Source organism: Piliocolobus tephrosceles, chromosome 20, assembly GCF_002776525.5.
Source record: "Piliocolobus tephrosceles isolate RC106 chromosome 20, ASM277652v3, whole genome shotgun sequence".
NCBI classification, from domain to species: Eukaryota; Metazoa; Chordata; class Mammalia; order Primates; family Cercopithecidae; genus Piliocolobus; species Piliocolobus tephrosceles.
In genome coordinates, this window is record NC_045453.1 from 29,081,324 (window position 1) to 29,151,753 (window position 70,430).

Genomic DNA, 70,430 nt, shown 5'->3' on the forward strand with positions numbered 1-70,430 from the left:
CAGTAGTTATGCCCTCTGGAAGGCAATTCTGACCTATTTGCCTCCAAAGACCCTACCAGTTAACCACAGAGGGAGAAGAATGAGCAGGTATTGCATGATGGACACAAACCACACACATGATCAGTACACAGCAAATATGTGGTGAACGAATGAATAAATACATGAACAGGAATATTTCAAGAAGAGGATTACTAATAGGATTTGTTATTATAAAAATCATGAAAAATGGAGACTGGACAAAGTCTGGTAGATTTGACAGTTAATTTCAACTTACAGTAGCAAAAAAAAAAAAAAAAAAAAAAAAAGAGGAAATCACCTATATATCCATCACCAGGAGATTAGATTAATCATGGTATATCCATATGACAAAATGTCTACGGATTTTAAAATCATGTCCTATAATTATGGTTTTGACAGGAAACACATTCGTGATCTTTAAAGTAAAACCTGAGGCTGGATGCAGTGGCTCATGCCTGTAATCTCAGCACTTTGGGAGGCGGAGGTGGACGGATCACTTGAGGTCAGCAGTTGGAGACCAGCCTGGCCAACATGGTGAAACCTCATCTCTACTAAAAATACAAAAATTAGCCAGATATGGTGGCGGGTGCCTGTAGTCCCAGCTACTTAGGAGGCTGAGGCAGGAGAATTGCTTGAACCTGGGAGGCAGATGTTGTACTGAGCGGAGATCATGCCACTGCACTCCAGCCTGGGCAATAGAGTGAGACTCAGACTCAAAAATAAATAATAAATAAATAAATAAATAAATAAATATACAATGAAAACATTATGTTAGACACATGTGTACAGCACGACCCCATTTTTATCCATGGGATACTTTAGGACATGGGGTGCTCTGGTGCGTTCTCAGTCATGTGCTCATCCCCATGACTAGAGGCCAGGTGGGAACTGGAGTTTGCCAGCCTCACTCTAATATAGTAGGGAGGGAGGTGCATTCTCCATCGACAGAAACTGCTGGCCAAACAAAAATACCAAAACGACGCTAGCCATATTTCCATGGCTTGAGTCCTGTGCCCTGTGTCAGGCCCAGTGCTAAAAGCACTTAGACATGAGATCTCATTTAACCTTCTGGCAACCCTTTGAGATAAGTATTATTATTTGTACCTCTTACAAGTGAGGAAGCAGAGACTTAGGTAGTTTGAGTCATTTAGCTGAAGTTCAGAGTAGAGCCGGGTTCTAAGACAAGTGTGCCTCACACCAAGGCCAGGATGTTAACCACCAAATCTTGATACAATAAGGCCTTCCTTTTACTGTATTACCCACTGCTAGGACAGTAGGTGTTTGGAATAAAGAATGCAGATTAGAAATCAACAGAGAGGAGGCAAGAAGTGACATGTGGGCACAGGTGGTTGGGTGTATCTTGGAAGGAGGGGAGGGGTGGCTGGAGGGAAGTATGGGGGTGAATGGTGGATTCCCTTGGTCAGTCTCGGGCTTCCCCAGAGGAGAAGGGAGTGAGGGTTTGCGCTGAGAGGGAAGGCACCAGGGAAGGAGGGAGGACCTGAGGGCAGAGCTCATCTGGAACAGTTACTGGAGAACCTGACAAAGAGAGAAGGAGAATTGGAATAAAAATGTTCCTGCCCTCGGAAAGATTCAGGTATGGTCGAAGAACATGTACTGGGGGAATACACAGAGTATTTTTGTCCTAAACACTGTCCAATTTTTATTTCATCAAAGTTCCTCTGCTTGTTCTCCAGAATCTGTCTTCCCACATTCCTGGGAAAACAAGCCACAAGGAGCAATCAGAAGGCCCTTGGCCCCAGGGCAGATGAATAACGTGTTCCCTTAGAAACTGGGAACAAGCCGCTTCTCCCCCAAAAAGGCAACAATTCTTCCTTCTTCCTTGAGCAGCTTGTCCCGTTTGCATCTCACCCCCTCACGTGCAGAAACATACACACACACTCACACACTCATGAGACCGCTTCCCACCTGCACACACACACTCCTCATCTTAACCACACTCATTGCTACACAGGTGTGAGTTCCTCTACCTCTCTGCCAACAGAATCCCCATTTTATTCAGGATGACAAGGGCACCTGTTCAGATCTCAACCAAGTCTGTTTCCTTTCTCCAGATCCTCGAATCCCAGACTCCCTCACAGCTGAGAACGACTGTGTGGCCCAGTATTCATCAATGAAACAAAGGGCTTCTCAAGGTGGGAGTAGCGCCCGTGGGGATTCCTAAGAGTTGCAATTTGCTGAGGTATTGAATATGGGCACATGGATTCCCATCTCTTCCCAGTGTACCTTCCTGGAAGAGAGGTCAAAACTTTCCAGGCTCCTTTGCAGCTAGGTGTCTGTATAGGAATTCGCTCCTGCTGGTTACGTGCTGATATAGTTTGGATATTTGTCCCCGCCCAAATCTCATGTGGAAATGTAATCCCTCATGTTAAAGTTAGGGACCTCATGGCAGGTGATTGTATCACCAGCGTAGACTTCTTGGTTTAGCACCATCCTCTTGGTGCTGTTCTTGCAGTAGTGAGTCCTCACAAGATCTGGAGTGTGTGGTGCCTCCCATTCTCTCTCTTGCTCCTACTTTCACCATGTGACATGAACGCTCCTGCTTTGTTTCCATCATGAGTAAAAGCTCCCTGAAGCCCCCCTAGGAAGTGAGCAGATGCTGGGACCATGCTTGTACAGTCTGCAGAACAATAAGCCAATTAAACCTCTTTTCCTTATAAATTACCAAGTCTCAGGTTTTTGTTTTGTTTTTGTGTTTGTTTGTTTGTGTGTTTGTTTTGTTTTTATATGGAGTCTTGCTCTGTCACACAGGCTCAAGTGCAATGGTGTGATCTCAGCTCACTGCAACCTTCACCTCCTGGATTCAAGCTATTCTCCCATCTCAGCCTCTCGAGTAGCTGGGATTACAGGCACCCACCATCATCTCCGGCTAATTTTTGTATTTTTAGTAGAGATGGGGTTTCACCATGTTGGCCAGCCTGGTCTTGAACTGCTGACCTCAGGTGATCCACCCCCCACCTTGGCCTCCCAAAGTGCTGAGATTACAGGCATGAGCCACCACGCCTGGCCTCAGGCATTTCTTTATGCCAATGCAAGAACTAATACAGATGCACTTGCACAGTGTTCCAAAGACAGATATGAGGTGGGGGCATCTTCCTGGAGCTTGGGCTGTCTGCTGCTAGTAAACAGTTTGTGGAGATGTGAGGGGTTTTCAGGAGCAGATGGGCTGTTGAGACTGGGACAGCTGCATGGTTCTACTTTCCAAAGCCCAGGATCCTGTTCTGTGGGAGCTGGGGCAGTGGCAGTGGCAGCAGCAGCAGCCTCCTGATCCCTGGATCATAGTGATGCAGTGTGCACTGCCATTCATTCACTTCAGTGGTGGGTTCCTGCTGCTCTCCTGCCTGCTGGTGGCTGAAGAGCAGTTCCATTGGCTGGCCAGGGTGGCTGTGTCCAGGGAGTCTTTCCTGGGAGCCAGCCTCGTGTCCACTTCTCCAGCTTTTTGAATGATTTTTCAAGCACCAATTCTCTGTGCCTAATTGTGCACCAATTTTTTCCTGCCTAAAATACAAACTCTAAAAACATTTTGTTTTTACATTTTATTTATTTTTTGAGACAGGGTCTTACTCTGTCACACAGGCTGGAGTGCAGTGGCGTGATTATGGGTCCTTGCAGACTCAGCCTCCCGGGCTCAAGTGATCCTCCCACCTCAACCGCCTGAGTAGACGGGACCACAGGTGTGCACCACCACAGCCAGCTAATTTTTGTATTTCTTGTAGAGATGAGGTTTTGCCTCTAAAAACATTTGGTTTCTTCTAATTTAACCAAAAGATGCTAGCAGGCATCAGGCATGAGAAGTGTGTAAAGATAAGAGGACTCGGGGAAGTCTCTATTTCTTTGAGCCTCAGTTTGCAAAATGGAGACAAAGATTAGCATTATCATTACCATTAGCTAATAGTTACTGAATACCATGGGAGACAGTATTTTCCAAAGATGATCAAGACAATATATCCAAACCTACAAACTCTTCCACATGAATCCTTGCCACTTTCCAAGAGGAAGAGTCTCATCTCCTCCCCCTTGAATCTGGGCTGACCTCTGACTTGCTGGTAACCAATAGAGTGTGGCAGAATCAATGGTGCCTGAATTCCAAGGCTAGGTCAAAAGAGGCCATTTATCTTCCTCCTGGTTCCCTTGGAAGGTTTACTCTCCAGCCATCCATTGTTGGAATCCAGCCCCCAGGAGGTGAAAATCCTAAGCCATACAGAGAGACCACAAGCCCAACAGTCCCAGCTGAGCCCAGACTTTGAGGCATCACAGCCCAGCTACCAGTTCACATGAGCAAATAAACCACCAGGTCATTCCAGCCCCCAGCTGTTCAAGTCACCCCCCAACCATATGAGTCTTTTCAGCTTGGGTAGACAGACTTTAGGTCATCGACCCTCAATAATTCCCACCTTCTGGTATCTACTCTTTCTGTAATTCCCTGCCCTTGAGTAGGAGCAGGACCTGTGACTTGTTCTAGCTAATAAAATATGGCAAAGGTGATGGGATGTAACTTCCTTGACTAGGTTATATTAAATGGCAACGGTGATGATATCACTGACAATTGCTTCACATTATGTATGATTCTATCTTAGCAAACTGGAGCAAGAGACTCTCTCCCTCCCTTGCTGGCTTCAAAGCCGCCATATTGTGAATTGTATATAAAGAGGGCCATGTAGCAAGAAACTGAGGGGAGCCTCTCAGAGCTGAAAGTGGCCCCAAGACAACAGCTAGAAAGAAAGTGGGAACTTCTTTCTACAGCCACAAGATTAGTTCTGCCAACAACATACAAGAGCTTGGAAGTAGATTTTTCCCAAGTTGAGCCTCTGATGAGACCACAGCCCCAGCTGACTTCTAAGTGTAGTTTGATGAGACCTTAAGCAGAGAACCCGGTTAAGCTGTATCCTGACTTCTAACCTACAGAAACTATGAGGTAATAAATGTGTGCTCTTTGAAGCCACTAAATTTGGGGTAATTTTCTATACGGCAATTGATCATCCATACGCCAGTTGAGGCCAGAGATATTGTGAAGCAGGAACATACCAATTTCGTGTGCCCTGTCCAAATTCCTCACCCAGAGGTTTCATGGGCTTAGTAGATGGTTGTTATTTTTTACTACTAAAGTTTGGAGTAGTTTATTAACCAACAACAGATAAAGGGGGCAAACAGATTCTCTGTGCCTGTACTGAGCCCTTTTCAGCATAGACTCTTTTTGACCTCTCAGCAAGGCTCTGAGTCAAATACTGTTATTTTCTTCGTTTTATGAATGAGGAAGCTGAGGCTCAGAGATGTTAAATAATTTGCTTAAGGTCACACAAATCACATATGGATGGGATACTAAAATGAGATTATTGATATGCAAGTCTTTAGCACAGTATACATTCAATTAATGACTTGACTCCTGTATCAGTTATCTGCGACCACATAACAAACTACCTTCAAAACTTAGCAGCTTAGCCAGGCGTGGTGGCTCACCCCTATAATCCCAGCACTTTGGGAGGTCAAGGTGGGCGGATCACTTCAGGTCAGGAATTCAAGATCAACCTGACCAACATGGTAAAACCTCATCTCTACTAAAAATACAAAAATTAGCCGGGCATGGTGACATGTGCCTGGAGTCCCAGTTACTCAGGAGGCTGAGGCAGGAGAATGATTTGAACCTGGGAGGCAGAGGTTGCAGTGAGCCAAGATTGCGCCACTGCACTCCAGCTTGGGCAACAGAGCAAGACTCTGTCCCCCACCAACCCCGACTGCCCAAAAAAATAAAAATAAAAAAGTTAGCAGCTTGAAATGGCATTTATAATCTCAGCTTCCGGGAGTCAGGAATCCAGGCATGGCTTAACTGGGTGCCCGTGGCCCAGGGTCTCTCACAGGGTTGCAATCAAGATGTTGGCCAGGACTGTGGTTATCTCAAGGCTTAGATGGTTGAGGGGAGGATTAATCTGATTAGCAGCTCACCTGAAGCGGCTAGCAGGCCCCAAGTCCTTGCAGGCTATTGCCCGGAAGCTGCCCTCTGTTCCTTGCCACATGGGGCTCTCCATGGGGCAGATCATGGGCAAGAGAGCCAAAGGGGGTGCCCAAGACCGGAGCCACAATCTCCTTATCACAGAATTGGCATTCCATCACTTTTTCTGTATTTTATTTATCAGATGCAAAGATCTAGGTCCAGCCTTGACCCAAGAGAAGGAGATTACGCATGTACATGAACACCAGGAGCTGGGAGTCACCGGCTTTAGGTTGCCTGCCAAAGAGCTCTGCTGGGCACTGGATCTGGCATTAACCTTGAGTGGGTGAGAGTCAACGGTCCCCCTTTGGACACCACTGAGGGTCCATCTGAGAGTTCAAGCCAAGTCAGACTCCCTGACCTCCTGGTACTGATTGTCTGACTTGGGAAAATGATTTTCTCTAATGAAGTTTTCATGTTGCTTCTGCAAGAAAGAAAGTTCATTACCACTCTCAGCCTTTGCTCAGTTGCATTTGTGACATGGTGCTAATTTTCTTTGATGACACATTATTCTCTCACTGCCATGCAAGTGTGCTTCTCATTGGTAAAATGCTGTCACCTCATTACTTGGCCATTAGAGGGTTTTAAAAGTGGCTTTCTAGAAATTATATTTCAGTTTTCATTTCAAGTAAAAACAAGCTTAAGCATGAGACTTCAGTGGTGCTATTTTCATATGCTTCTTTTGCCTTTCACCTCTAAAAGGCTTCCCAAGCGAGCTACATGTACTGCCTACACCCGAGTTTCGGTCAGTAGTGCTTTATGTCCTCCTTACTTCACCTTCCTCTCTGAGTCTATGTTAGATCAGATGCTGGCAGCTGCAGAAATCTCATAGTATTTTCCTACATTTTTTTTGAGGATGACACATAAAAGACTAAGAGCCACGTGGATAACACACTTCCAGATATAGACAAAATAAGATACACACAAAATTACGGGATATAGTTCTCAACCACCACAGCAATAGTTCTTAACGAGCACAGGCATTGATCACACATCAATTACAGATCAATAACGGATGCCCACTACAGGGTGCAAAGAGATCAAATGGCACATGTGGGTGTCATGGGCATGAGGTCTGATTCACCAGCTCCGTGGTATATGAGTGGTCAGGATTTTTTTTTTTAATTAAATCACAATCATCTAATCTATAATGGCCAAAAATTCTATCCCTGTACCATGTACCACCCTCCATGGGTCAAGCAAAGATGTTGGGGTTTCATGCTGGACAGAAGATTCTAGAATGATTCTGTCCGGACTCTACACCAGTAATGGTGGCCCCAAGGGGTGATTTGAGATGTGGGGAAGCTGATAGGTGTCTATTTTGTTATTACATGTATCTTAAATACACACATATGTTTTATACTATTTGTTTCTTAAAAACTGCATCATAAAATGTTAAAATTTTAAGATCAGTTACTATTTCAAAACCTATTATCTCATCTAGGTCCTCAGAGTCCCGCCACTCTGCCCCTCAGCAGGTGCCCGCACACATGCATGCACACACCTACACACACACGTGCCCCTGCACACCCCCGAAGATTCAGCTCTGAGTAGTGAATAAGCCACTTCCCACCACTGTCCCTGCCTTAAACTAGAGGAACCTGCCCCCCCCACCCCGCTGCTCCTGCTTCTCACTCCCCAAAGGCACTGCCGTGGTATTCTCCTTCCAAAACATCTGGAGTATTCTCCTCAATTTGCTTAAATTTCTGCAAAACATAGCAAGAGGGACCGTCTTTAAGCAACTTCTGCTTTTAGATCCAGAACACAAAGAAGCTCAAAACTGAAAACTTAGACAATATAAAAGACTAGGCCAGGCACAGTGGCTCACCCCTGTAATCCCAGCACTTTGGGAAGCTAAGGCGGGCAGATCACCTGAGGCCAGGAGTTTGAGACCAGCCTGGCCAACAGGCTAAAAGCCCGTCTCTACCAAAAATACAAGAATTGGCTGGACATGGTAGCATGTGCCTGTAATTCCAGCTACTCAGGAGGCTGAGGCACGAGAATCACTTGAATCTGGGAGACGGAGGTTGCAGTGAGCCAGGATGGTACCACTGCACCCCAGAATGGGTGACAGAACGAGACCCTGTCTCAAAAACAAGAGACTAAATTACTACATAACAAATAAGGCTTTTTCATGGCATGTGTCAGTATAAGTCTTAGAATTGACAAGAAAAAACTTTACAAGTACACAAACTATTTCAGCAGAAATTTCACAGAAAAATAAATCTAAATGGCCAAGAAATATACAAAAAGATTAATGAACATTAATTTTTTAATTATTTTTTAAAATTAATGTTGAAAACATTAATTTTTTAACAATTAAGTAATCAAGTGTAGTAGACAATAACTTTCCCCCAACAAAAGATGCGCACACAGAAACTGTGAATGTGTCATGTTACGAGGCAAAGAAAGGAAGATTGTAGATGGAACCCTGTGACCTTCAAAAAGTTCCTTTTGGCCTGATACACTGTCATCACTCCTGTAATTCCAGCACTTTAGGTAGTCAAGGCAGAAGGATCGCTTGAGGCCAAGGGTTCGAGACCAGCCTGGGCAACATAACACCCATCTGTATAAAAACTAAAAAATTAGCAGGATATGGTGGCATGTGCCTGTAGTTCCAGCTATTCAGGAGGCTGAAGCAGGAGGACTGCTTGAGCCGGGGTGGTTGAGGTTGCAGTGAGCCATGATCGTGCCACTGCGCTCTAGCCTGGGCAACAAAACAAGACTCCATCTCAAAAAAAAAATAGAAGGACACTGTTAAATAGGCAGTAAAAATCACCATGACAACTCAAGGGAGAGAGATTAGGAAAAGAAGAAAACAGCTTCATACTTTAATACCTTAAAAGGCACTTCTTGCCTGCTTTTTTAATTATTATTTTTTATTTTACTATTTTATTTTATTTTGAGACAGGGTCTCACTGTCGCCCAGGCTGGAGTGCAGGGGTGTGATCATAGTTCACTGCAACCTCTCCTCCTGGGCTCAAGCAATCCTTCCACGTCGTCAGCCTCCGGAGTAGCTGTCACTGTAGGTGCTGTCACCCCTGAGGCAGCAAGAGCAACCCCTCCTCTTCCTTTTCCTCCTCAGCCAACTCAGTGCAAAGATGACCAGGATGAAGACCTTTTTTTTTTTTTTTTTTTTCTTAAGATGGAGTTTTGCTGGCCGGGCGCGGTGGCTCAAGCCTGTAATCCCAGCACTGTGGGAGGCCGAGACGGGCGGATCACGAGGTCAGGAGATCGAGACCATCCTGGCTAACACGGCGAAACCCCGTCTCTGCTAAAAAATACAAAAAAAAAAAAAAACTAGCCAGGCGAGGTGGCGGACGCCTGTAGTCCCAGCTACTCGGGAGGCTGAGGCAGGAGAATGGCGTAAACCCGGGAGGCGGAGCTTGCAGTGAGCTGAGATCCGGCCACTGCACTCCAGCCCGGGTGACAGATCAAGACCCCGTCTCAAAAAAAAAAAAAAAAAGAAAAAAAGATGGAGTTTTGCTCTTGTTGCCTAGGCTGGAGTGCAGTGGCGAAATCTCAGCTCACTACAACATCCGCCTCTCAGGTTCAAGCGGTCCTCCTGCCTCAGCCTCCCGAGTAGCTGGGATTACAGGCATGCACCACCACACTTGGCTAATTTTTTTTTTGTATTTTCAGTAGAGACCAAGTTTTGCCATGTTGGCCAAGCTGGTCTCGAACTCCTGATCTCAAGTGATCAGCCTGCCTTGGCCTTCCAAAGAGCTGGGACTATAGGCGTGAGCCACTGCGCCCGGCCTTACGTGGCTTCCTTTAATGTCAGATTCTCAAGTTAAGAACATAAAAGTTGGTCCTACATTTCTCTGCTAAAGACACCATTTAGAGTCAGGATAAATAGACACTCTTGGCCGGGCGCAGTGGCTCATGCCTGTAAGTCCAGCACTTTGTTAGGCCGAGGTGGGTGGATCACCTGAGGCCAGGAGTTTGAGACCAGCCTGGCCAACATGGTGAAACTCCATCTCTACTAAAAATACAAAAATTAGCCAGGCATGGCGGTACACTCCTGAGATCCCAGCTACTCAGAAGGCTGAGGCAGGAGGATCACTTGAGCTTGGGAGGCAGAGGCTGCAGTGAGCTGAGATCACACCACTGCACTCCAGCCCGGGGAAAAAGAGAAAAAATTTTTCTCAAAAAAAAAAAAAAAAAAAAAAAAACCTCTTATTTGCTGTACTCTGCAACATTTATGGAATGAAATTTTGCCATTTCTTCAAATTTACAAATACACATATCTTCTCACTAAGCAATTTCAGTTTGAGGAATGTATTACATAGGTATACTTAGATAAGGCAAATGACAGAAGTACCCGCTGGTTCATCACAGCATGGTTTATGATCACAAGGACTGGAAAATACCCTAAATACCCTAATTGCCCACCCACAAGGGATTGGTTAAATGCATTACAGCACCCTGGAATACACTGGAATGCTAAGCAGATTTTTTTAAGCATATGGAAGATTTTTGTGTACAGATTCAGAAAACTCTAAAATATATTGGAAGCGAAAAAGTCCACGTGAAGAACATTGTGTATACTATGCCCCACTTGGGTAAAAATCGCGATGAAAACTGTTTGTGGGAATTTGCCTGCACATGTGTAAAATTCTCTAGAAGGATATGCACAAGCAACTGGTAACAGTGTTTGCCTCTAGGGAGAAAAAAATGGGGAGAACTGGTCACTGGGATAGGAAGGAAACTTGTCATTGTGTAGACTTTTTGTACCTTTAAAAATCTGAACCATGAGAATACATTATCTATTCATGAAAATGGAGAAATTAAAATAAATATAGCTCAAGCATGAGCTGCTGCTCTAAAGAGACAAAGAGAGTTGACACCATAAGAAAAAAAAACAAAACTGTCACAAGTTGAGGCAGACAGCAGCTCCAATACATTTTGTTAAGAGGAAAAGTTTCTTCACTTTTAGAAGAAAAAAATAACCTAAAGTCTATAATTACAGTATTATATTTACTGTCAAATTTAAAGGGAAAAACAAAATTATCTTTTTCTCTTCTCTAATAAGAGTAGAGCATGAATCACAAACTCAACTGCCCTTTAAACTCAGGCAGGTAACTTAAATGAATGAAGAAGGCCTGGTGACAAGAAAATCGTGGGCACTTTGGGAGGCCGAGGCGGGCAGATCACGAGGTCAGGAGATTGAGACCATCCTGGCTAACATGGTAAAACCTCGTCTCTACTAAAAACACAAAAAATTAGCCAGGTGTGGTGGCGGGCGCCTGTAGTCCCAGCTACTCAGGAGGCTGAGGCAGGAGACTGGCGTGAACCCGGGAGGCGGAGCTTGCAGTGAGCCAAGACTGCACTCCAGCCTGGGCAACAGAGCAAGACTCTGTCTAAAAAGAAAAAGAAAATGATGGGAACCATGAGGAACTTGAGATCAGATGCCGTCTGGAGGTGGCACTGTCACCGGGTGACAGAGGAACTTCAGGCCAGCTGTTTCTACAACATCACAGCTAACATGTGTGCCCTCTCTGTGCACCAGGCACTGAGCAAAGCCCTTTCCAAGAACTGTGTCAAAGAATTATCTCAACAATCCCATGGGGGAAAACTATTATCGTCTTCATTTTACACATGAAAAGACCAAGGCTCAGAGAGGCTGAGTCACTAGGTCCAAATCACACAGCTGGACTGATAGGGCCAACCTGACAATCTGCACCTGTAAACACTCTTCCCCAACTTCTTGCAGGCACTTAAACAGAAGGACTCCCATCCAGGGGCACTTTAGGACCTCCCTCCAACAGACCCTGTTATTTTCACAGCTATAGCTCCATCTTATGTAATAAACATTTTTAAATGCACATATGTTTAATATCATTTCTTTGCCTGTGTAAGAGCTTGGTTGAGTTGAATTGCAGTTGACTAACAGAATGTTACATCTTTTGTAAAATCTATTTCTTTTTCTTTTTCTAGAGAGACAGGGTCTCGCTCTGTTGCCCAGGCTGGAGTGCAGTAGCATAATCGTGACTCCCTGAAACCTGGACCTCCTGGGCTCAAGCAATTCTGCGTCAGCCTCCTGAGTAGTTGGGACTACAGGTGCGTGCCACCACACCGGCTAATTTATTTTTATTTTTGTAGTGATGGGGTTTCGCTATGTTGCTCAGGCTGGTCTTGAACTCCTGAGCTCAAGTGATCCTCCCACCTCAGTCTCCCAACGGGCTAGGATTATATGAGCCACTCCGCCCAGCCGGAACATCTTTATTGAAGTATAATTTACATAGCATAAAATTCATCCATTTTAAGTGTACTGTCCCACGAGTTTTAGTTACACAGCTGCCACCATCCGCACAATCTGGGTTTGGATCCTTCCCTCACCCGCAAGACGTTCCTCCCGCTCCTTGGCAGTCAGTCTCATTTCCCACTCCCAGCCCTAGGCCACCACGGATCTGTTTTAGGTCTCTGTGATTTTGCCTATTCTGGGCACTTCGTGTAGGTGGAATCCTCCAATGTGTGACTTTTTCAGTTGGCATAAGAGCTTTGAGATTCATTTATGTTACGCATGTATCAGTAGTCTGTTCCTTTTCATTGCTGCAAAGCGTTCCATTGAAGGCTTGTGCCAGTGTGTCCCAGTTTATGGACATCCCTAATTGCTGACTAATATTTATAAGATCTCTACAAACGTTGGTGTCTTCGCATTTTAGTCTTTGAGTGTTGAGCCTTTGTTTCTCTTGAGAAGCTATCGAGGAGTGGAGTTGCTGGGTTATATGGTTAGTGTATGTCTAACTTTTTAAGAAACTGCCACACCATCTCTCGCTTTACATTCACGCCAACAATCTATGAGGGTCATTTAGAGGACTTTTTATTAAACATGTACTAATGTCAATTCTCATATTTATTTTCTTCTTTGGAGCTAACACGTAAACATATCTATAATCTTTTTCAGGTTTCACGCATTTCTGCAGGGAGGAAAGCTCATAAGCCACGGCCCTATGCCCACCTTTGTGCCCTCAGAATAAGGAAACCCGCCAACTACACTCCGCAGTTAGAAAGCCCAAGACCCTGGAAAGACCTGCACCCGCCCCCAAAGGGGCGGGCCTGGTGAGCGGGGAGGAGGCGGGGCGCGCTCCTTCAGCCCCGCCCACCAGCCCTGGACTCCCTCTCCAGAGGAGGGGAGCCAGTGGGTGAGCCAAGGGAATGTGCACACGCCTCTTCAGCCCCGCCCACCGCGCGCGCGGCGGCACCCCCTGATGGGCGGGGCCGGGGAGGGCCCTCGCTGGGTCAGCTCCGCCCACCCGACCCGGCCTCAGCCCGCTTCCGCAGTCAGCGGCTCCAGTGCCGCGCCTAGCTGCGCGCCATGGCCGGGTTGCTGGCGTTGCTGGTCCCGGCAGGCAGGATGGGCGCCCGGGTCCGGCCTCGCGCCACCTGGCTCTTGGGCGCCACCGCCTCCTGCGCCCCGCCGCCCCTGGCCCTGGCCCTGCTCCCGCCCAGGCCAGACGCCCGGCTGCTCCGCACGGCGCGCGGGGACTGCCGCGGCCGCCAGGTAAGCACCCCACCCCGACCCGGATCCCGGGGGATGTCCAGGTCCCCAGACGTCCGCAGGGCCGCGCCCGGGGCCGGCCGCCTCCGCCAAGGACGCCTTTGCACTTGTAGCTGCCCGAGACCGAGCTCTTGCAGGGTCCCCGAAACCCCAAATCCCTACAAGCCAAGGAAGCATGCCTCCTAGTTGACAGCCAGAGAAACTGAGGCTCGCGAAGGTATGGCGCTCTACGCAAGGTCGCTCAGTCTTCGGCCGAGCCCCGGGTCTGCAGAGCCTCAGCCAGGCTGGGGCGCAGCCGACTGAGTTGCAGATGGGCCTGGACTTGGTCTGAACTTCCTCACGTTGCCCGCGGGGTTGTTGTCCAGGCCGTCTGGCTGGGTCTGGCTGCGTCTCGCTGTGTTTGGAACACCTCCCGACGCTCGCCGCTCCTCCCTTTTGATCTAACTGGAAGAGCAGGCGTCCCCGGGGAAGCCGCGGGCAAGGAACCCACAGTGCTGTTTGTTATGTTTCATTTCTGTCGCCTTCCATGGGTGCTAAGTGAAAACTGATTTTCATTCAGAGCAGTCATACCAGCTTTCCTTTCAAGAAATCTATCACTTTCTTCCAAGTGGGTCTTTTTAAATAAAAATAGTAGTAAATAATGAAGTCTGGCGGTCCAGGAATGACAAACCCATACGCGCGGAGCCGGCGTCTAGCCCGGAGCGCGTCCGGCCTCGCAGTCCGGAGCCTCTTTGTTTGCCTGGGTGCAGACAGGGCCCTCCATTGACCACCAGGTGACCTCACACCGAGCCCTGAAGGCTTTTGAGCTTGTTTTCTGACCTTTTAGAGGCCCCAAAATAGCGCCTTCCCAGCAAGAGTTTGGAAGACAACTCCAGGAGCTGGTGCAGGCCTCAGCGTCGTGCCGCCGGCCCAGCGAGCATCTCCTGACCGTTCCCTAGCTTTTCAGTGAGGAGCGGATGGGGACTGGCCCCAGGCTTTCACCAGGCCTCCTGCCCAGATCGGCTTCCTTCCTTGCCTTCTCCAGTCCGACAGGTGGCACGCAGGTCTTGGGGATCCTCTCCAGAGTGGCACCTTCTGCACACAGCGTGCCACCTCCTGGTGATTCTTCAGGGCCCAGCCCAGCTGTTCTTCCTCCAGGAAGCCCTCTCTAACCACCTGTGAGGCCTCGGATGCCTCCACTGGGCCTCCTTCCACCCCATGGCAGTGGGTCTTCTCTGCACTCATCTGGAATGGCCTCTTGTCCTGCTTGTCTGTCGGCCACATTGACCTTGTCCCCAGCTCAGGCGCTGGCACTGGAGCAGCGTGTGTGTATACAGTGGCGAAGAGCTGACTGCAGGCTCCCTGGGTTCCTCTCTCTACCCGCTTGTGTGACCTTGATCAAATTCCCTTCGCTCTGTCTCAGTCCCCTCATGTGTAAAACGGGATGTTAATAATTCAGACTTCATAGAATATGAATGTAAAATGAGATATGGTCATACCTGGCATCTGGTGTGTCCTAAATTAAGGTTAGAAATGGTTATAATTGCAGTAAATATATATGGTCACAAGGCCCCCGTGAGCTGTCCTCGTTTCTTCTGCACCATGGTAAAATCGGCAGAATCCAAGTGGGATCAGAGCTCAAAGGAGATTAGGACAAAAGATAACTCATCTGCCTGAGAAAATGCGTCCCCAGCAGGGCCTGGGAGCCGTGCAGGGAGGGTCTGAGCTTGACCAGAGCCCAGCACCTCCCCTGTGGGCTGTTCTGGCCACCCTGGTTGGGAGGTAGGCGTGTGCTGCCCAGCTGGGAGCTCCAAATTTGCCAGGTGTTTAATTAAGAGCCAAAGAGGCCCACCCACCTCTGCCTTGGCAGGGGGTCTCTATAAGAGGGGTAGGGAAAGCCACAGAAGAGACCCGCCTTTTTGTCTTAACGTGATTCCATGTCCTGTAAACCGCCTAGCAGCCCCGCCTGCCTGTGCCACTTACCCCTTCCGGGGAGGTAGGGGGAACTCAGGCAGACGATTTCCTCTCCCAGAGCCCCAGTGTCCTTTTGTCTCCATCAGTTCTGGTTCCAGTGCCACCTTTTCAGGGACACCTTCCCCGATGGCCTTATTTAAACTTGCAACATTCCTCCCACTCCCTGTCTCCCACGTGATTGGGGTTTCTCTATGGCACTTGTCACAAGTAGCAGCCCTGGTATTTTACTTTTCTGTTTATTGTCCCTGCCTTCCCATAAGACAATAAGCTCATTGAGGATGGGGTTTTGTCAGTTTTTTCCATTGCTCTGTCCCCTACACTTAGAATAGTGCCTGGCACAGAGGGGACACTCATGAATCCACGAGAAGTAACACAGCATGGTTGTTCAGAGCAAAGGCCTTGGACCCAAACTCAGTGAGTTTGGATCCCAGCTCTGACAGTAATCCCTGTGTGATCCTTGGTAAATTACTCAACCTCTCTGGGCTTCTCAGATCCTTTTCTGTTAAGTGGAATTGACAATAGTAAAGGTTGTTGTGAGGATTATATGCATTAATATTTCCTTTTTTTAAAATTAGAGACAAGGCCGGGCGTGGTGGCTCACTCCTGTAATCCCAGCACTTTGGGAGGCCAAGGCGGGTGGATCACCTGAGTTCAGGAGCTGGAGACCAGCCTGGCTAACATAGTGAAACCCCGTCTCTACTAAAAATGCAAATATTAGCCAGGCATGGTGGCACGTGCCTGTAGTCCCAGCTACTCGGGAGGCTCAAGCAGGAGAATCGCTTGAACCTAGGAGGCTGAGGTTGCAGTGAGCCGAGGTCGTATCACTCCACTCCAGCCTGGGCAACAGAGCAAGAATCTGTCTCAAAAATATAAAATAATAAAAGATATGTTGGCCAGGTTGGTCATTTACTCCTGGCCTCAAGCAATCCTCCTACACCTCAGCTTCCCAAAGTGTTAGGATTACAAGCATGAGCCACCGCGCTCAGCCAATAGTTTCAAAGTACTCAGAACAGTGCCTAGTACAAAATATATACAATATGGTGTTTATTATTAATATGATTTATCAAGCGAAAGAAAACAAGTGACACTCCAAACACTGTGATCGACTTGGCAAGGTCCTTGGCTCATTCTTTAAACCTTCCTACCCCTTCTCTATTACAGGTTTTTGTACTTTAAAAAATGTTGAGGAGAGGCAGAAGGGGCATCTCACACACACACTCGCACACACACTCACACACACACACTCACACACATGCGCATGCACGTTGAGTCCAGACAGAAGATGTGCCACGTCGTCCTGTGCATTCAGTACAGTGCCTAACACATCCCAGGTACTTAAGGCAATGTTTCACGAAGAAATGAATGTCTAAAAATTTTCCATTGCCTGCAAGTCACACCCTCATAAATTCTTTTATTTTAGCTTCTTTAGTCTCCCCAAAGATTAGGAAGAAACTGCATGGCTCACAGTGCTTACAGACGGGTGTTTTTACCAAAACAAAAGGAAGAAAATTGTCCAGTAACCAGGTGTTCTCTAGAATGTCAGAAGCCAGCCGTGGTGCCAGCTAACCCAAGATTGTCCCTGTGTCCAAATGTCTTGCCCCTACTACAGTCTTGCAGTAGATGCTGCTCATTCTATAGTTGGAATCCTGGCTGCCTTTTTATTTTTATTTTTTGGCCAAAAGGCCTTTTGCCACAATAAAGACCACAAAGAAAAGGGCCCTCGCAGAGACAGCTGCACTCGGTCCAGTGAATGGACAGAGTGGGGCCAGGTGTCAAGGGCATGGGTGTTTGGCCCTGCGAGGGGCTGTCGGTGGCCTCCTATCAGTCCCCACCGCCTGGCTGCTCCCCCCTCTGCAGCCTCCCTCAGCAGCTGGAGGAGGCTGAGGGCTGGTTTATCAGGGAGAACCGATGCTGTCGCAGCCATCCTGGCCGGGGGTGGCAGGGCTAGTCAGAAGGCTTCGAGGAAACGGGAGGTCACATAAGCTGGCCAATGAAAGAGTGGCTGATGACATCTTCCCTCCTCCCCTCCAGAGCCTGGATGTTCTGGAAAAGTGTCTTCCTTTGAGAATGGTCATTCTGGCAGGACAGGAAAGGGGAGCCTGCTGAGTACCACAGAGGCTGAGGCCTGGTGGTCACCAGCCCAGTCACCAGTCCATGCTGCCAGTTAGCCATCCCTCACTTCTGAGCCTCAGTCATCCATCTGCCAAAAAGAAGCGACAAAGTTTCCCGGGTCATGAGGCAGTGAGGGATTTATGAAATGACACCTTTGAAGTGTAAGCTCAGCTCCTGGCTCAGCGGAAAGGACCTGTCTGTCATCAGGACACTGAGGGTTTTCCTCAAATGTTCTAAAACATCTTATGCCTCTAAAAATAACAGGGTAAAAGTGGGTCAGCTGCAGAGCCCGTAACAAGAGCTGACTTACAGCCAGGTGCTCGTCACCTGCCGGGACCAGCCTCAGGACTGACCTTAGAGAAATCTTTTGATTAAAGTGCACTCTTACTGAGAAGTGGTTTTTTCCCTCCCCTAATCTGGGTGGTGTTGGGATTTTTGTGTCTCCCACACATTCCAGGCTTGGTGGGTGCTCAATAACTGTTAACAGATGTCCCATGCAATCCATGAGTTCTGTGCAAGTCCTGGTAGAGTACTGTGCAAGAATCACCCCCACTTTGTGTGTTTCAGATGTCAGGTGTAAATCTTGATCGTAGGAGTAAATCTGCCATCGCTTTTCCTGCATTAATTTTGTGCACACCGTCCTTTTTTGGTGGCATATAACATGGTTGTCACATGTGCAGGCTGTGGACTTGGAGGGCTGGGCTCTAATCTTGGTGACTTCAGGCTGGTGATCTCGCCTCACCAAGCCTGTGTTGCTCCTTTGTGAAGTGGGAAAAGCAGTAGTATCTACCTCTGAAGGTTGGCGTGAGGATGGAAGGAGAAAGTGTCGGAGGACCGCCTGGCTCAGAGAAAATGCTTGATAAAGGATCGTTGTCCCCAAGCTTGTGAGCCCGGGTGTTTTAGTTACTATTGCTGCCATGACAGATGAGCACACACCTGGTGGCTTAAAACAATCCACATTTATTATCTTACAGTTCTGGAGGCCAGCAGTCCAAAATGGGTCTTAATGCACTTAAGTCAAGGTCTCAGCAGAGCTGGTTCCTTCTGGAGGCTCGAACCCATGCCCTGCCTTTTCTAGCTTCAAGCCGCTTGCATTCCTTGGCTCATGGCCCTTGCCTCCATAAGCCAGTAGCAGCGCATCTTCGGATCTCTCACTCTGCTTCTGTCCTCACAACCCCCTCCCTGACACTGAGTTTCCTGCCTCCCTCTTTTCTCTTGTAAGGACCCTTGTGATGACATTGGTAATAAGGTAGCCCAGGTAATCCGGGCTCATCTCCCTATCTCAAGACCCTTAATCACATCCGCAAAGTCCTTCTGCCATGTAAGGTGACATATTCACAGATCCTGGGATTGGGACATCTTTGGAGCCATCATTCTGCCAGCCATACCTAGTTCCAGGCTTGCGTTGCTCTTGGTGACTAAGTTGGCTCAAACTCGGCTCACTGAGTAAGACGGGGTAACTGATCCACACCTGTAATCCCAGCACTTGGGGAGGCTGAGGTGGGTGGATCACGAGGTCAGGAGATCGAGACCAACCTGGCTAACACCGTGAAACCCCAGCTCTACTAAAAATACAAAAAATTAGCTGGGCGTGGTGGTGTGCGCCTGTAATCCCAGCTACTTGGGAAGCTGAGGCAAAAGAATCCCGTGAACCAGGGAGGCGGAGGTTGCAGTGAGCCACAGTTGCGCCACTGCACTCCAACCTGGATGACAGAGCGAGACTCCATCTCAAAAAAAAAAAGGAAAGGGGTAACTGATCTCTCATCCAGCAGGAAAGAGTATAACATTGCATGCGTGTATAAAAGCCAGTAATGACTGCCCATGCCTGCCCTAAAGCATCACGTCTTCTCTGATTTGTACACAGGATCCCAACCAGGCCACAGAGAGAACAGGCAGCAGCGTCAGTTGCACAGAGGAGAAAAAGCAAAGCAAGTCACAGCAACTGAAAAAGATTTTTCAAGAGTATGGCACTGTCGGCGTGTCGCTGCACATTGGAATCTCATTAATCTCCTTGGGCATATTTTACATGGTTGTGTCAAGGTAAGATTTTTGACAGTAATTAATGTTTGTTTTTTACCGTCATGTAAGATTCTATGTGAATAAGAACGTGTTTGCTAAGCCTTTTTTTTAAAGAAAGGGTCTCACTCTGCTGCCCAGGCTGGAGTGCAGTGGCATGATCACAGCTCACTGCAGTCTCGACCTCCCTGGACTCAAGTGATCCTCCCACCTCAGCCTCCCAAGTAGCTGAGACTACAGGCATGCACCACTGCACCCAGCTGATTTTATGGGGTTTTGTTGTTGTTGTTGTTGTTGTTGTTGTTGTTGTTGTTGTTGTTTTCCAAGACGGAGTCTCGCTCTGTTGCCAGGCTGGAATGCAGTGGCGCTATCTATCTCAGCTCACTGGAAGCTCCGCCTCCCAGGATCAAATGATTCTCCTGCCTCAGCCTCCCAAGTAGCTGGAACTACAGTCGCACACCACCAAGCCGAGCTGATTGTTGTCTTTTTAGTAGAGCCAGGGTTTCACCATATTGGCCAGGATGGTCTCAATCTTTTGATCTCATGATCCATTCCCCCCGGCCACCCAAAGTGCTGGGATTATAGGCATGAGCCACCGCACCAGGCCGATTTTATGTTTTTTGTTGTTGTTGTTGAGACAAGGGTCTTGCTATGTTGCCCAGACTGGTCTTGAACTCCTGAGCTCAAGTGATCCTCCCATCTTGGCCTCCCAAAGTGCTAGGATTACAGGCCTGAGCCACTGCACCTGGACGCTAAGATTTTTATTCATTCAGCTACTTCATTACATTTTTAAAAATACTGTAAATCTTATAATCAAACCAATTTCTTCGTTTAATCCTTTGCTGTAACAATTGTTTTCTTTGCTTCTTCCCCCCTAGTGGTGTGGACATGTCTGCAGTCCTGCTGAAACTCGGATTTAAAGAGTCCCTGGTACAGTCAAAAATGGCAGCAGGCACAAGTACCTTTGTGGTGGCCTATGCAATCCACAAGCTATTTGCGCCGGTGAGAATCAGCATGACGCTAGTCTCTGTGCCCTTGATTGTCAGATATTTTCGAAAAGTGGGATTCTTTAAACCTCCAGCTGCAAAACCTTAATGAACTCTTCAGTCGTACACACTGAAAACCTATTTCTTCTAAATTACACAATTTGGACTGGTTTTAGGGTTGTAGGGTTTCTTTTGGAGAGGTAGGGGGCTAATTGCTATGTTCTCATGGATAAACTTTGCCAGCAAAAATCAGGCTTTTGAACAATTTTAATTTTTTGCCTCATAAATTTTGTGAATGCTATTCATTATAGGGCTTGTATATATAATCTAAAATGTCAGCAAGACATCACAGATGGGTTAACATCTCAAAACAAAATAGCCTACAAATGTTCCTTGTGGGAGATTTTTGGCAAGGGTCTGTCTGTAAAAGCTCCAGGGGGTTAATCTTGGCTCAGTTTCCTAAAAAGCAATGATTAATTTAACTGGCTTTTAAATATCCCCTTCCGCTGATGTTTGTTGTCAGCTGCCTACAGTTTAATATGCAGCGCTCTGCAAAACAGCTGCCAGTGCTACGATTAATGAAGCAAAACTTAATATGTAACCACAATCTAAATTAGCATCAGTACTTTGACATTCATGATATTTGTTTTTGGGGGAAGAGAGTATTTCTGGTATGTTTCATTGATCCCCAAACACCTTCCAATCTGGACAGGATGGGCTGATTCCAGATGGTTTTTCTGAAATTTCATTAAAGTAGGTCGGCATCATTTGTCTCTAGGTAAAATATGAAAACTCTGCCCAGTAGCAGGGGCATCACTTGGTTCCTGATGCCCATGTTCCAGAGGAATTTGGATACCACACAGAAACAGCTAAGACAATCTTAGCTTGTCTTAGACAATCTTTATCTCAAACTTCAGACATTCCAGAATTGTCATGATGTTTACACTGTCTTACTGAGTTAAAAATCCTGTTCAAGAAAAAAAAACATTTTGTATCACTTCCTAAAAAGGAATATTCGTGGCACTTGTCACAAATGGAAGGCAACTATGAGACAATGCAAGCCAGGGAGGGGCTTGTATCACACGGCAGGTGTACTTAGTCTACTGAGCCAGCTTTACCCAATGAAGGGCATGTATGTTAGAGAGATTAGCTAAGAGTAGAAATTCAAGCATAGAGGTGGTGGTTTACGCCTGTAATCCCAGCACTTTGGGAGGTCGAGGCAGGCGGGTCACTTGAGGCCAGGAGTTCGAGACCAGCCTGACCAACATGGTGAAACCCCATCTCTACTATAAATACAAAAGTTAGTCGGGCATGGTGGCACATGCCTGTAGTCCCAGCTACTGGGGAGGCTGAGGCAGAATGGCTTGAACCCAGGAGGTGCAGGTTGCAGTGAGCCAAGATCACACCACTGCACTCCAGCCTGGGCGATAGAGGAAGACTCTGTCTCCAAAACAAAGAAAGAAATCCAAGCGTAGATCCAAACTGAGACACTGAGACTTCCTCCTTATACTAGTCAGGAGCAGGCGACTGAAGTAATTCTGTCCTGTGGGGTTCGGCATCATGCACGTTCCCCCTGGGCCGTTCTCTGATGCAGGGCACTTGCTCCACACTCTGGGAACCCAGATTAACCAGTCTGCCCTGTCACATAGTTGAAGGAGTTGCATTTATCTTTCTGGCTCCCAATTCCTTTACAATTACATTTGTTGCAGAACTTCCACAAGGCTAAATAAAATTACATTTGTGACCATCAGAGAACTGAAGGAACTATTAACTGGCTGTCCTGGTTTTGCTGAGATCAGGCTGTTGACAGTTCCTGGTTGGCCCACACCTACCCATGTCAGTTATCTCCAGTAACCTTTCCAAGAATCTTTGTAGGACAGTTTCTCCACCTGCAAGGTCTTTCAAGTAGAACTCTTCTTTCCTGTAATGCAATTAGCCCGTTGCCAAAAGGTTTTACTGTCTTTAAAGCCGGAACTGTCTTTCTGAAATCTAATTCCAAGGACTTCTCCACAGCTAAGTGAGATGCCTCACACCAGTATTAGATGATTCGTGTGGACAGAACAGAGCATTTTCATCTTGTGTTTAAAGCAATTTGTTGGCTTCGGCTCCTCACCACTTTCTATACTAGTCTCCCATTCACGTCCCTAGTTAATACCTATGCAAAAAAAAAAAAAAAATGAAAAAGTTAATGATGAAACCTACAGGTTTAAGGGCTTAAATCTCAAACTTTGTGTTAGGAGTAACAGGAGTGTGCTGAGAGGGCAAGCAATAAAACAAGTCATACTAAAAAGCCACATTGCTCTCTCCTAAGCCCCAACCCCACTCCACTCCTGTGGCCGGTTGTCCAAACAGAAAATAACTGGAGAAGACAAGGAGGTCAAAGGATCAGGGAACTAAGCATTATGTGAATTCACCAGCAAGATGTACAGAACACTTGTGTTTACATTGTTTTTATGGAACTAGCAGAATAAAACTGATCTATTTTAAAAATGAAAGCCATTGTTTCTCCAATTTATCTGACAAACTGAGCAGCTTAAATTCTGTGAAACATCTTTATGAACCTTTTAATATTCCTTCTGGTAAGCCATGGTTGTTGATGAAGTGGCACTGTGACCAGTGTATTAATGTGCTACTCCAATGAGCTTTTTCTTTGCTTGTGTGGGATTGTCTGCGGAAACGTCCCAAGTCTCACTGGTAACACTGGGGAAGTTAGTCACGTGGTAGTAACTATAGTTTGGGAGGGTGGCACAAGAACTATTTGGGAATGTCAAAGTCAGTTCAGCTCAAGACTGAGAACCAGAAGCTCCTTTGTCCCAAGAGGGCTGGCAACTGCAATTTTACTCAGTCGTGGTTTTCTCTATGTTGGCCACTTTGTTACGATAAATCCTGACATACCTGCTGTCCGGTTTCTTGCACTGAGCATTGGCCGTGCAAGCAGATTTCTCTACTAGCTCTAAGTTCAGCACTTCTGCTTTTCCTTCATCACGGTCACTTTCACCGTCTCTTTAGTCGATAGACAGACGGCAAATATATAAACACTATATATAACGAAGTATTAGGAGTACGCCCAACAGGAGATACCAGAAGAGGCAGGACTAGAAGAGGACGAGACCTGCTCCTCTCTGCCCCTGCTCATTTCCAGGCTAACAATGAACAGATGGTGGAAAGAATTACACAGTACTCCACGCAGACATAGATACTTATTTATTTGCATATTTAAAGTTTACACACATGCCATGACTCCAATGTTTTAAAAAAATAAGCCTTAACAGCTCTGAGACACACGGCCTCTTCTGTACCCCAAGCAAGTCTCTAAATGGAGGTAGAGCACATGTTCCTATTTTACACACACTCACATGGGAGATAAGTGGTTAAGGAGGACTAGAAACCCAGTCAGGCCTACCAGGGTGCTGGACAGACACACAGCATTCCTAAGGGAATGCCACCAGAGAAAAAATACACGTCTGTACAAATATCTTTATTTTCATACTTAAAAAGAATCACACACTCATTCCAACAGCTTTACCAGGCATGGCCAACCCAATAAGTTACACACTCACTCAGGGACTTGGAAGGTTATTGCACAGCTCCTTAACTGACCGGGTCAGGGCAAAGTGGTCACCTTCCCCACAGCCAGCCTCTGGATTTGCCTCCTGTGGGGACACCATGCCTGGCACAGGCTGACGGGGCGGCTGCCGTCGAACCTTGCCTCCAGATTATGAATCAGCATAAGTGGCACAATTCTCATGGCTACTTTCACTTCAGAGTGTCATGTTTATTGATTGTGGAGCTTTCTGAATAGGGAAGTTAAGGCACACCTGCTCAGTAAAACAAATATTTCTTGTAGCGTTCTAGATTGAGGGCAGCAGACAATGGTAAAATACACTTCAGTAGCATGTTCCTGACAGGTTACACAGCAGCCCTGGCTCAAGGATTTCTCCCCCTGCATGATTCCTAAGACTGTTTGCTAGTTGACTCTTTGTTTTGGCAATTTGATGGTTTTGATGAATTTGCTGTGATCCAGGGGTGTTCAAGTACTTCACTGAGCATTGGCCTCTGGCTGGGATTATGCTTCAACAGTCTTGAAATGAGGTCCCTGGCTCCCTCTGTTACAAAATCAGGGAATGTGAATTCAACCTGGAGTACAACAAATGATAAAATATCACAAAATACAGGTTAGAGAGATCAAATAGTATAGATATTCAGATCTTGGCCTGAAGTTCAGGCTGATAAGGAAAGAATTACAGCAGATGTGCTGGGTCCTTTTCAGTTGCATCTTACCCGTGATATTCTTTTATAGGTCTCTTGGTATGTGTTTGCCTCAAAAGGAGGTTTCCCAACTAAAAACTCATAGCAAAGAACTCCAAGGCTCCAGAGATCCACCTTCTCATCATGCATCCGACCTTCAATCATTTCGGGGGGCAGGTAGTCCAGGGTGCCACAGAGAGTGGTCCTCCTAAAAAGAGGGAGGCTCAGGTTGATGTGCTTCTGGTTTTATGATCACAACAGCTGCTAAAAATCATTGAAGATTCCACTAACACTGAAGACTTCCCCTGGGCCAGATCCTATGCCTTACGAAGTAGCTACTGTTATAAATTCCCATAGGAAACAGATGAAGGGAGGTGTGTAAGGTCACACAGCTAGCCACCAAGCTTAACCCTAAATGTGTCCAACTCCAGAACCTCCCTGAATGATCTAGAATGTAAGAAATTGAATGTATCACTACCATATAAAAGTTGCCATGCAGAGTTCTCTGCAAATACGATTTGGAGTTCTACATCTGCATGTGGATATTATAGATATGCTAAGAATCTTAAGAGCCTGGTCGCAATGACAAGACACTAGAAACTGTCCTGTTTTAACAGCACTGGGGTGGAGACGTAGATACATACTGCCTTGTGATAGATCCTTGGTATGAGAGATGCTGAAATTTTGCGGGTGGCCTATGAAGTACTCTTGCCAAAAATATTTAACTTGGCCTGGTATGGTGGCTCAGGCCTGTAATCCCAGCACTTTGGGAGGCCAAGGTGGGGGGATCACGAGGTCAGGAGATCGAGACCATCCTGGCTAACATGGTGAAACCCCGTATCTACTAAAAATACAAAAAATTAGCTGGATGTGGTGGCGGGCGCCTGTAGTCCCAGCTACTTAGGAGGCTGAGGCAGGAGAATGGTGTGAACCCGGGAGGCAGAGCTTGCAGTGAGCCAAGATCGCGCCACTGCACTCCAGCCTGGGTGACACAGCGAGACTCCGTCTCAAAAAAAAAAAAATTTTAACCTGAATATCTTCAGGCCCTGAGACTTCCATTCCAGTTTTCAGCAAATATGGGGAATAAAGGTCCAAGTTAAGTGGCAACACAATCAGAAAAGTCCTCTTTAAAGTGGGAGACTGGTCTGGCTTAAGACCACGGAGACAATCCAATACAAAGCATGGGCCTTGGTTGAGTTCCGATTTTACAAACCAGCTATAAGATGTCATAGACAGGCTGGACGCCGTGGCTCAAGCCTGTAATCCTAGCACTTTGGGAGGCCGAGACGGGCGGATCACGAGGTCAGGAGATCGAGACCATCCTGGCTAACATGGTGAAACCCCGTCTCTACTAAAAAATACAAAAAACTAGCCGGGCGAGGTGGCGGGCGCCTGTAGTCCCAGCTACTCGGGAGGCTGAGGCAGGAGAATGGCGTAAACCCGGGAGGCGGAGCTTGCAGTGAGCTGAGATCCGGCCACCGACTCCAGCCCAGGCAACAGAGCGAGACTCCGTCTCAAAAAAAAAAATAAAATAAAGATGTAGACAATAGAGAAATTTGAACGTGGACTAAATATTAGATACTGACAATGCTGTTAATTTTCTTAGGCGTGATCATGGTTCTAAGTATATAAGAGAATATCCTTATTTAGGAAATGCATGCTATTATAGTGCTTAAGGTTGAAGCATCATGATGTTTGCAGCGTATTTTCAAGTGTTCACCAAAAAAGTAGACGCAGCCAATCTGACTAAATGGGAAAAACTGCTGAACGCAGGCACTGGATAGACAGGTAGGCCATCAACTACCAATTCCGCATTTCTGTCGGTTTAGGTTTTTGTAATGAAGGTTGGAAAAAAGCCGGGGACAGCAGACACCAAACCAGAACAGTGCATGTGGTTTCGTATTGCTTTGTCACCAGCTGCTCTTCACCATAGATGCTTACGCTGTCACAGCCCTGGTGCTGTGTTCAGACAGGCCTGGCACCCACTGAGCACACAGTCACCACTGAATTGTGATGTAGGATTAAGAGGCTACCACTCTGGTCATCTAACCCCTCCATCACCACAACAGACTGAATCGCGGGCTCTCAAACTGAGGCAATAACCAGGAAATGATGATTAACATCTGGGATTCGGAGTGAAGTGGCTATCGGTTATGTAAGTAATCTTTTCAAAAAGCAAGAAGCCATCTTTTCTATCACAATTCAACCGGTTAAAATAGTTTAACTCTGCAATTCCATGAAGCCTATAATTCTTTATTCTGATTTGTCTTACCAGATAACAGCTCCCACTAACAACAACCAGTTTTTTTTAAAAAAAAAAAAGACTGCAATAGCAGATTCAGTGCATTGCTGGGAACAATTAGAAGTGCTCTGTAACAAAAGTAAAGGATTTCTCCCTCACATATAATCTATTTTAGGCTATACTTTTTTTTTTAACTAGCTTGATTTTAAAGTCATCTGGCTATAATTTGAGTCCTCCAAAGTTGACAAACCTTGATCGGTAGATGTATGTTTTAAAATGCCCCACTTCACATGAAGTTTCAAAGCTTATTTAAACTCAAATTTAAAACAGTAAAGATATTGTAGTTCATGTGGAAAGCTCTTTAAGATTCGAATTGTTTTGAGATTGACATCTCTGCTTCAGCTGTGAGAGGGGACAAGAAAGGACTATCCCTACTATTGACAGAGGCAGACCAAAGAGAATCTCTCACCACTGCCCTCAAAGCTCCACCAAACTAATTTAGTGTTTCAAGTTCCCTGATGTGACCTGCAGTCTGAGCACTAGACCTTTGTCGGTGCTGTCCTCTGGAACATCTCCCCATCTCCTCATCCAGGAAGCAGCAGAGGTGAAGAGTTCCTCCCCCTCAACACATGGGCACTTCACCCCGTCATATACTTGTCCTATCTGTTGACTCATTCATCCCCTTATTAGCCTCTAAGGACATTAAGCATCTTTAACCCCAGGCCCAGAACACTGTTAATAGCCCCAAATCACCACAGAATAAAATTTCCTTGCAAACCCTAGTTTATTATTAAGCCTAAATTACTCCAAGGTACTTCTGGGTTAGCTACCTACCCCTCTTATAGCACAAAATCTACACTAAAATATTTTATATTTGGCTCATGATTAGCTCCCAGGGCTTTGGTAAACCAAACTTCCACCTCTAAAGTTACATACCTGGAAGATGGAGCATGTACTGACCACCCAAAATCTGCAATTTTAAGCTCTCCAGCTGATCCAAGAAGTAAATTCTCCGGCTTAATGTCTCTGTGAATAACTCTCTTCGAATGACAGTAAGACAGGGCATTTGCCAATTCTGTTATATACTGTTAAAAAGATATTGAAAGCCTATGTTTTAGATTTTATATAACATAAGTTAATATTAGACATCTCTTCTGAAAGGAACATAACATAGATTTAACATAGTTTGCAGGTTTTGGCCAGACACAGTGGCTCACACCTGTAATCCCAGCACTTTGGGGGACTGAGGTGGGAGGATCACTTGAGCCCAGGAATTCAAAGCCAGCCTGGGAAACATAGCAAGACTCCATCTCTGCAAAAAAATTTAAAAATTAGCCAAGCATGATGGTGCATGCCTGTAGTCCCAGCTACTTGGGAAGCTGAGGTGGGAGCATCGCTTGAGCCCAGGAGGTCAAAGCTGCAGTGAGCCATGATCATACTTCAGCCTGGGTGACTGAGTGAGACCCTGTCTCAAAAAGGAAAAGACAAAACAAAAAACACATTTTGCAGGTTTTAAAGCAAGCATTGTAGAAATTATACATGAGTCTACACACACACACACACACACACACAGAATCAACTGAACCAATTTATAGTGGTTAGCATGAAGTGAAATTACCCAATGTTTAGTAATCTCTTTGCTAATACAGCTGGTGTGATGTTGAAAGATAGAAAAGACATTCAGCTAGTTAGAGCTAGCTCTTAGGTTGGTGCCATTTCAATGCAAAACAGTTATTTCTGCATCAACCTAACAGTTACACCCCCATACAGCAACAAACGGCCCCGCAGCAAGGAAGTCAGGCAGTGCCGAAGAACTGGTACAAATTAAGGATTCAGGTATGTAAATACTGCCTTTTTCTTTTTTAGAAAAAAAAAAAAAAATTAACTTTTCAAGTACAGTCAATTCCTTTTTTAAAAAACCAAGATCATTCTATGACAGAAGAATTTGTTTAAAGCCAAAAATTTACTTCAAGAATATCAGGAGAAAGAAATTATCCTGAACAATAAACAGAAACTAAAAAGCAGTTGCACTGACATATTAAATAGCATGTTAAATTTTGGATTACACTAAGTCAGCATAGAAGTACATAAGAAATCAGTCCTTTTGTTAATTTTATTTCCTTAAGTTACTATCTTTTTTTTTTTTTTAATAGAGATGGGGGTCTCGCTATGCTGACCAGGCTAGTCTCAAACTCCTGACCTCAAGTGATCCTCCCATCTCAGCCTCACAAAGTGCTAGGATTACAGACATGAGCCACTGCACCCTGCCGAGTTACTATCTTGTAAGAAAAGTTTTCCTGGCCGGGCGCCTGTAATCCCAGCACTCTGGGAAGCCAAGGCAGGTGGATCACCTGAAGTCAGGAGTTCAAGACCAGCCTGACCAACATGGTGAAACCCTGTCTCTACTAAAAATACAAAAATTAGCCGAGCGTGGTGGTGCCTGCCTATAATCCCAGCTACTCGGGAGGCTGAGGCAGGAGAATTGGTTGAACCCGGGAGGTAGAGGTTGCAGTGAGCCGAGATCGTGTCATTGCATTCCAGCCTGGGCAACAAGAATGAAATTCCATCTCAAAAAAAAAGCAAGAAAAAAGAAAAGTTTTCCAGTCCCTATCTCTAAGATTTAGCCAACAAGTCTAGTATGTATGTATGTATGTATGTATATTATTTACTTATTTATTTTTAAGAGACAGGGTCTCACTCTGTCACCCACCCTGGATTGCTACGGCATGATCAGACCTCACTGCAGCCTTGAACTCCTGGGCTTAAGCAATCCTCCTACCGAGTAGCTGGGACTACAGGTGTGTGCCACCATGCCCAGCTAATTTTTAATGTTTCTTTTTTTTTTTGTAGAGACAGAGTCTCCCCATGTTGCCCAGGCTAGTCGCTAACTCCTGACTTCAGTGATCCTCCCATCTTGGCCTCTCCAAGTGCTGAGATTACCAGTGTGAGCTACCATGCCTGGCCCAGAATTTATTTTACCATACAGATAACTGTTTGAATATTGAAAAAATATATTTAGCTCTGCCTAAAGTTTGAGTTTCCTTTCTAAAGCAATTGCTAGAGAGGACTGAACATTATTTTACATCAAAAAGGTTTACTAAACAGATGAGTAAACACCAAATGTCACTGGCAGAAAAAAACACTTTTCATTCTTTCAGTCCAAAGCCAGAGATCAGAATTCAGACCACAATAAACTGAAGGCAAATACAAGAAAGCTGCTCTTCTGACTACACTGACTTTTGAGTTGCTGATGCTTTAATTGCACACATTAAAGTTCAAGAGGGCAATGGGCTCCACTCCTCCAGTCATTTCCAGACAAGAAGCTATTAGTTTCACGACGGCTCTCTGGCACTGCCACTGACTCCACACCTCACATGCTGTTAGACTGCAGGTATGGATAGGTCACTGACGTGTCACTACAATTGGTTTTATTTGAATTCGTCTGAAAAGGAAAACAGGTACATGCGTATTCATTCTAACTGCAAAGGAATCTAGACAGAAATCTTTCATTTTCTTTCAAATAGCTATCTGCTTACACCAAAACTCCACCTAGATTGAAGCCTTGGGTGTGAGGAGAGAAAACAGAGAAGTAGTATCATGTGTACTTTTAGACTGTTGGTATAAGGTGAATCTTTTAAAGTAGGATATCAATATCAGAAACTGAAGAAAAAGATTAACTGACCCAAAACAACAAACTCCAACCCATCGTAAGCAAGATGACAAGGAAAAAACCAAGGGTGAAATGTGAGCACCTGAGGCAGTCACTACCATTAATGAGCACAGATTTCCTTACTGAGCTGTAAGAGAAAGCTGGCCCAAAAGCTGAACTCGTAAAGAAATATTAATTGCCAATTAAATAAGAAGCTGATTTGTTTAGCTAATATTTAAAAAGCAAATTAGAGATCTGTTTCTACTTAGGAGCAGCACAAACATTTAAGATGAAGTCTTTAAGTGTAAAACAGCATGTCATTGTTGCAGCGACAAGACCAAAGGGCCATATGTCCAAAGCAGCGTGATTTCATCAGATACTGAAAGTAAAATTACTTCAATTTAAATGCCATGTACATCAACGCCAAAAACAAAGAAAACTAATGTCCACACTGCCCAGAGATCTCCACCAAGAAACAGAAAACAATCAAAGTAACCACCATCCAACATGCTCTATCAAGCTGTCAATCCCATAAGAAACCGCCCAAATTAAGACTCTTCGACTTCTTAAAACAAGTAATTTTAATCACTTAAAAAAGGAGAAGCACAAAAAGCACAATCATGAAAGAAAAAACTGACACATTTGGACTTTTATTAAAAATACAGCCTGGGAGGCCAGGTACAGTGGCTCACGCCTGCAATCCCAGCACTCTGGGAGGCCGAGGTGGGCAAATCACCTGAGGTCAAGAGTTCGAGACCAAACTGGCCAACACGGTGAAACCCCGTCTCTACTAAAAATACAAAAATTAGCCGGGCGTGGTGGCTCAAGCCTGTAATCCCAGCACTTTGGGAGGCCAAGGCGGGTGGATCACGAGGTCAGGAGATCGAGACCATCCTGGCTAACACAGTGAAACCCCGTCTCTACTAAAAAATACAAAAAACTAGCCGGGCGAGGTGGCGGGCGCCTGTAGTCCCAGCTACTCGGGAGGCTGAGGCAGGAGAATGGCATGAACCCGGGAGGCGGAGCTTGCAGTGAGCTGAGATCTGGCCACTGCACTCCAGTCTGGGCGACAGAGCGAGACTCCACCTCACAAAAAAATAAAAAATAAAAATAAAAATACAAAAATTAGCCGGGCGTGGTGGCACACGCCTGTAATCCCAGCTACTCGGGAGGCTGAGGCAGGAGAACTGCTTGAACCCGAGAGGTAGAGGTTGCAGTGAGCTGAGAACCAAGATCACGCCACCGCCCTCCAGCCTGGATGACAGAGAAAGACTGTCTCAGAAAAAAAAAAAAAAAAAAAAACCCAACAACCTGGGCAACATGGTGAGACCATGTCTATACAAAAAATACAAAAATTAGCTGGGCATGGTGGCACCCACCTGTAGTCTCAACTACTAGGGAGGATCACTTGAGCTCAAGAGGTAGAGGCTGCAGTGAGCAGAGATAGCACCACTGCACCCCAGCCTGGGTGACACAGTGAGACCCTTTCTCGAAAAAGTAAAACAGAAACAGCTTTGTGAAAGACACAGACGAGAGAACGAAAATACAAGGCACGCATTGGGAGAAAATACTTGCAAAACATGTGTGACAGATGACCTGCATCCAAAATATACAAAGAACTCTTAAAACTCAAAAAAGCAAAAGATTTCAACAGGTGCCTCAGAGACGATACACAGATGGCAAATAAACACATAAAAAGATGGTCAAGGCTGGGCGCGGTGGCTCACGCCTATAATCCCAGCACTTTGGGAGGCCGAGGAAAGCGGATCACAAGGTCAAGAGATCGAGACCATCCTGACCAACATGGTGAAACCCTGTCTCTCCTAAAAGTACAAAAATTAGCTGGGCATGGTGGCACATGCCTGTAGTCCCAGTTATTCAGGAGGCTGAGGCGGGAGAATCACTTGAACCCAAGAGGCAGAGGTTGCAGTGAGCCAAAATTGTGCCACTGCACTCCAGCCTGGTGACAAGCGAGACTCCATCTCAAAAAAAAAAAAAAAAAAAAAAAGAGATGTTCAACATTGAATGTCATTAGGAAACTAAATCAGAACAATGAGATACCACCACGTGCCCATTAGAATGACTAAAATGCAAAACACTAGGCCAGGTATAGTGGCTCACTCCTGTAATCCCAATATTTTGGGAGGCATGAATTACTTGAGAGCAGGATTTCAAGTCCAACCTGGGCAACAAGGCAAAACCTTGTCTCTACAAAAAAATACAAAAATTAGCCAGGCACGGAAGCACATGCCTGTAGTCCTAGCCGCTTGGGAGGCTGAGCTGGGAGGATTGCTTGAGCCAGGGAGGTTGAGGTGGGTGATCACGCCACTGCACTCCAGTCTGAGTGACAGTGAAACCTTGTCTCAAAACAAACAAAAATCCAAAGCACTAACATCAAATGTTGGCAACTATGAGAAGCAATAGGATCTCAATTCATTGGTTCTGATACCATATTACCATTGTATAATGGTATCGGAATTGTTAACCAGCTGCCCTGTGGGAACTAACTTTATCAATTAGAGCGCTTATGTGAACTTCCTTTGGCCTTTGTCTTATAGAATCCACTCATTTCCAAAACTGCTTGGATCAACACTTTACCCTCACACCCTTTAGTAAGATGGTTTCCTACATTTGTAATGCAATGTAAAATAGAATGTAGAAATCACTTTGGAAGACTGACAGTTCCTCACAAAGCAAAATAAAGTCTTACCGTATAAGCTGACAATAGCACTCCTAGATATGTGCCCAACTAATTTGAAGACTTATGTTTCACAAAAACCTGCATGCAAATGTTTATAGCCAAAACTTAACTGCCAAAAACCAGAAGCAGCCAAGATACCCTTCAGTGGATGAATAAACTGAGGTACTTCCATATATTGAAATAATTGAATATGATTTCATGATAAAAAGAAATGAACAAGCTCTCATGCCTCCAAAAATATACAGATGAATCTTCAATGCATACTGCTAAGTGCAAGAAGCCCATCTAAAAAGGCTACATACTGTTATGATTCCAATTATATGATATTCTGGAAAAGGCAATAGAGACAGTAAACAGATCGGTGGTTGCCAGAGATGGAAGGGTTGGGAGGGATGAGTAGCTGAGACACAGGATTATTTTTCAAGAGCAGTGAAACTATTCTGTATATCGTAATGGTGGATACATGGCATTGTGTATTTGTCAAAATTCATAGAACTTTACAGCAAACACACAAAAATCAATCTCAGGATATGAAAATGTAAATGATTCCATCGTGGGCAGGCAGATTGTGACAAAAGAATCTCACTGCATTACAAATGTACGAAACCATCTTACTAAAGGGTGTGAGGGTAAAGTGTTGATCCAAGCAGCTTTGGAAACTAGTGGAGTCTTTAAGACAAAGGCCAAAGGAAGTGCACATAAGCACTCTAATTGATAAAGTTGGTTCCCATGCAGCTGGTTAACAATTCCGATACCATTATACATGTATATTAGAATTGAATAATTAAGTAAAAGGATGGTGGGCAGTGAAATCCAGGTTTCTCACTTGGAGTGGGAGTTTACAGGTAAACAGGAGGATGTTAGAATGAAACGTGGTAATGGATTCAAGTTGAAGACATCGGTATGAATTCATGGTATGCTTAATGAAGAGACAGATGGGTAAATCTATACACAGATTACTATCCACATGTATTTCCTTGCTCTGTCAGCTGAAAGCCTAGAAGTAGTGACGCCACAGTAGCAATGAGTACAAGTGTCCAGATCTTGGTTTATAATAACATTCTCCAAGAAGAGGAACCAGGGCTCCTTGGAGAAATGGTTTGATTCTAGGACAGGAGCAGGAAATATACAAGATGAGGCTTTAGCATCTTGTATCAGAAAGTAAAGAAGTACAAGGCCAGGTGTGGTGGCTCACACCTGTAATCCTAGCACTTTGGGAGGCTGAGGCAGGCAGATCACCTGAGGTCAGGGGTTAGAGACCAGCCTGGGCAACATGGCGAAACCCCATCTCTACTAAAAATACAAAAATTAGCTGGGTGTGGTGGTGCACGCCTGTTAATCTTAGCTACTCAGGAGGCTGAGGCAGGAGAATCCCTTGAACCCAGGAGGCAGAGGTTGCAGTGAGCAGAGGTCACGCCACTGCACTCCAACCTGGGCAACAGAGCAAGACTCCGTCTCAAAAAGAAAAAAAGAAAAAAGCTCCCAGTGGCCAAAGTTGTAGCGATCTGAACCACAAAATAAAGTACTGGATTATAGCTCAAAGGATAAAATAAATACCCAGGAGTCTACATCTTTAAATAAATGATGAAATAAATAAGGGAGAACAGCCTTATTCTGGCACAGAATTCCAGATAATTTATGGAAATACTCCATCCACTCTCTACTCCTTAAGTGTGGGCTATTCCTAGCAACTTCCTTTGAAGAAATACAGTATGGAAAGGAGGGAAAATAGTAACTTTACAGTGGAGACACCAGACAAACACTCCCTCAGTCAGAAGAGCAAGCTGACATCCACAGTTAAAAGTCATAAGAGTTTACATCCCTGGTATGTGATAAGAATGCACTTTACCTCTGATCTCCCCTCAAAAACCCATAAGCCCAATTTAATCATGATAAAAAACTAAGAAAATCTGAATACAATGTGGACTTAACAGTTATATATCAATATTGGTTCATCAGTTGTGACAAATGTACCATATTAATGCAAGATGTTAGTGGGAAAATTAGCAGGAAATTCAGTGTGGGGTATATGGAAGTCTCTGTACTGCCTTCACAATTTCTGTAAATCTAAAACTATCCTAGCCAGGCACAGCGGTGTGCACCTGTAGTCCCAGCTACTCGGGAGGCTGAGGTGGAGAATCACTTGAGTCCAGGAGTTCTAGTCCAGCCTGGGCAACATAACAAGACCCTGTCCCTTTAAAAAAAAAAAAGTAAAAACTATTCTAAAATTAAAAATCTATTAAAGAAAATGAGGGTGACTATCTATATACATTATATACATTTCCATAGAAAACAGCTGTGCAAACTAGGCACAAAAGCAGACACAGCATTCTACCTGGTTCTAGACTTTATCTGTACATATGGTACAACTAAGCTATTTTGATTTTTCCACTTCAAATATTTGATATTAAGCTATCCTTCCGTCAAGACAACACCCACTCTACTATAATGAAAGGTACACTGCTATGGAGGACAGGTATACAGGAATCACAATTAGCCTGGACAATAAATGAACACTTACAGTAGCAGTTCTCTGCTCATCAAACTTTGAAAGTTTCTGAAGTTCTCTATAGACTGTTCCAAGTGGTGCATATTCCAGAATTAGGTAGACTCTGGTAGCATCATGGAAATAACCATACAGTCTGAGAATATTAGGATGCCTGCAACAAAGGATAAACATTCTAACACCGGGTTTGGAGCTGACAGAAGACTATGTACTAAATGTCAAACAAACTCTTCATGTAAAACCAGTGGTGTTTCCCATGAAACCACACTCCAAACTCCACTTGAGAATCTGAAACTGTAAACCCACTCCAAGAAAAATACATAGACCCACATTTCATTTTACAAGCATTTCAAAGTATTAATGGACCTCTGGTTTAGTTAAGACTATTTCCTTCCTTTAGGCACCTTTATTCTTAGGAGGAAAATTCAGCTGAATATTAATTATCTACATACCAAAAAAAGGACATGGCCAGGCACAGTGGCTCACGCCTGTAATCCCAGCACTTTGGGAAGCTGAAGTGGGAGGATCACGAGGTCAGGACTTTGAGACCAGCCTGGCCAATATGGTGAAACCCCGTCTCTACTAAAAATACAAAAATTAGCTGGGCTTGTTGGTGCACGCCTGTAGTCCCAGCCACTCAGGAGGCTGAGGCAGGAGAATCGCTTTAACCTGGGAGGCAGAGGTTGCAGTGAGCTGAGATCACGCCACTGCACGCCAGCCTGGGTGACAGAGCGAGGCTCCATCTCAAAAAAAAAGAAAAAAGAAAAAAAAAAAAAGGCATTGCCACAGTAGTTTGATACCCAGACACTGTGACATAAAAGCAGTGATCAGTAATGGCAGTAGATGGGTGCTGAGCAGACCGGGCAGGTGCAGACTGTGGCCAGCGGGAAGCAGGCAATGGGAAGCACAGCCCATGTAAGATGCCTGCCCCTCCCAGCCCCAGCCAGGTATTGCCAGGTAGAGACACACCAGGCCTGATGTGGCCAGACTTGAAGTATTAGCATCTGATTCAAATCTGAAAAACACTGAAAGGAAAAAGAAAAAAAGGAAAAACAAAAACCCACCAGCCTTAGTCAACCTGCAGGTGGCTGCTCGCAACCCCTGCATACTTCAGAATAAGGGGTGCCATTCCCCTTCGTTATCCACCAAAAAGACTTGCCCATACAAACTATTCCATTAACAAAACATTAAATCCTCAAGTGATTTTTCAGGATCAGAGCACTTAAGTGCTCTTTGAAAGATGACAAATTTAATTATTTTTTGTGGTACTATGAAAAGCAGGCCCTCTAAAAAACAAATTTATACTTTAAAAAAAAAAAAGAAAAGGAATACAATTTTATTTTAACATGAAGAGCATGGGAGAATGACAGGAGAATGATTATAACCCAGTGCGGTACAGAAGCTTATCTAATCTTTTTCATAAGGGAGTGGGAGGTGAGGAACGGGTGGGGGGGGACATGCGTTTGAGGACAGTGCCTCATAAGAGGGAGTGCACGGACCTGGGCAGTGGGAGGCTGACATTACAGGAGGGGGAGGGGTGCAGCATGGGTGAATATTGTTTTGAACATGAACCTGAAAACTCACCGAAGGTGGGACTGTATTTCTACTTCTCTTCTGAGCTGATGCTCCACTCCGGCTTTCTCCAGCTGAGCTTTAAATAACACTTTAAGAGCCAGAATAAACTTGCTTTGTTTTTCTCTTGCCAAATAAACATTACCAAACTTTCCTTTACCCAGAGGGCGACCAATTTCAAAGTCTTCCAAAGCCCACTGCCTCCTAGGAAGGAATTTGAACATTTTAGAATGTGAAGAAAACAAAGCTTTTCTAACAAATTCTCAATGAGTAGTAGACACATTCTATAATTTTATATTCCAACTTGTACTCAATATGTATCCTCAGCAAGAACCAAGGCAACAACCACTATCAAAGAGCTGCCGCAACATGAAACCCTGACGTCCCTAGCTGCTGTTAGGTGTGAAGAGTCAATGACAAGGAGCAGTCTCAGGTTTTAGATCTGAAGCACTCTATGGGAAAGGTCCCAAACCCGTACTATGCTCAGAGGAACAGGCCCATGACAACGCTGAAGACCATAAAAAGGGTAAGTGACCAGAGAGGCAGGAATGCTTCTGGACCATCTGGGGGCCTGTTTCAAACTAACCACAGCCACTCCCTCCAGTCCCAGAGGTGCTCATTCTCTCTGGGTGGAGAAGCACTCTGGTGGTGGACACAGAGCCTCTGTTACTAATGGAAGCAGGACGGAGCCCACAGGCCAGCTGGGGCATGAGAACCAGTGGATTTAGACTCTTAGCCTCTGTTAGGCCGCTAGAAGCAAAAGTCTGTGGGTTCGTTCCTCGCTCCTCCTAGTATATTCTAGAGTCCAGATAGTTCAGAGACTAAGAGTATGCTTTTAGAAAAGCCCTGGGGAAGACATTACAGCCAACCTTTATAATAAAGAACTAAAACTATCATCTGTCAAAACCCTCAGTCATATATGAGTATACAGTTCTGCAACATATTGTGTTTTTTAAAAACTTGCACTTTTATACAATAAAAAAGTACAGACACATAAACCATATGTAGTGGTTACTTCTAAGGACAGAGAGGAACTTCCACACATTTCTGTAACAGATTCATACAAACTTTTTCTAAATTTGAAATGCATTTGTTGTTGTTGTTTTTTGTTTTATTTTGAGACGGAGTCTCCCTCTGTCGCCCAGGCTGGAGTGCAGTGGTGCGATCTTGGCTCATTGCAGGCTCCGCCTCCCAGGTTCACGCCATTCTCCTGCCTCAGCCTCCCGAGTAGCTGGCACGACAGGCGCCCACCACCAGGCCCGGCTAATTTTTTGTATTTTTAGTAGAGACGGGGTTTCACCGTGTTAGCCAGGGTGGTCTCGATCTCCTGACCTCATGATCCGCCCACCTCGGCCTCCCAAAGTGCTGGGATTACAGGCGTGAGCTACTGCACCCGGCCTTGAAAGCCATTTTTTAAAGCACTTGAGTCCCTAGCAAAATACCTCAATATACAAAATTCCTTTTTTTTTTAAGATTGGAAATCTGGAAACATTTATATCCTCTAAATGAAAATAAAGGCCTCATTTTTTTCCCCAAGAGTTCCCACACCTAAATTTGCAATGAAATGATATATTGTAGTAGAATAGTACAGAACTTTGTAAATAAGAAAGCTTACTTTTTTGATTCTTCATTTTTCTGTTTTGATGCCAGTTCCTCCTCAGGATTATTTTCTATATGGAATAAGTTAAAAACCTGTTTTTAGAATAACGATATAGGATAAGCTAAGCTGTGAATAGAGGTGAATCAAAGAATTGGTCACCAAAATATTAATGGTATGTCAAGAATGATAAACCGGGTTTTTTTTTTTTTTTTTAAGTTTTCCTTATAGAAGAAAAGGACTACTACACCCTGACTTCCATCATGTGAAGTCTTTACAGAATTTCTAAAGACAAGCAGACGTATATATAGACAGGTCCCTCTCTGATAAATTAAAGGCAGACTCTGCAGGTTCTTCTGAAGCCTCAGTTTCCAAATGAAGAACTTTTGTGGCAGAATTACCAATCTTCCCATACATGACAAGCTGCCACCTCGTCACCTTTTCTCCTTACTAGGTGGGCCAGCCAACAGTCTCTACCCTACATACAAATTATCACCAACATGTAGCAAAACATAAGCCAGCCACCCTCCATTATATTAGTTGCCAAGGGGAAATATGAAAATAAAAGCCACCAAAAAAAATAAAAATAAAAATAAAAGCCACCAATTCGGCAAAATGCACAAGGAACAGTTGTGCAGCAGAGGACTGGGGTAATTATTTCATTAGACACAAGAACATATGGAACATTTCCACCGGTCTGTCTCCAACATCGCAAACTCGAACAGCACATGATGGTCTGCTCAGATATTTGGATGCAGGTCCAAACTCTTCCTCCAGGTGCCCCTGTCACATGTGCACCCCTCAACCCCCAGTTCACTAACTCAATATCAATTTAATCACCATCCCTAACTCCTCTTTACTCATCTTTCAGGTACAATTTATTGCCCAGTTCTAATGAGTCTGCATCGTAAATGAGCTCTCAAATTTGTGTGCACCTCTCCATCCTGGCTTGTCTTTGGATAAGTTAACTGCTTCTGAGTCTTAGCTTCCTCCTCTGTAACACTGAGTTAATAACTGGCTACCTTCATGAAGTGGTTACAAGGATTGAATGAGATGACGCGGATGAAGCACGCACTTATCTCAGAGCCTGCAGGGAATGAGCACTTGACAGCTGGTAAATAATAGCATCTACTGTGCTCCACACACAGCAGGTTCTTGCCATCTCTGACCTCAACCTCCTTCCTGTCTGGTACTCCTAAATCCAGTGTTCTACTCCAATTTATTCAGTACTTCCAGAGTCAACTTTTTTTTTTTTTTTTTTGAGATGGAGTTTTGCTCTCGTTGTCCAGGCTTGAGTGCAATGGCGCGATTTCGGCTCACCACAACCTCTGCCTCCCAGGTTCAAGAAATTCTCCTGCCTCAGCCTCCCGAGTAGCTGGGATTACAGGCGTGCACCACCACACCTAGCTAATTTTTTTTAGTAGAGACGGGGTTTCTCCATGTTGGTCAGATTGGTCTCTAACTCCTGACCTCAGGTGATCCACCTGCCTCCGTCTCCCAAAGTCTGGGATTACAGGTGTGAGCCATCACGCCCGGCCTTCCACAGTAAACTTTCTAAAAGGCAAAGTTCCCTTCTAAGTTCAAAAAACCTTCAGTAGCTTCCAAATACCCTAGTGATGAGGCCCCATTCCTTACCATGGCCAGCAATGCCCATGGTGACCTCACCGTAGCCTGCCTCAGTTCATCCACTTCTCTGGATTTCCCCCACACTTTAGATCTCAGTCCCTCAAGTCACTTACTGCAAGCACCCTACACCCACTAACAAGCAATCAAAAGGACACCAACTGGTGCTGTGTCCTCCCTGGGTGCCCCACTCTTCCAAGAGAGTGAGAATCAGGTCTCTATTTTTAGCACAGATCTGGCCCATGGGCAGACACTGTTACTTCAACTCAGACACCATATTTTCTCCCCATCCTCAACAGATATAAAAGCTAAGGTTCCAAACAGTAACTGCAAGTATATACACTTGCTTTTTTAGCAACAATGACAAAGAATGACTATCCAATGAGTCTCAAAAGCTAGTTTACCAGGTGCCGATGGCAGGGGCTGCTTGCTCTTTGGGGTATGACTCAGTGGCCTGGAGACAGGATGAGGTACACTGGTTGCCTGCAATTGCTTCTGCTTCTGATTCTGAACCAGTTTGTGACTGGAAACAAGCTTTTGTGCTTGCAAAGGAACACGCTGGGAAGAATTTGAAGGACACAGGACCCGCTGAGCCTGGCCACTATTTGCAGGTAATGGATTCTGACAAGGAAATTGCTGAGTCACGAGAACACGTTTTGGACCTCCAACTGGAGCTGCAGGCTAGAATGGAAGAGAAAATAAACTTTCTGGTATTCATGAACGCAAAAGATGAATATTTTGAGAATTTCACAAAGTTTGTTCTCTAGTATAGCAAAATAATGAATGTCACAGATAAGAGATGGAAGGGGAAAAGGTATTTTAATCAGTACTTCCAGAGGATAGTTAGTATGTGGCTAAGAATACCCGAATGATACTTTCTACCCCCTCCAACTCCTCACCCCTAAAAATCATGCTTTATTAACAAATATCCATTAATGAAGGAGACAAACACTTCCTAAAATTTCTCAATAATTTGAAAATAGACACTAAATTGTTATTTCGCAAAAAGCTATGATACAAAAACTTTATGCCAAAATCTCAGTTCCATTGAAATTTCTTTGATAATATACATTTAAGAAAAAGACCAAAAAAAAAATCTGTCAAAACGTTCAACATTGGTTATCTTCATGAAGTTTTGGAAGAGTCTAAGTTTTCATATGGCCAAGATTTTCCACAATAAGCTTATTACTATACTATTAATTAACCAATGTTTCATTTTCCAAGTACTGACAAAATGGACTTGAGCAAAAAACTGACAAAGAGGAAACAAATGTAGGCACTTCAAAAAGTTATTACTAAAATGTGTTATTATTTTTGAGATGGAATCTTTCTCTGTCACGCAGGCTGGAGAGCAGTGGCATGATCTCAGCTCACTGCAACCTCTGCCTCCCAGGTTCAAGCAATTCTCTGCCTCAGCCTCCCGAGTAGCTGGGACTATAGGCACACACCACCACGCCTAGCTAATTTTTGGTATTTTCAGTAGAGATGGGGTTTCACCATCTTGGCCAAGCCGGTCTTGAACTCCTGACCTTGTGATCCGCTTGCCTTGGTATCCCAAAGTGCTGGGATTACAGGCGTGAGCCACCGCACCCAGCCTTGAAATGTATTATTTATACGCCTGTGAGTGCTGTATTACAAGCTTAAATAGTTAAGTTAACTCTAACACCCTCAGCTAATCAAACTAAAAGGGGTAGGAGGGATGAGATTTCCTTCAGCTTCAACAGCTCATTGTAAGTGAGGGGCAAGTGCTAGAAATGAAAGCCTAAAAGTCCATCCCCAGCTCAATGGTATGAGTGCTCTACAAAGACAGGGTGTTAAGACTTCCAAATACAAAGTCAGTTACTCCTGAAATTAGTACACCATCCACAACATAGTAGGCATTCAGACAAAGACAAATCTAAAGAAACATTTTAAATGTAGAGCAATTTTTTAAATAGCCGTTATCATAGGAACTGAGAATCAAATACAGTAATTCAAGGTAGCCTTTTCTAATTATTTTATATTTATGGCCAATTTTAAAAGTTTTGGACTCCTGCTGGATGCATTACTACTATGATCTTGCATACAATAGAGGGATATAGAAACTTAAGCAGCCAATTGTAAGACAAAGCAGAACAAAAAAGCTACTCTAAGAATCAGCAAAATGTTACTGAACATAAGAAAAGTGACTACTTTATATCCAGAAGCACAGTAAGGGATCTAAATTTATAATCCAAAGTAAAGGCGGAAAGAATTCCCAACAAGACCAACCTCCATGTGGGTTTATAAATATGAATGAGATTACAGATTATTCAATTTACCTTAACAGGCCCTGAAATGCAGTTTTCTTTAGATCGGTCCATGATGCCTGAAAAGAAAAAGAAGAACCTTTGATTTGAACAAAGCCACCTGCTTAAAGTGCTGCTGCTTGATAGGCAGCGTTACAGTTCCCTGATCAAAAGGCCTCCATAACACACAGAATTTTACACTTTTTGTCCAAATGAAGCTAATGAGGGAGGGACAGACATGTGCTTTCCCCGCAAGGCCAACTTCCCCGTGGGCACTGCATCCCATCCTCTCTCACGGAGTCTTCACTCCTGATGGTCTTGCGGCTCCATCATCTCTCTTCTAACGGATCACTTCCATCCCTGTGCAGACTGCTGGCATACCTGCTACCTCAAAAAAGTCCTCTTTAGGCCGGGCATGGTGACTCACACCTGTAATCCCAGCACTTTCCAAGGCCAAGGCAGGAGGACCACCTGAGGTCAGGAGTTTGAGACCAGCCTGGCCAACATGGTGAAACCCCATCTCTGCTAAAAATACAAAAATTAGCTGGGCGTGGTGGTGGGCGCCTGTAATCCCAGCTACTTGGGAGGCTGAGGCAGGAGAATCGCTTGAACCCAGGAGGCGGAGGTTGCAGTGAGCCGAGATCATGCCATTGCACTCCAGTCTGGGGGACAAGAGCGAGACTTTGTCTCAAAAAAAAATAAAATAAAATAAAAGAGTCCTCTTTATTCTATTATCGTTGCTAACCATGACCCCCTCCTCTCCAACAGCAAAGCTCCAGAAGAACCGTCCACACTTGCCACCTCTACTCCTCCTCTCCCCTCCCCTGAGCCCATCCCCACCCGGCTTTTTTGTCTCCACCACATTGTCAGGCTCATGGCTGACACCTACAGTTGCCAAACCCAAGGGTCAATTCCACCTTCCTCGTACTTGCATCCTCAGCAGAATCCGACAAGGTTGATCACATATTACACCTTTTTCTTCACTTCACTTCCAGGTTTATCTACCACCTAGTCGTCCTATCTTTCCCTCCTTGCTGGGTCAGTCTCATTGTTGCCCGATCAAGGATCTGGGGTGACTCAAGAATGAGTCCCTGGACCCTCCACTTCTCCATCTACACCTTCACAGGAATCCATATCACCCAGTGCCTCAGCTCTAAATGCCTTCATGACGACCACTTAAAGTGCATCTTCTGCCCTAATCTCTCCTTGGACTATCAGACTTGGATATCCAAGGATTTGCCCAGGATCTCCCAGAAATGTCTGCCAAGCACCTCAATCCTAACATATCCGAAACCGAACCGCCTCCCTTCTCCACTTCTCACTTCCCTGTTCATGGGTGTGCCCTGAGCTCAGGCCTAGAACGACTTCTCCATCTCCAATTACTCCCTAGCCGAGTACATCCAGTCTCTTTGCTTTCAATACCATCTACAGGCTGAGGACTCCCAAATATTCATTCTTCAGCCCAGACCTCTCCTCTGAACTCCTGATCTACATTTTCTACTTTCTATGCAACATCTGCACCTGATTATCTGAGAGGCATCTCCATTTTAACATGTCCCAAACAGAAGTCCTAATCCCTCCGCGCTCTCACCTCCCCAAATCTAGTCTCTAGATATCCTCATCCCAGTAGATGGCAAATCCATCCTGCCAGTTGCTCAGGCCAAAAGCCTTGGCATAATAACCCTTTAAGAGGTTCTCTCTCTCTCAAAGCCCTCATCTAATCCACGAGCATATTCTGTAGGCTCTGCCTTCAAGATCACTGCTCACCACCTCTACTACTACCACCTGGTCAAACCATAATTCTCCTTTGAATTTTTTGCAGCGGCCTCTCAATGGCCTCCCGACTTCCAACCTTACCCCGTTGTGGTCCATTCTCAACATTGAGGCCAACAATCTCATTAACAAGTCAGATGTGTTGGTCCTTGGTTCAGAAGACCCCCATGGCTCCCCAACTCAATCAAAACAATGCAAACTCCTAACCTGCGTAGACAGGCCTACTGAAGTCTCACAGAACATGGACCCTAACTGCCTCTCTGACTTCATCTCTTCTTGTCGACTGTGCACCAGCCACACAAGGCTCCTTTCTTTCCTCAAACAAGTCCCCTGCCATAGGCATTTGCACTTCTTGCTCCCTTTGTTAGGCTTTTCCCCCAGGTGTGTAGTTCAGTCTTTCTTTTCACTGAGGTTTCTCTTTTTTTTTGAGATGGAGTTTTGCACTTGTTGCCCAGGCTGGAGTGCAGTGGCGCAATCTCGGCTCACCTGCAACCTCCACCTCCCGGGTTCAAGCAATTCTCCTGCGTCAGCCTCCGGAGTAGCTGGGATTATGCGCATGCGCCACCACGCCCAGCTAATTTTGTATTTTTAGTAGAGACGGGGTTTCTCCATGTTGGTTGGGCTGGTTTGGAACTCCCCACCTCAGGTGATCCACCCGTCTCGGCCTCCCAAAATGCTGGGATTACAGGCATGAGCCAGCATGCCCGGCCTTCACTGAAGTTTCTTATCAAATGTTCCCGCACTCCAGCCTGGGCAACGGAGTGAGACCCTGTCTCAAAAAAAAATTAAAATTACCGTTTTATAATTAAGCAAATAACTCCATGATGAAGCCAGGCCCAGACTACAGGCGGGATCCCTTATAAAAAACAGTGGGTAAGTGAAAGTTAATAAACAACAGCAAGGAAATGCACACTTGTGTTAATCATTTAATTTCACACATGCTCTAATGCTTTACTTCCCTTACAAGTAGCAGTCTAATGAGATCACAGAGTCCTAACAACATTTATTTAACATTCTTCTGACAGAAGCTACAGGCATTTGCTCCAATTTATTCTACTTTTCTTTCTAGGGAAATTGAATAACAAGCAGAATGGAATAAGATTCTAATCCAGAATTCTGGAGACAACGCCAATAAGACTGCCCTTCAGGTGACTCTAATCTGCAACCAGATGACTTTCACAGGATCTATTCAGTTCAAACCAGAAATCCTACCATTCTGAATAGAAAAGCTGTTAGGCTAATAGCACAGGAGGTTTATACGGGTTTATTCCTTCCTCCTTCAGACCTGTGCATGTCTGCAGAGATGAAGGCAAGGACGAACTGAGTAGGTTGCTAAAAAACGTTTAATTCAAGGGACAAGGAAGGTTAAGGAAGAGGAAGAGACATTACGAGAGTTAAGGGCAGTGGCTACGTCTACCTCAGCCGGATGGATCTTAGAAATTTAGACTCTGAGGCCCAACCCCAGGTCTAAGAAAACAGATTCTGCATTTTAACATCCCCAGACGATTTGCATGCACCGGTCTGCATCCCTAGTTCTCAATGAAATCAAAGAATCATCTGGAGAGTTTGCTAATAACTAGAGACCTGGGTCCTATCCCTCAGAGATTCTGATTTTCCGGGCTCTCAGTGGAGCTTTATTTTAAACAAGCTCTCCAAGTTATCCCGATATAACTACTCCAAGGTCTACGGTCTGAGAAGTACGGACCGGGAAGGCCTCTGCAAGGAGGTTCTCATTCATCAGTTCACCCACTCATCCAGCCAGGACAAGGGCCTTCCTAGGCTATTCTATCTAAAGCGGCCCCCGTTAAACCGCACTCCTGCTTTTCCTTTATAACACCCACCCCAGTTGCAAGTTCTCCGTACGCTTACCGTCTGACTCCCTACCCTCTAGAACGTGAACTCCAACATAGCAGAGACCTTCTGTGCTTTTCTTACCCAGGTGATCTCCGAGGACAAAATCCAATCTGAAGCCCACCCGCAACTCCCGCGCGTGTCAACACCACTCAACAAACCCCTTCTACCTCTAGCTGTAATAAGTAACAAGCAGTATCTTACAGGGCGCCTCGGTGCCCAGGAGTGGATGCAAAGGCACTGGGCGGGCACAGGGTAGCGCCAAGGACACCCAGGGACGGAGGAACCGAGAGGGGACTTGACGCTCCGCCACTCCGGCCGGCCGCCCCTTGTCCCCGCCGCCCTCGTCGCCACTGAGATATCCCCCGCGGTCTACCCACCCATCGGCTCCCACCTGCGACCCAAGGACCCGAGTCTTCCAAGAGCTCAGCCGTTAGAATTCAAAGGTTCTTCTTTTTAAATAGGAGTTAAACCCTCTAGCCAGAAAGCCGATTGGCCTGCGCTCGAGCGAGGCTGCCTTGTGATTGGTTGACAACAAACCCGACGCCTTGAGTTGCGTTCAAGGCGCACACCGCGCGCAGGCGCACTTGCTCCCTAAGACCCCGGAAGTGGCGGAGCCAACGGCCAGCCAGACCCGTGGCAGTGCCAGCCCCAGGGTACTCTCCTGGGTCGGCCATTTATCGGTGAGGCAACAGCCCCTTGACGTCAAGGTTGTCGCATTGGAGATAAAGTCCGAGGGGGTGAACTAACCTTTTGAACGTGCCAGTAAGTAAGATGGCGAGAAAAGCAATCGAGAGTGCGACCGATCGATAGCGCAGCGGTCGGCTTGGCGCCCTTTCAGCGTGCGCAGTGAATGTGCGCTCGGAGCGGTCGATTGGGCAGGATTCGCGCCTCCATTTTTCCAGGAGAGAGCGGGATACCGAGAGAACCGGACCAGCTGGTACTGGGGCACGGGGAGAGTGGCTGGTGCGGTCGGCTGGGGCGTTTAGCGAAAACCACAGAAACGACTGGGGCGAGACTGGAAGAGTCGAGAGTTAGCAAGATGGCATGCGCCTCTACTTTGTGCTTCTTAAGTTGCCCGGCTTGGCCTGCACCCCCTCTTCCTCAAAGGGCCTCGCTTCCATTCCCACCCAGTCCTTAGTTCGCCTCTGCATCCAGATGGTCGCGGCGCATATAGTGAGGGGGCGTCTGTGTTCTAGCCTTTCCAACTGCGATGTAACCGATCCTGGATCGGGTTCTTGTCCTGGTGTCTCCGTGTGCTCACTTGCAAATTGGGGATAATTAGGCTTCTGTTTACCTGGCGAGTGAAGGTTCTGTGGGAGTTGAGAAGTTAGGACTGGGCCACTTTAAAAAATATATACACACACACATATACACATACATATATACATATATATATACACACAAATGTGTGTGTGTATATATGTATTTGTACACCCGACATGTGCTCAGAAGTGAAGAGACCAGATAGAATAGTAGTGTAGGGGAGCCAAAAATGGCTTCCCTCCATCCTTCTAGGTACCTTATTAAGACTAAGAGTTAAATTACCATAAGACAAATTAACAGATTACTGCAGGGTAAACAGGATGTGCATGTAAAGCATTGAACTGGCATACGGAAATTATTCGAGTCATATTAGCACGACATTAACAGTAGAATCTCTCATCAACTTTTCTTTGCCAGACTACCGACTTGTGATTTTCATTCTTTGTTGGTACTTAAGAATCTCCCATTTTTTTCGGGTAACTAAACATTGTCCATAGGAGAAAAACAATATTTAATTACGTACAGGAGTCCCAGAAAATACGAGACTAAGAAGTTGAAGTCAGATGATTAAAGCCTACATGGTATCCTGAGCTACTGAAAGGAATGAATAGAGGGTTGGGGGCGGGTGGGAGGATGGTAAGCAGCAGCTGTAACAAGTTATGGGAGGGTGAATGGAGGAAATATATGGTGAATCAAGTTGGTTATGCAGACAGAATAGCTGATCCTCTGGGTGGTGTCAACCTCTAATCTCCTCTCGTGATCCGAGTTAATCTTCCCTGGTTAATAAGGATTTGTGACAATTGAGGTATTTTTGGAGGGTCAGACTTTAGGCAGGTAAGGAAAGCACGGGGAAAGCCTCTTCCCACCTACTGTTCTCCAGGTGCCCTCAGTTCAAAGTAATCAGCCCTCCAAAGCATCTTGCTTTGGACTGGCATTTCTTGAACTCCTTCAGTGGTTAAGCTCAGGGCTCTGGAGTTGGCAATTCTGGTGTGCTTTAACCTTGGATAAGTAACTCAGCCACTTTTTACCTTGAGTAGGTGTTCTGACCTCCTTGAACCCATTTCATCATCTTTATTGCGTCCCAGGATTTTCTACTCAAGCATAGACTTATTATGTTCATGTACTACTTCATATACTTGAATACATTGAATGATTTTATTCAGTGAACTGATGCTTACAAAGTACTTAGCATGACGGTATCTGGCATGCAGGAAGTGCTTAATGTTATTGATTATTATTAACACCATCAGTGTCGTACAGTGTATAAGAAATCAGACTCTGGGCCGGGTGCAGTGGGTCATGCCCATAATCCCAGCACTTTGGGAGGCCGAGGCAGGCAGATCACAAGGTCAGGAGTTCAAGACCAGCCTGGCCAATAAGGTGAAACTCCGTCTCTACTAAAAATATGAAAATTAGCCAGGCATGGTGGCACGTGCCTGTAGTCCCAGCTACTTGGGAGGCGGAGGCAGGAGAATAGCTTGAACCTGGGAGGCGGAGGTTGCAGTGAGCTGAGACTGGGCCACTGTCCTCCAGCCTGAGCGACAGAACGAGACTCCATCTCAAAAGAAATCAGTCTCTGAGGTCACTTTTATTCTTTATTGCTGTCCCCAGACACCTGTAGCCTTTTAATATTGGTTCAAACATACACATACATAAAGGCATTGATTTTTAGTAAGCAGATTATCATGTTCAACAGTTGGAGTTCTTTTTTGAATAAGCCAGAAACCATTTACAGTTTTTTTGTCTCTTAAGACTGAAGGAAAACTTAGACACTTGTAAATCAGTGCAAGCACAGTCCTTCCAGATTTTTACTGTTTTTTTCATTTTTATTGTTTTGACCTTGATTGGCAGGATTTTATTGGGCAGCTCACCTTCGAGCCTTTCTAACTCATTTAACTCTGTTGAGTTTTTATAGTACGGTTGCTTTTTTTCTTCATATTTTGATTTACTAATTAGATTATATAATTACAGTCACAAGCTCAGTTGCCTTAAAACAGGTTTTGAGAATGAACATAAAAGATATTAGTAAACATACAGCTCAGCTAGTGGAACCAGCAGTCTAGGCCTTGACAAAATAGCAGCTAGCTTGCATGTTGCAGGTGCTAGTCAATGTTTAATTAACAAAAGAAATGGAAGATTCTGGGATAGCCATAAAGAACAAAAATCATAGGTAGGTAGTTTGGTGGGGGAAGAAAAGTTGATGAGGGATTGTACTGTAAATATTGGCTAACATGACCTGAATAATTTCTGTATGCCAGGCACTGTGCTCAGGGCTCTATATGCACCACCTTGTTTAACTTCCAGTAACTTAACAGCTGAAGAACCTGAGTCTTAAGAGAAATGAGGTCACCTACCAAAGAGAATGCAGCTGGTAGAGATGGGATTTGAGTCCTGCAAGATTAAGTCTGACCAAAGAGTCCTATGTTCCTTCTGTGATTTACTAGAGCCTCTACCCTTCACCATCCGTTTTCCCTTTTTGCAGCTGGCGGGGAAACTGTCTTCCTCTTCTCCAAGATGTACAGAACCAAAGTGGGCTTGAAGGACCGCCAGCAGCTGTACAAGCTGATCATTAGCCAGCTGCTCTATGACGGCTACATCAGCATCGCCAATGGCCTCATCAATGAAATCAAGCCTCAGTCCGTCTGTGCACCCTCGGAGCAGCTCCTGCATCTCATCAAACTAGGTAGATTGTGAACACAATTCCATACATCCCATGGCAAGATTTTAGATGTTTGCATATGGCAGAATTTTTCAAGATTATTCTTGTTTCGTTTTAGTGCCTAGTACGTGCCAGGTACTTCAGTAAGTAAGTAGTTCAGCGTGAGTTCAGGAAGTAGCTCAGTAAGTAAGGGGTAAGCAAAGTTCAGATTATGAAGACCTTAAGCTGGTTCTGGCCTGAGGGTCTTGGTACACATTATCTGGAACACTGTGTCCTATTACTGACTTCCTTCAGATTTTACATCAAATGTCCTCTGAGTTCTCTTAACCCCTCCTAAAATAATCCGACCCTTTCCTGCGTTTTCCCGGTTACCCTGCCATAGCCGTCCCATTTGTTTTATAATAGTCATTTTGAAATTTCCTTTATCATTTGGATTGTTTCCCGTATGATCCTTACCTCCCCACTTCCCACCTACTGCCCCCTTGTCAAAAAAGACTACAAGTTCAGTAAAGATCAGGACCTTGTATTATTCAGCAGTATATCCTGGAGCCTACCTGGCTAATAATAGAACGCACTCAATAAAATAGTGAATTACAAACAGGTTAATACCCTTTGACTTGGCAGTGCCACTTGTGAGCATTTCTTCTGGGGAAATAAAATGGACAGACTGCAATGCCCAACAACATGGAATTAGCTGTAAATTTTTCAATATCGATAAAATTGAATACTACAACATAATTATGTAGATGAATATTTATTAGCCAAGATACACTTTCGCTCCGCTTGATTAAATGAACAAGTGAGTCACAACGTGTTACACAGCATTTCTCTATTACTATTTCGAAAAATAAAACAGCTGTGCATGAGGAAGGATTCCCTAAGAATTTATACCAATACGTTATCAGTTATTATCTCTGGGTGGTAAAATTCAAGGTCATTTTTATTTTTTTGTTGATCCGTAGTGTTAATTTTTCCTCTGCTAATCAACATATTATTTGATTTGTCAAGTTATTTATACATTTGAAATGCATACTCTTGCTAAACCTTTTTTTTTTAATATCAACTTTCTTTCAAAAACATTTCAGTAGCATTCATGTTAACAATGTAGCTAACTTAATGAGCATCAGAGCTACTGATACATCTCAACCCTAAAAATATTAAAATTTGGAATGAAAAAAAGATAATTTAACTACAGAACTGCTATTTTTTGAGTTTCTGTAGTTGTAGATAAAGTAGTAAACTCTGGAGGCAAGAACCTGGGAAAATGACTTTGTCTATTGGAGCCTAACTTCCAGCAACCCATGTGGCCTCACAGTGTGATGAACTTTGAATAGCATTAGGTATCATGCGACTGCAAGAAATAGGAAGTTGAAGCTGGTGAGCATCTTTCCAGTTTGGATCTAGAATTTTATCTTGGCCTTTTAAAAAAAACACTTGTTTTGTTACGCCTTTGATTTTGATTTCTTTCAGGAATGGAAAATGATGACACCGCAGTTCAGTATGCAATTGGTCGTTCAGATACTGTTGCCCCTGGCACAGGGATTGACCTGGAATTTGATGCAGATGTTCAGACTATGTCCCCAGAGGCTTCTGAATATGAAACATGCTATGTCACATCACATAAAGGACCATGCCGTGTAGCTACCTATAGTAGAGATGGACAGTTAATAGCTACTGGGTCTGCTGATGCTTCAATAAAGATACTTGACACAGAGAGGATGTTGGCCAAAAGTGCCATGCCAATAGAGGTAAAAATTCCAGTCACATACTTACTGATTGCCTTCTGTTTTTCATTTTTGGAAAAACGAGAGGATGGTTCAAACCAGCTTTAGTTTGCTACAGTTGTGGATTGTGTACTTGGATTCAGACACATTCTGTACCTTGAGCATCTCTTCTTGTTGGTCTAGGTCATGATGAATGAGACCGCACAACAAAATATGGAAAACCACCCAGTGATTCGAACTCTTTATGACCATGTGGATGAAGTCACGTGCCTCGCTTTCCACCCCACAGAACAGATCCTGGCTTCTGGTTCAAGGGATTATACTCTTAAATTATTTGATTATTCCAAACCATCAGCAAAAAGAGCCTTCAAATACATTCAGGTAGGAATCTTTGGAAAGGAGCTTTACATTTTTTCTTAAATACAATGAGCTGTTGTACGACTATTCTCGTTGTAAAAGTAGTCTCGGTGATCATCCTGTGAGACGAGTACAGACCAGGATGCATGCCGGATGGCAGGTGGATCAGATTTTGTTGGCAATAGGTCACATGCTGTCATGTACCTGCTCCCTCTGGCTGGTCAGAGTTTATAATCTGACCCTTTGGAGGGTTTGGAATCCGTATCACTCTTTAAAGGTTGCAGATCCCTGTTATAAACAAAACATGACCAGCTTCACTAATGTATAACTTAGAGGAATAAAAAAAAATTGAGTTGAAAGTATTAAGTGTTTCATGGCAAGGTGACATTTGGTACCCTATTTTGAATATGCATTGCAGAAATACTAATGTTTTAGTTGTGGCTTCTGTCTGTTTGATAATTAAAGTAGGCTAGTTGCAGTGGCTCATGTCTGTAATCCCAGCACTTTGAGAAACCAAAGTGGGAGGATCACTTGAGCCCAGAAGTGTAAAATCAGCCTGAGCAATGCAGTGAGACCTCATCTCTTCAAAAAAACTATTTTAATCAGCTGGGCACGGTGGCACGCGCCTGTGGTCCTAGCTACTCAGGAGGTGGAGGCAAGGATGATCATTTGAGCCCAGGAGGTTGAGCATGCAGTGAGCTGTGACCGTGCCACTGCGCGGTCTGCCTGGGCGACAGAGCAAGACCCTGTCTGCAAAAAATAATAACTTAAATAATAAATAATAAAAAATAATAAAAACTTAATTTTTTACTCAATATTTGCAGCCCTAGGGCAAATTAAAGAAGCTCTTAGGTACAAGTTGTACTTCAGTAGCCATGCATGAATGTGTCATTGTCTGATAATACTCCATCCTTAGTGGAGTGTTACTCAGTGTTCATTTGTAAATAATGAAGCTCACTTCTGTAGTTTTGGGAATAATATAACCAGTAAATATTTAGTTTTGGAAATCTATTCAAAAAATACTTTCATGTATTCCAGAAAGCACTTTTTTTCTTATGATACCTGTGTAATATCTAATAATTGTTTTATGGATTCTTTTCATCAGCCAGATATTTTCCACATTTCCTCTGGATATAATTGTTCACCAGTTGGTCACTTGTGTTAATGTCTCTGTCCTAACAGGAAGCTGAAATGTTACGCTCCATCTCTTTTCATCCTTCCGGAGACTTTATACTTGTCGGAACTCAGCATCCTACTCTTCGCCTTTATGATATCAACACCTTTCAATGTTTTGTCTCTTGCAATCCTCAAGATCAACACACCGATGCTATATGTTCCGTTAATTACAATTCTAGTGCCAATATGTACGTAACTGGAAGCAAGGACGGCTGCATCAAATTATGGGATGGTGTTTCAAATCGATGCATCACAACTTTTGAGAAAGCACACGACGGTGCTGAAGTTTGTTCTGCCATTTTTTCCAAAAATTCTAAATACATTCTCTCAAGTGGAAAAGACTCTGTAGCTAAACTTTGGGAAATATCAACAGGACGAACACTGGTCAGATACACGGGTAAGTGAGAAGTTGATGTTACTTAACATTTCTGTAGTGTTCACACTTTCCAGAACTCTCTTTTAGGACCTCACAATAGAGCAACACAGTAAGTCTATGCATTGAGCAAGGCAGATGTTATCCCTTTCTTAGATAAGAGGAAACCAAGACTTACAGGTTAAGTCGTTTAGCCAAGGCTGTAGTTCATAAGTGACAGAGCTGGAAATAGAACTGTGCTTTCTTTGCTCTTCTGAGCACCTCACACTGTGGACTAGGTCTGGATTCCATGCAAGTAACATTTGAGAACCTGGTGATCCATTTGTAGACTGACCTGCCCTCTTTCCACAGAAAAGTGAAAGCAATCCAGAGAAAAGTTTCCAATTAGATCTCAGTATTACTAATATATGCATTCAGGAAAGAATGGCTGAGAGGAAAGATCTTATCCCATTCCTAAGTGAGCAGAGCTAGCCCCCAAAGGAAACCACGTGAGTTCTGAATGCAGATATAAAGTAGGCTAAGCAGACAGAAAAAAAATTGCATCCATTGAATTCTCATTAATGTATGTTGGTCTCATTGGTAACAGTAGTGCCTGTGGAGTATTTTTATAATGAAATCTATTTAAATTGATCCTATCACTAGTGGGGCCCAAGTCTGGTTATTTGATAGTGAATGTTAAAACCCTGTGTCTTCTGTTCCTTGCAGCAGCAAAGACTGTTTGGTAGAAAACCTCCAGAAAATTTCTGATTGTTTTCTCAATTGTGAGATATGTTTGTATCATACACTAAAATTGGCATGAGCATAACTCAAAAAAAATCACAAGAAAACAGTATTGGAAGGGACTGGACGGTGTTGTTTGCGTTGAAGAGTCGGTGACATCTGACCCACTAGGGGGCAGCATAACCTGCCTTAGATTTGTCTCATTGTAACCAAAGTTCCCTTCCCCATCCATCTCTCTTTGACTTCTGGTACAACTAGCAAATCTTAGGAAGAGCCATTTTTATCATAATTCTTGGTGACTTCATGAAACACTTGTATAAAGTTGTTCTGAAAAGTATTTATTATAAAGAACTGCTTTATAATAGTTCTGTTTGTTGCAAAAAGAAAATACAAAAGTGATCAGAGTAAATGTGAAAGTACTCCCCCAATAGAAGTTATAACCATTTTAAGGAGTGTGCTGTATCTCGACAGATACACACCAGCCTACTGACAAGAGCTTAAATATTTGCTCTAGGAATGTTTGGGATGTTTTATAGTAGTATGAGGTTGATTGGCTTGTTTTAGTGGAGAATAGCAGTGTGGTTTTTCAAAAATGTGATTATGCTGAATTTATGCGCAAATTCCCCTTTTCCTTTTTTCTCATTTCACAGGTCAAGCCCCTGTCATGTCAGCATGTTAAGATTTCTGTTCCTAGTTTTAATAATTAGTTAGAATTTGGGCTGGGCACGGTGGCTCACGCCTGTAATCCCAGCACTTTGGGAGGCCGAGGCAGGCGGATCACAAGGTCAGGAGTTCAAGACCAGCCTGGCCAATATGGTGAAACCCCGTGTCTACAAAAAATACAAAAATTAGCTGGGCGTGGTGGCGGGCGCCTGTAGTCCCAGCTACTCAGGAGGCTGAGGCAGGAGAATAGCTTGAACCTGCGAGGTGAAGGTTGCAGTGAGCCAACGTCGCACCACTGCACTCCAGCCTGGGCAGCAGAGCGAGACTCCATCTCAGAAAGAATAATAATAATAATAATAATAATAATAATAATAATAATAATTAGTTAGAATTCAAAGGGTTTCTGAAATGATGAAAAGGGAAAAACTATCAAGAAAACTTTAGAAATTGGGATGCAAAAAATTAAAAACAATATAAATAATTAAAATACAGGACTGGGGGAAAATAGTTATAGCATATATACAGATGTTAGACATTGAGTTAATATCTTAATCTATGAAGAGAACTCAAATAGGAAAAAGATGAGTCCAAACTCGAGAGAAAAGGAGGCAAAGGACAGGAGGCTGCAGAAGAGAAAAATGGTCAGGAAATATAAGAAAAGGTGGCCAGCCTCGCTGCAGACCCAATAAATGAATATGGGGACCTGGTTTTGTTCATCAGATTTTAGGAGTCTTAAAGATTGATATTATTCTACTGTTGATAGAGATTTGAGGAAATCATATTTGGTTGGTCAGAGAGTCAGCTGGTAAAATATTGCAGCACAGTTTGGTATCATATCAAAATTTTAAATACATGCTTTTTGACCCACTATATCTACTCTTAGAAATTCAACCTAAAGAGGTAATTGGACAAACAGGCACATGCCCATAAAAGACTGTGTGTCCCAACATCATTTGGAGTGGCTGAAAGTTAGAAACAGCATAGATGTCCAATAAGAAGCATTGAGGAAATCTGTTACGCATCCATGGAAACGTACACCTTTAAAAATAAGTATGCCTGCTAACACTGGCTGAGCACTCACACTCCAGAGCCTCCCGTGCATTCTCTTATTCTTATCCTCAGCCTTATAGGGTAGGTTCTGTAACTACCCCGTGGAACAGACGAGAAAATCAAGGCTGAGGGATGTTAATTTGCCCAGGGTCACATCACTAGTAAGTGTTCAACCCACATCTGACCACAGAGTTTGTGTTTTTATCCACTAAGCTGTATTCTGTCTTCACAGATCTGCACTACATATGCTTGAATATTAATAGTATATGACACATGCTCTGACTGAAAGAAGTTACAAATGAAACCGGGGGTTGTGGCTCACACCTGTAATCTCAGCACTTTGGGAGCCCGAGGTGGGCAGATCATCTGAGGTCAGGAGTTGGAGACCAGCCTGGCCAACATGGCGAAACCCCGTCTCTACTAAAAATACAAACATTAGTTTTGTGTGGTGGCGCATGCCTATAATCCCAGGTACTCAGGAGGCTGAGGCAGGAGATCTCTTGAACTCGAGAGGCGGAGATTGCAATGAGCCGAGATCACACCATTGTACTCCAGCCTGGGCAACAGAGTGAGACTCTATCTCAAAAAAAAAAGAGAGAGAATTTACAAGTGAGCACATAATACTTAGATATTTCGAAAGGGTATTCACCGAAGTATTGACTGTTTCCTCGGATGGGTGCGATTATCAAGGAGTTTTTATTTTCCTTTTTATACTTTATTTGGTAGTTTAAACATTAAAATATGTAATTTATAGTCATAAAAAGGCTTCCTTTTGGAAAGCAGGTATTCATATACTTTGTCTCAGTAATTCTGTTTCTAGGAATTTACTCCTAAGGAAATAAAGCTTTCTGTACAAAGGATATTCATTACAACATTACTTATAATTGATATAAACTAAATGACAGGAAGTAAAAGAATTTTTAAATAGGCCAGGTGCAGTGGCTCACGCCTGTAATCCCAGCACTTTGGGAGGCTGAGGCACGTGGATCACGAAGTCAAGAGATCAAGACCATCCTGCCAACTTGGTGAAACCCTGTCTCTACTAAAAATACAAAAATTGGCTTGGTGTGGTGGCACGCACCTATAGTCCCAGCTACTTGGGAGGCTGAGGCAGGAGAATTGCTTGAACCCGGGAGGCAGAGGTTGCAGTGAGCCGAGATCACACCACTGCACTCCAGCCTGGCGACAGAGTGACTCTGCCTGAAAAAAAAACCACACACACACACAAAAGAATTGTTAAATAAGTAATGGGGCTTCTAAACATGAGGCACTTTGCATCTAGTAAAGAAAAAACATGGAAAAATGTACTAAACATAAAGTTGGTTTAAAACTATAATAGAAAAATACAGAGGCACCAATTTTATATGTATCTTTAAGCCTCAAAGTACGTTAGGACAGTAACAGTATTGCTTCAGGTGATCTGGTGGTCTCTGTCTCCCTTTTTTTTTTCTTTTTTTCTCCTGATACAGTCTTGCTCTTGCTCTGTTATCTGTTGCCGAGGCTGGTCTTGAACTCCTGGGCTCAGGCAGCCCTCCTTCCGCAGCCTCCCAAAGTACTGGGATTATAGACGTGAGCCGCTGTGCCTGGTTTGACTTTCTTTTTTGTACTTTTTTAGAGTTTCTGAAAGTGTACAAGGTGTATCACTTCAACAGGTTTAAAATGCTTTTACATTGAATGCTAGAACGTTCTGACAGTCTAAGATGTGGACTTAGAAACCTATCCCTCTTGGTCTCTGTGGCAGGCGCGGGTTTAAGTGGACGCCAGGTGCACCGAACGCAGGCTGTGTTTAACCACACTGAGGACTATGTGTTGCTGCCCGACGAGAGGACGATCAGTCTTTGCTGCTGGGACTCGAGAACAGCTGAGCGGAGAAACCTGCTCTCACTGGGGCACAACAACATTGTACGCTGCATCGTGCACTCCCCCACCAACCCCGGGTTCATGACGTGCAGCGATGACTTCAGAGCGCGGTTTTGGTACCGGAGATCGACCACCGATTGAGCCACCCTCTCCATAGGGTTCTTTCTCGAGGACTCTGCCCTCCCCCACGTCCTGTCTCAGCTGCAGTCGTAAGTCAGTGCACCATCCTTGGCAGTTTTGCTACCACCTCTGTCCACATCTTTCTTGGATTTGTATAAAAGAATCTTTTTTTACCTTGATGTACAATCATGGTGGAAAAAGCTGGAAACACAGATCTGTGCAGTTCTACATTCACTGATTATTGCAGTGTGATTTTCATCAGTTTTGTAAATACAGGACTTGCCGTTTCTTTTGATCTCTTGATTGAAGAAGGATAGGGTATTAAAGTGCTTTTGTCATGAGGAATTTTCATTTGGTTCTTTTGTCAACTTTCTTGCTTGTTCTGCTAAACCCTCTGTGTATTTCCATTCCAAATATATTTGAACAGATAAGTAGGCATGCAGCTCTGAGACTCCAGAGTTTTATGCCATATCAAAAGCATTTTCAAGAATCCCTCGATTCTATCCTGAAATGATGTTATTCTGATAATAAAGCTCAGATCTGCAACTTTAGTGTTATATATTTTTCACTTCAATAAAATTAATGGCCAGTTTTTCCTGACAATTTATAGGAACAGTATCTTTCAACATACTCACCACATTATCCTGAAATATCTGCAATACTTGTCTTTAGTAACTGTATTTCTGTTAAGATTATGATTTGATGAGAAACCATTGAAAATATATCCGATCTAATCAAATTAGGTCAGCTTCCTATTGCTCTCAGGTGTTGCCTATCTTCACGAATGATTAGTATCGATTGACTTCATTCTTATGTGGTTTTAAATCTTCGTTTCTCTTCAGCATGAACTAACTTCTCATCATGGGGGCACATAGTAACTGCATTGTCAGAAGATTTATGCAGTTAACCAATTGATACAAGTTTTCTTTTTCTTGAATTTTTTTTTTTTTTTAATTGAGACGGAGTTTTGCTCTGTCACCTAGGTTGAAGTGCCGTGTCATGATCTCAGCTCACTGCAAGCTCTGCCTCCCAGTTTCACACCATTCTCCTGCCTCAGCCTCCCGAGTAGCTAGGACTACTGGTGCCCACAACCACGCCCAGCCGATTTTTTTATTTTTATTTTTAGTAGAGCTGGGGGTTTCACCATGTTAGCCAGAATGGTCTCGATCTCCTGACCTCGTGATCCACCCACCTCAGCCTCCCAAAGTGTTGGGATTATAGGTGTGAGCCACCACACCTGGCCTTCTTGGCCTTCTGAAAACTTTTTAGAATGTGACAGTATTTCTCTGGATTCAGCACTAGCAGAGTCAGAGAACTCTGAACTCCCTCGTACAAACGTAAACTTTGCTTTATATTTATCCCAAAAAACAAATACCTTATGATCTGCATAGGAGTACCTAGAAATACAATCTGGGATCATTTGATAAAAATAGTAAATAGATTGAAGTAAAAGTAATTGCTTTGTATTATAGGAAGTTTTGTTTTGTTTTGTTTTGTTTCTGAGACGGAGTTTTGCTCTTGTTGCCCACGCTGTAGTGCAGTGGCGAGATCTCAGCTCACCACAACCGCCGCCACCTGGGTTCAAGCGATTCTCCTGCCTCAGTCTCCTGAGTAGCTGGGATTACAGGCCTGTGCCACCATGTCCGGCTAATTTTGTATTTTTTTTAGTAGAGACGGTTTCTCCATGTCGGTCAGGCTGGTCTCGAACTCCCAACCTCAGGTGATCCGCCCACCTCAGCCTCCCAAAGTGCTAGGATTACAGGTGTGAGCCACCACGCCTGGCCCCATTATAGGAAGTTATTGAAGTTGTTTGTGTAAAAATTCTGCTTTAGTCATCCTTGAGGATCACTTTAACTCCTTGATCTGTAAAATTGTCTTAAGCATCTTAACATGTTACATCACAGGGTTTTAGCTCAGATTTCCAAAGAGTCATATTTTTTGGTGCATAGTGAGTGTAAATTTCCAGTTGTATTTTGCATCCTGATGCTGATGTTTGAACTTGGCCATCTGTGGGTGCTACTCTCGTAAGACTAAAAGACACCTACTAAATAGGAACAAGGATAACCAGTTCTACCAAAAGCATTACCAACCAAACCTCCCCAGTTCTTTTTTCAGACTTTCCTTTTGCTTTCGACCTATTAAACTGTAAAGCAGAGATTTAACGTTTCCCTGTTCTTCGACTTTGACTCACATACTGAAATGACCACACGGCACGCCATTGAATCTTTTCAGTTGTTCATAAATTAAAATAATGCCCATGTTTTACAGGTTTTGGAATAGTCTCAGCAGTGGATCTGTAATTTCAGGACCTGTATTTAAAAGATCAAGATAGTTTTGTATGTTCCAGAATTAGCTGCTTTTTTTGTTTTTTGGGTGTTTTCTGTGGGTTTGTTTTTTTGTGTTTTGTTTGGTTGGTTGGTTTTTTTTTTTTACGTGTTTTCTGTGGGTTTGTTTTTTGTGTTTTGTTTGTTTGTTTTGGGGTTTTTTTCGCTTTTCAAAGGTCACTGTCTCGTGAGCCTGGTGTAAATGCCAGGAATGTTGTACGGACTTCGCATCTGCATCTCGTTAATTGTACCACACAACATCTGCCGTTCAAATAGTGATAATACCTGGTCAGGATACGAACTTATACCCTCTGTGTTATTTTTTTTAAAGGTATGTGATTTCTGAAATAAACTTTTTATAGAATGATAAGCTAGTTTATTTTTTTGGAACTTACTTTGAATATTTCTCACGTTTGAACATCTGTTCTCAAACAGCAGTTATGACTTTGGTACTGTTCACACCTTCTTTAGTGCTTCGTTCCAGAAGTCAGGTTTTTATAGCTGGATCACCTTTAGCTCTGTATCTTTGCTCCTCTGCTCTCTAAATTTTTCTTTTTTGAAACAGATTCTCACCCTGCCGCCCAGGCTGGAGTGCATGGCGTGATCTCGGTTCACTGCAACCTCCCAAGTTTAAGCGATTCTCCTGCCTTAGCCTCCTGATTAGCTGGAATTACAGGCACATGCCACCACGCCTGGCTAATTTTTTGTATCTTTCGTAGAGACAGGGTTTCACCATGTCGGCCAGGCTGGTCTTGAACTCCTAACCTTGTGATCCACCCGCCTTGGCCTCCCAAAGTGCTGGGATTACAGGCATGAACCACCGTGCCCAGCCGCTCTCTTTGAATTTAAAGAACTTGAGTATAATTCAGTTTTTTGGCTTATTCAGAGAATGCTATCTTTGCTTACATTTTGGTTTTCTTTAGGAAGAGCAGTGTGAGAGAGTCCAGTCTCAGCTCTGTTGCTGACTTGGTAAGTAGTAGGGAAAGTCATTTTTCTGGGATACAGCTTCCTTTTCTGTGACTAAAGGGCTTCATGAAAATAATCTCCAACATGCCCTTCAACCAGTAAAGCTCTTTGTTTTCACACCTGATGATACAAACAGACTTCAGGGAGGGAGGAAACCGTTGTTCCTAAGCAGGAGGCATCTGTTTCTGAAAAGGTGGCAAACCAGATATTTCGAGAGCCGTTTCAAGTCAAACCTGGATAGAACATTTTTTTAATCTCTAATAGTTAGCTGAGCTAGCAAGAAAGAAGGAATTCCTGAGAGGCAGAACAAAGCACAAATCCAGAGGAGTCGCAGTGCTGGAGCACTTGAGTAGGTCAGTTCCTGTAACCTACTGATGTCTGAGCAGAAGTCAGAGCTCTGAGGCTTCATGGAGTAGGAACTTTGGTCAAGACCCAGAAAGCCTGAAACCCCAAAGGTGCCCCCTTCAGTAAAAGGATGAACTTCACAAAAACCTGCCTCAGAGAAAGACGAGAAATCTGCCTGCTTGGCGCTGGCTCAGGGATTTTCAGAGAGAGGGTGTCTGGTGTTGGCACAAGGGAGGGTCTCCTGAGAATTCGGTCCATGCACTGTTCCTCATGCGGGTTTGGAACAATTCACACTACCTGTACTGCTCAGAGAACATCAAATGGGGATCTTAAAGCAATCTCCAACTGATGCTGGCCACAAGTATCTGGCAGAGGCCAGCGCAAATTCTCTCCAAGAGCACATCTTAACCCCAGTCCTCAAATAATTGTCCCAGATAAACCTCTGAGGATCATGAACTCACAGGTATGTGAGGAAACAAGCCACCCTGATAAGAATCAGCAAAAATAGCAGAATCAGACTTGCAAGGACCTAGTGGAATTACCAGACACAGATTCTATTCAGAGAACTAAAACAGTAACTAAAATGGGACCAAGGGGCCGGGCGTGGTGACTCACGCCTGGAATTCCACACTTTGGGAGGCGGAGGCGGTCGGATGGCTTGAGGTCAGGAGTTCGAGACCAGCCTGGGCAATAAGGCAAAACCTCATCTCTACCAGAAATACAAAAATACTAGCCGGGTGTAGTGGTGCACACCTGTAGTCCCAGCTACTCAGGAAGCTGAGGCATGAGAATCGCTTGAGCCAGGGAGATGGAGGTTGCAGTGAGCCAGGATCAAGCCACTGCACTCCAGCCTGGGCAACAAAGTGAGCCTCTATCAAAATAAAATGGGACCAAGGATTTAAAAGCTTGCACAAGGCCAGGCGCCGTGGCTCACACCTGTAATCTCAGCACTTTGGGAGGCTGAGACTGGTGGATCACCTGAGGCCAGGAGTTCAAGACCAGCCTGACCAACATGGAGAAACTCCAATTCTACTAAAAATACAAAAAAATTAGCCAGGCGTGGTGGTGCATGCCTGTAATCCCAGCTACTCAGGAGGCTGAGGCAGGAGCATCGCTTGAACCCGGGAGGCGGAGGTTGCGGTGGGCCAAGATCGCGCCACTGCACTCCCGCCTGAGCAACAGAGCGAGACTCCGTCTCAAAAAACAAAAATAAAAATAAAAAAAATAAAAACTTGCACAAGGGACTGGGCCGGTTTGAATGAAAAAATAAAACTTGTGGAAAACCATCCTATTGGAATGTTTCTCTAGCTTTCATCGTGAATTGCTTTGACCTTTCCCTGGAACTCTTACCCTTGGCCTTGCTGCTCCCTGACTGGATATTTGACTCTGTGAAGACTCTTCCACGGGTGTCTTTTGGCCAAGCAACTCCTTGCCACTCTGTCTGCTCGCCAGTGACGACCGCTTGCCTGGGGCATCGTTTTCTGTCTGGCTTTTTCTTGCCGTCCCACCAGCATTCAGCCTTTCCATCCAGCTTCCTGTCCCCACTCTGTCCCCAGAGCATTTCCTTTGCATCCTTGTTTTCAGTTCTTGCCCTAATTCCTTTTCCCTCTCAACCTGGGGGTCAAAACTTGGGTGATAAAACTAAATAATCACTAATAACTAGAGTGGCTGCGGATTCCCCAGCCCTCCCAGTATTATCCCTGCACCAGAATATTTGGTGAATTTGTTGGCAATTCATGAAATTCTTTTTCTTTTTTCTTTAAGACAGGCTCACTCTGTCGCCCAGGCTGGAGTGCAGTGGTGCGATCTCCGCTCACGGCAACCTCCACCTCCCGCGTTCAAACGATTCTCGTGCCTCAGCCTCCCAAGTAGCTGGGATTATATGCATGCATCACCAAGCTCTGCTAATTTTGTCCTTTTTGTAGCGATGGGGCTTTGCCATTTTGGCCTGGCTGGTCTTGAACTCCTGGCCTCACCTGCCCGCCTCAGCCTCCCAACGTTCTGGGATTACAAGCCTGAGCTATCTTGCCCAGCCAACTCACGAAATTCTGCTTTGACCAAAAGAGCTATTTTTATGAATAATTTTCATGAGATTACAGCCTGAAACTTCCCGCCAACGCTTTAATGTTTTGAACGTTGTAAGTCTAGTGTTCAGCTGTCCTTTATAATTCAAATATCGAGTGCCCAGTGTTTCACTACTAGCAATCAGGGAGCTTGATAGTCACATGAAAACAACACAAAAGCATACAGAAAAACATGCAAAAGCAATTTTCCTCCCTACGCATGTATAGGGCACTATAGAAGTGAATTGGTCAGACTCAGTTGTCTCAGAAAAGAAAATTTAGCCCAAAATACTGTTTTTGGTAGCACATTTACCAAGAGCATTAAGATTACCTCACTAGAGTTCTCCTGACGTGGTTCCCTTGAACTCCAGCTGTTTCAGCCTTCAGACAACCGGATATTATGCAACACCCAATTTCCTAGAATAATAGTTCTTGCAATGTTTGTCCACATTAAAGACTCATTTGCCTTGAAATACTAATGGATTGCAGCAAAATGTCTAAGGCGGTTTCTCACACCTTTCATTCAGAAAAACCATAGAGGCCTCAAATAACAGACCGAGAGGTCAAGTTATCAAACTAGGTATCTATGTGGGAGCTAGTTGATATAATTTCAGGGCCAAAGCCTATGACTTTTGTGTCTTACTTTTATTTTCTAGTTTGGGTTGTTTTCCCTAGAAAAAACAACATGCAAATTATAGCATTCTGATCTGTATTATGAGCGTAAGGGCAGGCTCTTCGGTATGGGGAAGAATCACTGCCGGGAGTTTGCCAAGTTGATGGAAACCATCTGAACTTGAGTTACTGTGTAGTCTTTCCTAAGAGACTTGAATTCAGATTCTGGGTCTGTTACTTTACTATGTGACCTTGGGTGAGTTTATCCATCCTTCCTTTTTATGACAGAGAATTTCAGACATAAATGAAAGTCAATAATACAGCAGAAACAGTGGTTTCCAGGGGCTGTGGGAAGAGGGGAATAACAAGTAACTGCTACTGGTGTAAATGTCCAGGAATTGAAAGAGGATTACTTTTTGGAGTGGTGGTTGCACAACTCTGAATGCACTAAAAACCACTGAATTGTATACTTTAAAAAGGTGAATTGGCCAGGTGCGCTGGCTTACGCCTATAATCCCAGCACTTTGGGAGGCTAAGGCAGGCGTATCACGAGGCCAGGAGATGGAGTCCATCCTGGCCAACGTGGTGAAACCCTGTCTCTACTAAAATACAAAAAAATTAGCCGGGCATGGTGGCGCACACCTGTAATCCCAGCTACTCAGGAGGCTTAGGCGGGAGAATCACTTGAAACCTGGAGGCAGAGGTTGCAGTGAGCTGAGATTACACCACTGCACTCCAGCCTGGTGACAGAGCAAGACTCCATCTCAAAAAAAAAGTGAATTTTATGGTACCTGAATTATATCTTAATATAATATTAATTATTATTAATATAAATTATATCTTAGTATCTCTATGGATTTCCTCCTTGGATCAAACAGTGTTCATTCCATGGGGTCATTGTTCCCTCCCTGTTATCTGCTATCACCTGCAGCATGCCAATTACTTGGCTCTGGAAGTTAATTTCTAACAATGATAACATTTAAAAATATGGACTGTCTCGGCCAGAAATCAGTCAGCTACTTCAATGGGTAAATATGTCCTGGTGCCCAGACTTGTGGGGACTACACATCGGACAACCAGAAGACAAGACGCTAAGGCTGTCTGTTGAACTTGTCTCAGAGGCGTGGTAAAAGAAAAGAAGAAAATTTAAAAATAAAATATAAAAAGATGCTGTGTGACAAGAAGAGAGCAGTGAGCGGAGACACAGCTCACTGGGGATAGAACTTGACCCTCGCTTGGAAGAATGGGTACCATTTTGTCTAAATAAAAATGAAGACCAGGTCCAGGCGTGGTGGCTCACACCTGTAATCCCAGCTTTTTGAGAGGCTGAGGTGGATGGATCACTTGATGTCAGGAGTTTGAGACCAGCCTGGCCAAGATGGTGAAGTCCTGTCTGCACTGAAAATACAAAAATGAGCCAGGCATGGTGGTGGGTGCCTGTAATCCCAGCTGCTTGGGAGGCTGAGGCAGGACAATCACTTGAACCCGGGAGGTGGAGGTTGCAGTGAGTCGAGATAGCGCCACTGCGCTCCAGCCTGAGTGACAGAGAAAGACTCCATCTCAAAAAAAAAAAAAAAAAAAATGCAGGCTTATTTTGCACAGTGTCTGCTATGCTGTAGGTCTCTCTAGAGATTGGGTCTGAATGTAGGGAAAGTAGAAAGAGTTGGCAAGTGATGAGAAACTGCATGAGCTAGCGGGGGTTTCAAGTACAGCACACACGATTGGTTGATTTGATTTAAGGGAGAAAATATAGGTATGGGACTCAGCATAGCCCTCAGTGCAGAGCCAGCATCCAGAAGATATTAATCATTAGGTACCGTGAGCAAAGACCAGGAGGTGAGCATGGGGTTCCGAGCAGGGAGAATGCGCAACTGACAGGGTGGGTAGAGTGGACACTGTGTCCTTTAAGGCAGGCTGCTTGACTGCTTTTATCCTGGCTGTCATAAGGCAAGTTTTTGGGAGCAGGAAGGAAGAAAAGCTGACCGCTATCGGAAATTTGGCTTAGTGGCCTCTCATCAGGGAAATGAGCTTGGTCTGTCGGGTGGGAGTTGTTCCCCAGAGTTCAAAGGACAAGAATGCTGTATGTTCATACACTGAGCTCTTCAAAGTAGGAACTTCGCCCTATAAAGCAGAAGAGTGGTGTTTTTCTTTTCTTCTTCTTCTTTTGTGGTTTCACATAGCAAATGAGTGACGGTCTCTACTTATAGACAAAGTGAGACGTCAGGCAATGAGGCGTGAGTGTGGCTTGTATTTCTGGTCCTCCCCTCCTTCACTGCTTTCATTTTACTCTTATCGTGCTTTCCAGAAAGTTCGCCTGCTGGGAGAGTCTTTTTGATCATTTCCCATGTGTTGTCAGATAGCACCATAGAATTCAGTTTCTGAGAACCAGGCAGAAGCATGCAGTGACATTGCATAATCTGCCTCTGAAGCTGGAGATATTAGCTGTAGAGCTCAGGGGAGCTGCTCCACATCACCGACATGAAGGGAACAGGCGTCGCGGACGGTGCGCCCAAGGTGAGTGATGCGGGGCTGTTTGAATGGGCTCTGGCAGGGAACAAGCTGTGATGATTAGGGTTGTTGACCAGCTTTAGTTGTGACTTTCGAATAAAGGCAAAGGTTGATTACCAGTGACGTGTGAGTTTGAGATCGGAAAGTTTAACATAAGTTTAAGTGTGGGAAATAGATGTGCTGTGAAGCTCCTTACCAGTTTGCATCCAAGATGGGTGAAAATGACTTTGTAGTAGAAATCAGCTTACTGTGTTGACAGCACCGTCCATCATTTTGTGTCCAGCAAACTTCTGAAGCAAGATGTGAGTCTGTCTCAGCCCCCACTAATTCCTTCTTTCTCTGGACCCCAAAGACACTCAGTGCCACTCCAACTGTCCTGATTGATTTCTGTGCTCACCTCGCAATAGCAGAGCCCAGACCCTTGCCTGCAGCCTCCTGTGCTGAGCCCACAGTGAGCACTTACATGTTATTTTCATGTTTCCTTGTGCATTATGTGAGCAAAGCTGGAGCTTTCAGACAGACTTCATGCCTGTCATGAATCAAAAAAGATTCACTATTTAGAAAGGTAAAAGAAGCCAGGCACGGTGGCACATACCTGTACTCCCAACTACTGGAGAGGCTGAGGTGAAAGGATTAATCGAGCCCAGAAGTTTGAGTCCAGCCTGGGCAACATAGCAAGACCCCATCTCAAAAAAAAAGTTAAAATGGCTACCATATTAAAAAAATTTACCCAGATGTAAAGAAAGTGAAGCTCGAGATCGTGTTTTCATCTTGCTATGCCCTTTTTAAATTTGCCTTTAGCAACTAATGATAGGTACTGGTGTTCAGTTCATATTAGTGCAGTTGATCCATCTCATTAATCTTAATGCCTACATTGTTGCTCAATTGCTTAATAAATGGGAGCACAATGCTTCAGGGGGTCATGTCATGTCAGTGGTCCTTAGCTTTGGGGCATTCGCCTTTAAAACAACCCTGCCTTTCATTCAGGGCCACCGCAGATAGCCTTTCAGAAAACACTGAAGTTCGCCTTTGTACATTGGATGGTAAACAGAGACTGCTCTGGCAAGCTGTTCCTAGTTCTACCTGCCGGCCAGTAGCTCCGTTGTCAGTAGAGCTGCTTTCACCTTTGTGCGTAGCAGATTTTGTGTAATTACCAGACCAATTTATTCTGTTTTTTAAAAATTGTTTTATAGAAAAAGGGGACCTTTTTTAAAAAAGACGTGATATTAGTGACAGGAAACACTGGCCTTAAAGGTGGTAAATTTAACACCTCATTCATTGGTTTATTGGACTCTAGCCAGCTAGTCAACTCCATTCAAGAAATACTAGAAATTTAGTTTTTGTGGGGTTTTTTGAGACGGAGTTTCACTGTGTCGCCCAGGCTGGAGTGCAGTGGCACGATCTTGGCTTACTGCAACCTCCACCTCCCAGGTTCAAGCAATTCTCTTGCCTCAGCTTCCTGAGTAGCTGGGATTACAGGCATGTGCCACCATGTTCAGCTAATTTCTATATTTTTAGTAGAGATGGAGTTTCACCATGTTGGCCAGGCTGGTCTCAAACTCCTGACCTCAAGTTATCCACCTGTCTTGGCCTTCCAAAGTGCTGGGATTATAGGCGTGAACCACCGCGCCCGGCCAGAAATTTAGTTCAAGGCAGATAAGTGGGTTTATTATATGTAAGTTCTTATTTTGGATGTTTGGTACTTTCAAGTTATGAAAATAGAGTCTGCAATATACTTTAGTGATTCAGTCCTATTTGCTGTAAATTCTGTTTACTTCCGTGTGTGTGTGTGCGCGCGCGCACGTGCTATTCCAGGTAATATTGAAATTAGCATCTTCATACACAGTCCTTTTTTCCCCCTAATAACATTATTTTCTCACTGGAGTAAATGTCCAGGAATTGAAAGAGGATTACTGAATGAAATAAGCATTGGCACTTATTTTCCATCATTTTCTGAGAATTTCTGATATTTGATTCTATTTTAAACCTACTTTCCACAGTATTTTCTCTACAATCTGTACTTTCTTTCATAAAGACAGCTATGTGCTCACTCAGTTTTCTGAAGACGCTTTTCAAGCAAGCATCTTTATTATGTTATTGAAGAATGGATGGTCCAATATTTATACTGTAGGAACATTTAAATGTGCTTAACTATCTTTCACGTTTTAAATTCAGCCTCAATTAAAGAGCAAATCTTTTTTGTCTCTCTTCCATCTCAACTCTGAGTGGCATGGTTCCAGACCCACTCAAGAAAGATCAAGGTGCAGACGTAGAATTTTTTGTAAAATCTTCCACGTTCTCAAGATTGGTTTAAACACGACAAAATGTGGTGGCTTGGAAATGTCTGCCACGTGGTGGGACTTGGCTTGCTTCAGTGCTTCTGGGCAAGAAAGCCTGGTGAGGCTTCACTTGTGAGTGGGGAGCAGTTTTAGGTTCTGTTTGTACCTTTAGCATCTCTGAGGTGGTGAGCAAAACATTTCAGACTCAGTCTCTGTTGAAGGGCAAATGGGATTGTGTGCAGAAAGCTGACCTGTCCCTTGAGGGCCCATTAGATCCCACTCCCAGCAGCTCTCCTGCCTCAGTTCCTTCCCCTTCTCCCCTGCTGTTCCCCGTCCTGGATGCTCCTCTCTCTAGCCAGCATCACCTCACCCAGAGGCCTCTCTGGACCATGCTGTGCAAATCACCTCCCCCCCTACACAGGCCCACCACCATCACTCTCACCTATCTTACCTTCACTTATTAAGATCTGAAATTATCTCACTTTATTTGTTCATCTGTCTTCCTCTCTGGGAGCAAAACTCCATGAGGGACAGACCTGGACTTTCTTATTTCGTGCTGCATCTCTGGTGCCTACGGCAGTGCCTGCACAAAGTAGGTGCTCAATAAATGCTTTGTGGTAATGTGTGTGAATGAATGGGAGGTTACAGGGAGTGCAGGTGGAGCGCTGGCTGCAGCCCTGCTGTGAGGATAGGAACAGCACTAGTTTCTAGTCAGCAGGTGTTTGGCAACAGAGGTCATTCCT

General features: G+C 44.4%; 4 protein-coding genes across 11 annotated transcripts in view; 3 read left to right on the top strand and 1 right to left on the bottom strand.

Moving 5' to 3' along the window:
• Positions 1 to 13,257: 13,257 nt before the first annotated feature.
• On the top strand, positions 13,258 to 23,088 carry FAM210B (family with sequence similarity 210 member B). The gene is made up of 3 exons (XM_023189572.1): positions 13,258 to 13,529; positions 19,456 to 19,631; positions 20,486 to 23,088. Exons 1-3 carry the CDS (start codon positions 13,344 to 13,346, stop codon positions 20,700 to 20,702), a joined length of 579 nt encoding a protein of 192 aa, XP_023045340.1. The 5' UTR covers positions 13,258 to 13,343; the 3' UTR covers positions 20,703 to 23,088.
• Positions 23,089 to 23,781: 693 nt separating this feature from the next.
• AURKA (aurora kinase A) lies at positions 23,782 to 47,145 on the bottom strand. Of its 3 annotated transcripts, none has more exons than XM_023189569.2 (9): positions 47,003 to 47,113; positions 43,032 to 43,078; positions 41,136 to 41,412; positions 39,127 to 39,181; positions 37,524 to 37,715; positions 35,955 to 36,093; positions 28,020 to 28,168; positions 24,875 to 25,049; positions 23,782 to 24,730 (listed from the first exon to the last, which is right to left on the bottom strand). In XM_023189569.2, the coding sequence occupies exons 1-9, from the start codon at positions 47,004 to 47,006 to the stop codon at positions 24,548 to 24,550; spliced, it is 1,221 nt and encodes a 406-aa protein (XP_023045337.1). In that variant the 5' UTR covers positions 47,007 to 47,113; the 3' UTR covers positions 23,782 to 24,547. The 3 variants fall into 3 exon arrangements, with proteins under 3 accessions (XP_023045337.1, XP_023045339.1, XP_023045338.1); XM_023189571.3 differs by lacking the exon at positions 47,003 to 47,113 and adding an exon at positions 46,827 to 46,959; XM_023189570.2 differs by having other exon boundaries at positions 23,783 to 24,730; positions 47,017 to 47,145.
• Positions 47,146 to 47,169: 24 nt separating this feature from the next.
• Positions 47,170 to 59,141, top strand: CSTF1 (cleavage stimulation factor subunit 1). Of its 2 annotated transcripts, none has more exons than XM_023189568.1 (6): positions 47,170 to 47,387; positions 50,371 to 50,571; positions 52,018 to 52,295; positions 52,455 to 52,652; positions 53,811 to 54,201; positions 58,352 to 59,141. In XM_023189568.1, the coding sequence occupies exons 2-6, from the start codon at positions 50,403 to 50,405 to the stop codon at positions 58,609 to 58,611; spliced, it is 1,296 nt and encodes a 431-aa protein (XP_023045336.1). In that variant the 5' UTR covers positions 47,170 to 47,387; positions 50,371 to 50,402; the 3' UTR covers positions 58,612 to 59,141. The 2 variants fall into 2 exon arrangements, with proteins under 2 accessions (XP_023045336.1, XP_023045335.1); XM_023189567.2 differs by having other exon boundaries at positions 47,215 to 47,562.
• Positions 59,142 to 67,122: 7,981 nt separating this feature from the next.
• CASS4 (Cas scaffold protein family member 4) overlaps positions 67,123 to 70,430 on the top strand; it is a 45,829-nt gene continuing 42,521 nt past the window's right edge. For 2 of the 5 annotated variants that reach the window (XM_023189575.3, XM_023189577.3), the window contains exon 1: positions 67,123 to 67,414. In XM_023189575.3, coding sequence (XP_023045343.1) covers positions 67,379 to 67,414 — 36 coding nt within the window. In that variant the 5' untranslated portion in view covers positions 67,123 to 67,378. The remainder of the gene's footprint in view (positions 67,415 to 70,430) is intronic. The other 3 variants (XM_023189574.3, XM_023189576.3, XM_023189573.3) reach the window with 2 other exon arrangements.

What these genes read in the sequence shown, in the direction of transcription:
- FAM210B (XM_023189572.1), top strand. Translation starts at nt 13,344, where the DNA reads ATGGCCGGGTTGCTGGCGTTGCTGGTCCCGGCAGGCAGGATGGGCGCC. An exon ending in GGGACTGCCGCGGCCGCCAG is followed by an intron (nt 13,530 to 19,455) that starts GTAAGCACCCCA and finishes ATTTGTACACAG; the next exon opens with GATCCCAACCAGGCCACAGA. An exon ending in TTTTACATGGTTGTGTCAAG is followed by an intron (nt 19,632 to 20,485) that starts GTAAGATTTTTG and finishes CTTCCCCCCTAG; the next exon opens with TGGTGTGGACATGTCTGCAG.
- AURKA (XM_023189569.2), bottom strand. An exon ending in GCCCCTGCCATCGGCACCTG is followed by an intron (nt 39,182 to 41,135) that starts GTAAACTAGCTT and finishes TATTCCATATAG; the next exon opens with AAAATAATCCTGAGGAGGAA. An exon ending in AAAAATGAAGAATCAAAAAA is followed by an intron (nt 37,716 to 39,126) that starts GTAAGCTTTCTT and finishes ATTCCTTCCTAG; the next exon opens with GAGGCAGTGGGCTTTGGAAG.
- CSTF1 (XM_023189568.1), top strand. Translation starts at nt 50,403, where the DNA reads ATGTACAGAACCAAAGTGGGCTTGAAGGACCGCCAGCAGCTGTACAAG. An exon ending in CCTGCATCTCATCAAACTAG is followed by an intron (nt 50,572 to 52,017) that starts GTAGATTGTGAA and finishes GATTTCTTTCAG; the next exon opens with GAATGGAAAATGATGACACC. An exon ending in AACACTGGTCAGATACACGG is followed by an intron (nt 54,202 to 58,351) that starts GTAAGTGAGAAG and finishes TCTCTGTGGCAG; the next exon opens with GCGCGGGTTTAAGTGGACGC.